This window comes from Bos mutus, unplaced genomic scaffold (assembly GCF_027580195.1).
Source record: "Bos mutus isolate GX-2022 unplaced genomic scaffold, NWIPB_WYAK_1.1 CTG347, whole genome shotgun sequence".
Taxonomy (NCBI): domain Eukaryota; kingdom Metazoa; phylum Chordata; class Mammalia; order Artiodactyla; family Bovidae; genus Bos; species Bos mutus.
In genome coordinates, this window is record NW_027219834.1 from 30 (window position 1) to 72,118 (window position 72,089).

A 72,089-nucleotide genomic window follows, 5' to 3' on the forward strand; every position below is an offset into this window, starting at 1 on the left:
AGTACTGTTTTCCTAGATTCTGTATATATGTGTGGTGCATGCATGCTGAGTCACTTTGGTTGTGACTTTGGTCATATAGACCCCATAGACTGTAGCCTGCCATAATGCATATCATACATGCATTAATATACAATATTTGTTTTGCTCTTTCTGACTTTCTCACCTGCTCTCTTTACTCCTTCTCTACATCTATCCTTGGAGGCCCACCTTCTCCAAGAAGCTTGAGTGTTTCAACCCTCAGGGATTTTTGTCTCAGCTGCATTCCTGAAGCCATTATCATACAGACCCCCAAACTCAGCACTGAACATATGCTCTTCAGGACTAGTTCTCTGATGAGATGTCAGCCCCTGGAGAATCAAGCTGGAATCCCACATCCTACTGAATCTATGCTCCTGCTAGTAGATCCATGCATGCTAGCTGTGACTTTTCTGGGAAAGAGTAGGCAAAACTAGGGTTAAACACAGCCAGTCATTGGAATCCAAGAGGAAAGGGGGAAGGAGTGGGAATTAATTGTCTTCCCGTGTTGGAAGTTTTCACTGTTGTTTCAAGATCCGTGTACAGTAGCATATTCATGTTGCTCTAGGATTAGCACAAGGTACAAGAACAAACAGAAGCCTTCCTTTGTGCTATTTTAGGAACAAGGAAAATAAAATAATACCTTCCAAATGGAGGAACAGCCTAGCTTTCTGTGACACAAGAATGGGCTCATAACACCTCGGCTGTAACTGTTTCAAATGGAATCCTATTACAGTGTAGAGGATATTTATCAGTGTATTTGAGGAACCCTTTCTTCTAAGTCCCCCCAGGGGGAGATCCACAGGCTCAGGCAGGCTCCTCTCAAACTCTCCTATTCCACCCTGGCAGGTCCCAGGACTCCCCACCCCACCACCTCTCCTCTTGGTAATTGTCACCACCACCCCAAGCTATCAAGTTTCTCACCCCTTCCTGAGGGGCTCTGGAAACTGGTCTCTTTATGCCCACCTGTTGGACTGCACCTCACAGGCCTACAAAGCCTATATTTGCCCAGCTTCAAGACTGACGAAAGCCTGGATTGAGCAACAGAGGGCTTCCCCGGTGGCTCAGCGGTGAAGAATCCACTAGCAATGCAGGAGACACAGGAGATGGGGGTTCGATCCCTGCACCAGGAAGATCCCCTGGAGAAGGGAATGGCAAACCCACTCCAGTATTCTTGACCAGAGAATCCCATGAACAGAGGGACCTGCCGGGCTACAACCCATAAAGTTGCAAAGAGTCAGGCCTGACTGAAGTGCCTTAGCCTGCACACATGGATCAGGCAACAGAGACTTCAGTGGTTTGACAGATGGGGAGCTTCTGTGTCTGAAGCAAAGTCCTGGAGCGACCTCCCACCCTGTGCAGCATACACCTTCAGGACGTGGCAGCAGTCTTTGCTCCTGGTGGAGGGGGAGATTGCCAGTTACAGGGGAGTTGATGTCAGATGGGCTCATCGATTACCAGGGAAACCAACAGAAAGGCACACACCTCACCGTCCCTTTGATAAGAACAATCACTAGCTGGCGCCCAAGGCAAGTATGTAGGAAGGCCAGAGTAAGTGTAAATGAAGCAGGCACTGGTCGGGCAAGGGACAGACAGAGAGCAAGGGAACAGCCATCTTGAGTGGGCTAGTCAGCCACCACCATTCCTGGTTGTCCCTGAAAAAAAGCTTCCAGACCCTCATTTTAAGACTTTAATGCCCATGATGACAAGAGGAAAGACAAAAATGGGGAATTACATGCGTGTGTGTGTGTGTGTGTCCAGTGGCTAAGCTGTGTCTGACTCTTTGCAACCCCGTGGGTTGTAGCCTGCCAGGCTCCTCTGTCCATGGAACTTTCCAGACAAGAATACTGGAGTGGGTTGTCATTTCCTCCTCCAGGGGATCTTCCTGACCCAGGGATCAAACCTGTATCTCCTGCATTGGTAGGTGGATTTTTTACCACTTGAGCCACCTGGGAAGCCTGAGGAAATATACAGAGTACAAATCTAACAGTCTTGAATTTGGTCCAGAGCACCTGATGATCTGGTTGAAATAACTGGAAATTTCCTTTATGTCAACATTGGGTGTTGTAAGCAGATAGGGGAGGGGGTCCCTGGAGAAAGATAATCAAGCTTGACCTCATTTTGGTCCAAGAGATTTTGTGATCTAAACCTGGCCACAATGCTTGCCCTTAAACAGGTCTCAGTAATTAATGATCTTAAGGGGAGAAAGGACTGCAGGCACGAAGGGAAAGCAGTCAAGAAACAATGGGTCTAGGACTCCCTTGGTGGTCCAGTGGCTAAGACTCCGAGCTCCCAATGCAAAGGGGCTGGGGTTCCATCCCTGGTCAGGGAACTAGATCCTGCATGCCACAACTAAGAGTTTGCACGCCCCAACTAAAGATCCTGCATGCTGTATGATGTGGCCATTGAAAAAGATTGGTCCACATTAAAAAATATATACCTTAAATTTTTTTTTTTAATAGAGAAATAGAGGTGAGCAAGAAATAATCAACACAGCAACAGGCCTGTTTTTGTTCTTCATTTGTCTTTAGCTCTGGGGTAAAACCATCAGTTGTGGGGGGAAGGCTAAGCAGAAAATTCTAGCCAGGGTTTTGGAATTTAAGTCCAAGATTATATATATATATATATATATATATATATATATATATATATATATATATATAAAATATACCATTCAGCCTCCCAAATAGGTGGTATAATGTCGGGTTGTGCCGCCAAATGTGCAAAGAACATAGAATTCCTATGGTTCTTTTTTAGTAGGGACTATGAATTTACATTTCAAAGCATCCATGTCTAAAAAAATTGGCTTCTAATGTAGTTTTCTGTAAAAAGCCAAACTATTTAGTACAAAGGGTTATACTCATGCACATACATATAGACTACATATGCACATGTGTATATTTTTTAAGAATTTTTTTGATGTGGACCATTTTTAAAGTTGTTTATTGAATTTGTTACAATATTGCTTCTGTTTTTCGTTTTGGTTTTTGAGCAGTGAGGCATGTGGGATCGTGGTCCCCCCATCAGGGGTTGAACCTGCAGCCCCTGCATTGGAAGGCACAGTCTTAACCACGGCACCACCAGGGAAGTCCCTTTTGTTTAACTCTTAAGTAAAAACAAGAAGCCATTTGGCCACAGTCTAAATATTCAGGGAAAGAAGTAAGTAGAATTACTCCTGTTGGAAATGCCACATTAATTTATTATGCATAGCATGATCAAACAAGAGGCCACAAGACAGAACAAGCAGACTATGCTCTTTCAGAGGTAAAAGAGAAATGCAAAGATGCTAAGTCGTGGTCCTTCCTGAGAATTAATTTTGCCCCCAGGATTCTTAGCAATTAGGTCTTTTCATCTTGGAGGTATCAGAGGCAAAGGAGGGCGCACAGCACCAAATCCATGGCACAGAGTTCAACACACAGTATTCTACCTGGGGACGTGGAATCAAAAACCCAGCACTGAGAAGGAGTCATACACAGACATAAGATTTATGGAGGCCATGCAGGGAAAGAAAATATATGGGTTACATATCATACCACTCTGGATGCAACCATTTTTCACACAGCAGAAACTGAGAGAGAAGATAAAGGAGAAAGACAAAAAAAAGGGGGGGGCTTTCCTGGTGGTCCAGTGGTTAAAAATCTGCCTTCCAATGCAGGCGATGAGGGTTTGATCCCTGGTGGGGGAACTAAGATGCCACAAGCCACAGGGCAATTAAGTTTGCAAGTCACAACTACTGAGCCCGGGAGCCACATGTAGAGAGAAGCCCACACCCACAATGTAAGATCCCACATGCTGCAATTGAGACCCACCAAGGCGATGGAAAGCTGGAATCAAGATTGTCAGGAGAAATATCAATAACCTCAGATATGCAGATGACACCACCCTTATGGCAGAAAGTGAAGAGGAACTCAAAAGCCTCTTGATGAAAGAGAAAGAGGAGAGTGAAAAAGTTGGCTTAAAGCTCAACATTCAGAAAACTAAGATCATCGCATCTGGTCCCATCACTTCATGGGAAATAGATGGGGAAACAATGGAAACAGTGTCAGACTTTATTTTTGGGGGCTCCAGAATCATTGCAGATGGTGACTGCAGCCATGAAATTAAAAAAGAGGCTTACTCCTTGGAAGAAAAGTTATGACCAACCTAGATAGCATATTGAAAAGCAGAGACATTACTTTGCCAACAAAGGTCTGTCTAGTCAAGGCTATGGTTTTTCCAGTGGTCATGTATGGATGTGAGAGTTGGACTGTGAAGAAAGCTGAGCGCTGAAGAATTGATGCTTTTGAACTGTGCTGTTGGAGAAGACTCCTGAGAGTCCCTTGGACTGCAAGGAGATCCAACCAGTCCATTCTAAAGGAGATCAGTCCTGGGTGTTCTTTGGAAGGAATGATGCTAAAGCTGAAACTCCAGTACTTTGGCCACCTCATGTGAAGAGTTGACTCATTGGGAGAAACTCTGATGCTGGGAGGGATTAGGGGCAGGAGGAAAAGGGGACAACAGAATGAGATGGCTGGATGGCATCACTGACTCGATGGATGTGAGTTTGAGTGAACTCCAGGAGTTGGTGATGGACAGGGAGGTCTGGCGTGCTCTGATTCATGGGGCCGCAAAGAGTCGGACACAACTGAGCGACTGAACTGAAGTGAACTGAACTGAACTGAAAGGCGATGGCACCCCACTCCAGTACTCTTGCCTGGAAAATCCCATGGGTAGAGGAGCCTGGTGGGCTGCAGTCCATGGGGTCGCAAAGAGTCAGACACGTCTGAGCGACTTCACTTTCAATTTTCACTTTCATGCATTGGAGAAGGAAATGGCAACCCACTCCAGTGTTCTTGCCTGGAGAATCCCAGGGACGAGGAGACCTGGTGGGCTGCCATCTATGGGGTCGCACAGAGTCGGACATGACTGAAGCGACTTAGCAGCAGCAGCAGCAGCATAGCCATAAAAGAATTTAAAATATTAAAAAAAAAGAAAAGTGGGGCAAGTAAAGGTAAAATCAAGAAAGAGAAGGATGGAGCCTCCTCCTGGCCACCTGGCTGACCCCTCGTCAGCAACTCAGCAGCCACTCAACATCAGCACTCTCTCAGTATCCCTGCTGTCTCCATGGTGATTTAATGTGATTCTGATGGATGTGACTAGTTCGTGAACGCTTCCTGGAGCTGGGCACTGTTGGTGCTAACTCCATTTTCCAGATGAGAAAACAGTGCTTCCGAGATTGTTAACAACTTGTCCCAAATCACCGAGTTGCTAAAATTGTGGGATCAGGCCATTGAACCTAGGCTGTTTCAGGCCCAAACGTGTGCTCTTGGTGAGCAAAGTAAAAAATAAGATGGTGTTTAATGGAGGAGAACATGAACATGTATTGAGTACTTAATATATACGTGGCATGTGATCCTCACAACAGTCCTGCAAGGGAGGTATCATTCCCATTTCATAGATGAAGAAATTGAGGCTCAGTGCTCACTTTGGCAGCACATATACTTAAATTGGAATGATACAAAGAAGATTAGCATGGCCCCTGCTCAAGGATGACATGCAAATTGGTGAAGCATTTCATGTTTTTATGGCAGAAACCATCACAACATTGTAAAGCGATTTTCCTCCAATTAAAAAATAAAGTTAAAAAAGTATGAATAAAACAGGGAAATGTCTTTAAAAGTTGAGGCTCAGAGAGGTTACATAACTTATCTAAAGTTGCACTGCAAAGCCCCGGTCTGGGGCACTTCACCTCCTCTGTGTCTATGCTGAGAGTTTTGTACTTTCTCTCTGAAATAAATCCTGTTTGCTTGCTACCATGAAAAAGAAAAAGGCCAGGTCTCTCAGACTGCAAAGCCCATATTCTATTTGTTAAAAATATATATTGTTGTTTTGCTCCTAAATTTTCTTTATTTATCATTATTTATTTGGCTTCTTCAGGTCTTCACTGTGGCATGTGGAATCTAGTTTCCTGACCAGGGATCAAACCCAGGCTCCCTACATTGGGACTAGTGTCTTAGCCACTGGACCACCAGGGAAGTCCCCCATATTCTTTCTTATTCTTTCTTCCAGATAGAATTCGCAGGAATTTCACAGATTGAACTAAGTAATTAAAAATCTCTCCTTTAGATATTTTTAGTTCTGCATATCCAAACCAAACACCTAGTGTATTTGTCAGAATTTGAAAGAAGTCTATTAAAGACTGCTTGCAAGAAAACCACTGTATAAACTATGTTTTATAAGTTCTTCTGTTTTAATTATTTAGGTTTTCTAAAGTTTGAAAAAAAAAAAGGAGACAGAAACCAGTTTTTAATGATTTGGAATTAGGATTCATGAATACACCAGATTCTTTCTTGGTACTGGGGGAAAGCAGAGAATAAATGTGGTGGGAAACTATGAGGGTCCAGAGATTCAGACTTGAGCCTGGAATAGACATTAAAGAGGTATTTCAAGGACTTCCCATGTGGTCCAGTGGCTAAGACTCTGTGCTCCCAATGCAGTGGTGTGGGCTCGATCCCTGGTCAGGGAACTAGATCCCACATGCCACAAGGAAGATTGATCTTATGTGCTGCAACTAAGACCCGGTGCAGTGAAATAAATACTCAATAAATTAAATATTTAAAAGAAACCTCAATTAAAAAAAAAAAAAAAAAGATGCAATTCTAATTTATTTTAGAAATAGCTTGTGTGTCTGCTAGTCAACAGTAGAGCTAAGGCCAGAACCTGGGGTTTCCCAATTCTTAAACCATTGTTTTTTCTTAGACATGAACCATGAATTGCTTTAGAGAATAATCCTTTCTCTTCCTCTCTTAATCCAGAATGGGGGGGGGGAGTGAGAAAGCTTAAAGACTTAAAAAAACAATCAGGACATCAAGAATCAAGTTATCCTGGAAGGAGGTCAAGACAGTAACCACAGAGGCTGGAGTTAAGGGGAGGAGAACCAGGCAAGATAAGGTCTTAATCTAAAGCAATTAGAGTAAGCAGGCAAGCTTTTGTTACTTGTTTTTAGCTGAACGCTGTGAACAGAAAGTTTTTTGAAATCCTTGGCTAAATCAAAACCTGCAAAGTGAGGACTTCTAACCTTCAAGAAAAAAAAGCTGAGCGTGAGACAAAAAGGTATTTGTTTTTATACTTAACTTGGTAGGGAAAAGGAAAGAAAAATAAGATGTCAGTTCAGCTGGGTCCCAATTCCAGCCCTGGGAAGCCCAAAGCCCACCCCTCTTGGTTTTATTTTTAAGAATAGCATTTTTCCCTCCCTTGGCCAAGTTCAGTGTGTAGGATCTTAGTTCCCTTACCAAGGATCAAACCTTCACCCCCTGAAAGCGTGAAGTCTTAACCACTGGATTGCCAGGGAAGTTCTACCCTCCCCACCTTGGTTTTTGTAAATAGTCCTGAAGGGCTTTCTTGGTTTCTAGACTACTGAGATCTTGCTTCCGTGTGTAAAGAGATGGAAGTCAGGCTTTACATCCCAGTAATAGGGAACAAATTTGATTGGGAATGGCTGGGTTACCATCTAACACTGACATGTCATTTTCCCCTGACCCGGGCTCAGCTTCCATCCATCCGGCTGGCTTTTCTTTCATGGTCTTATTTCTTTCCTTTCTGCCCTCTGCCCCTACTCCCCTCTCCTTGCAGGAGCAGAAACAAGAAACTCTTCCTCTAATCTCCAGCCTGGCAGGTTTTCCCTCCCCTGGAGTCCAGGTGCCTGTAGCATTAGCTCCTCAGTGGCTTTCCCCAAGGAGACAGCTCCCTCCTTCCTCTTCCCAAAAAGGAATCATGGGGCCAGCTGTTAAGATTTCAAACAATTATTTTTTTCACGTCTTTACTCAACATGGGAAAATCTCTGAAGTTTAAGGTGGCACCTGGCTGTCCTGTAGTGCTTGTATTTCTTTCAAGGCTTTGTTCTGTCTGGAATTTTATTATAATAACTAATGATGGGATTTCTTTAATGGTCCAGTGGTTAAGATTCTGAGCTTCCAATGCAGGGGGGTCACAGGTTCAATCCATGGTCAGGAAATTAAGATCCCACATGCCACATAGTGTGGCCAAAAAGCAAAACAAACAAACAACCACTACAACAAAAAACTAATGGGAATGAACATACCTTGATGTTTACATAATTTTAATAAATCAACTTCAAAATGATAAAACATTAGTAATCAAATAGAGATTCACTCAGTCATATCCAACTCTTTGGGACCCCACAGACTGTAGCCCTCGAGGCTCCTCTGTCCATAGGATTTTCCCAGGCAAGAATATTGGAATGTGTGGTCATTTCCTCTCCCAGGGGAATCTTCGTGACCCAGGGATCAAACCCGTGTCTCCAGTATTGGCAGGTGGATTCTTTACCACTGAGCCACATGGAAAGGCTAGCTTCTATCAATGATTCACACCAAAAGGTGGTTCAATGAAGCAGCTATGATGAGGCAGTACTAGAATTCAAAGGGGAATCAGGTACCCTTGAAACTCAAACCTAATAATAGTAGAAAACACCACCCACTTACTTACCCAATATACACAGATTTGAAACTGTTTCTTTGAGAATGTTTCTGTTTGGGGGGATAATTCTCTTATTTGAAGGCTCTAAGTAATGACAGGCAGAGAAGATGCCTCAGTGACCTGATAGCCATGCCCTGGAGAGACAGCTGAGAGAGGGGTCCCCAACCTCCGGGATCTAATACCTGATGATCTGAGGTGGAGCTGATGTAATAATAATAGAAATAAAGTACACAATAAATGTAATGCACTTGAATCATCCTGAAACCTTCCCCACTTCTCCAATTCATGGGGAAAATCCCCTTTCATAAAACTGGTCCCTGGTGCCAAAAAGTTTAGGGATATTCAAAGGAATGTTCTTTGTCCTTCACACCCACGCTGTTTGTCTAACTGCCCCATCTCACAAAGCTTTAACCTCCCCTAGCATCACACGCCTCTTCCCACTTTGAGGGGGCAGGGTGCACACCAGTGTTCAGGCCTCAGGTCCTCCCTGGGCGCTGGTGATCTGTCCTTCTCATCCTGGCTCTGTAAGGCACTCCCCTAAGTTTTTCCTGCTCCCCTGTTTCTCTAGTTCCTCCTGAATCTTCCTAGATAAACCTGTCTAAATGATGCAAGAACTTTCTATCTAATGAATCTGTGATTTTCTCCACTTTAATCACACCTGGGCTGTGTCTACCCACACTCTCTCCACAGCTGCACTTGTCGTTTCTGTTTCGTTTTCAGCTTTCTATTTTACACTGGAGTACAGCCGATTAACAATGTTGTGATGGCTTCAGGTGGACAGCAAAGGGACTCAGATGTATGTATTCATGTGTCCATTCTCCCCCCCCCCTCTCCCACCCAGGCTGCCACATAACATTAAGCAGAGTTCCCTGTGCTGTACAGTAGGTCCTTCATTATCCATTTTATTGTCAGATTTTATTTACTCCTTATTTTCTTTATGTCCCCTAAATGAATTTTCAAAAACCCAGTTCTCTCTCCTCTCAGGCCCCATAGCTAGTATTTCATTTTCACAATCACCTTGCCTCATGTAGGAGTGTGGTGGGGGGGGGCGTGGCAAACTGGCGCAGTGGAGGGAGGGGGGCCTTAGCCACCTGCAGTCTGCGGCCTGAACAGCCACAAGGCTCCCCCCCAGTGGCAGAGTGGTACAGACTCTGCCTGCCAAGGCAGGAGATGCAGTAGACTCGGGTTCGATCCCTGGGTCTGAAAGATCACCTGGAGTAGGAAATGGCAACCCACTGCAGTATTCTTGCCTGGAAAATTCCATGGAAAGGAGGAGCCTGGCAGGCTACAGTCCATGGGGTTGCAAAGAGTCAGACAAGACTGAGCATGCACGCATATCATAGACACCAATGTTGAGTCAAACATCCCAGCTCACTTTTGGAGGGTTTAATTATGCCTTAATGCTCCTTATCATAATTAAGCAGAAATAGTGATTCTAATTAGCATATTTACAGAAACCACACAAGTATGCTTCCCTGGTGGCTCAGATGGTAAAGAACCCACCTGCAATGCAGGAGACCCAGGTTCAATCCCTGGGTCAGAAGATCCCCTGGAGGAGGAAATGGCAACCCACTCCAGTATTCTTGCCTGGAGAATTCCATGGACAGAGAAGCCTGGCAGGCTACAGTCCACAGGGTCGCAAAGAGTCAGACATGACTGAGCAAATAACACACACAAGTAGGTCCATATAATCGCACACTTCACCTACGCACACTTCACCTACTCATAGCTTAATGGTGTTCCATCCGTGTTTACTTTGCCCTGGTTTCCCTTTCAGCTTGAATGAGCACAACTTTTGAAGTCTTTAATTTATGACTGTTTTAACTTAAGCAAGCCCTGCTAGAGGGTGACAGATGGTAAATGTCAAAACCCCAGAGAGAGGGTTTCTGTTTAGCCTTTGATTTTTGTTTTGTTTTTTAAGCCAGAGAAATGTCCGATTGTGTTCATAGTTTGTCGGAGAAGGCAATGGCAACCCACTCCAGTGTTCTTGCCTGGAGAATCCCAGGGAGAGGGGAGCCTGGTGGGCTGCTGTCTATGGGGTCGCACAGAGTCAGACACGACTGAAGAGACTTAGCAGCAGCAGCAGCAGAAGGAGAAAATTATTTCTGTTCTCAAAACACTATAATAATAACAAAAGTAAAACAAAGAACATGGACTTCCCTGGTGGTCTAGTGATTAAGAATCTGCCTGCCAATGCATGGGACGCTGGGTCAATCCCTGGTCCAGGAAGATTCCATATGCCCGTGTGCCACAACCACTGAGCCAGAGCTCTAGAGTCTGTGCTCTGCAACAAGAGAAGCCATCGCAATAAGAATCCTGAGCACAGAAGGTAAAGAATAGCCCCTGTTCACTGCAACTACAGAATGCCCAAGGGCAGTAACGAAGACCCTTTGTAACCAAAAATAAATAAATAAATAAATCCTTCAAAAAAATCATCATCACCATGATGGCACTGATAATGGTGGCAGTGATTATAGCAGCCACCAACCCAGAGGTACTTGTATGTGCCAGGCACTGTCTCAGGAAGTATTCCTACCTTATTATTTTTTGAGGGGGGTTATACAGTGAGGCATGTGGGATCTTAGTTCCCCCTACCGGGATCGAACCTGCACCACTTACATTGGAAGCACAGAGTCTTAACCACTGGACCACCAGGAAAGTCCCGTTCCTACATTACTTTATTTAACCTTCATAATAAATTTAAAAGGTAATCGTAACTGCTTCAATTTTATAGAAGAGAAAACTGAAGGTAAGATAAACTGATAAAATTTCCCACTACTACTGTGAAGACATAAGCAGTAAGACCCAGGGTCAGAATTTGAATCCAGGACTCTCCAGCTTCAGGCCACACAGTGAGCTTCTCTATCCTGTCTCGCCACCTCTCCTGCCATATCATTATACAGTTATTCCACAACTGCAGTTAGTTTGTTCATAACAATATATGTTCTTAAAAACAGTACCCTGTTCTACCTATCTAAAACACAGAAATAATTTCCATTATGTAGGGGTAAACTATAGATTTTATCAATTATCAAAACTTCAGCCATTCCTAAAGAATTGGGAAATGAAAGTCTTTTTTTTTTTTTTTGAAAAGTCTATTTTTTAATTGCCCAAAATGAAAGTCTTGTTTTTTTGTATGTAAAATTCGTAAGGGTTTTTATGTGGTTGTAGCCTAAGGGAAGAGATACTGCTACGTTGAGAAGCCATTAAAGGTTTAATTTTTTTTTCCTTAAGAGATTAGGGAAGCTTTGCTCAGTAAATTGGTTTGCTTAAATTGTTTGTGAAAATTTAAAAATTCCCCAAGTTCCTCCAAGCAGAATCAGTTAGTTTCTTATCCTTGTTTCAACTGCTCTTTCTTTGTGCATGTTTCTCTTACAGGATAGTACTTCGTATTCAGTGTGGTAACTATCTGTTTCTGTCCTGGGCCATAGACTAGACTCCCAGAAAGTGGGGTTAAGACCATTGTACCCTTAGCAGCTAGCACATAACAGTATTTAATACATATTTACTGATTTAGTGAGTGATTGTAAGTAGAGTAAGAAGACATTTTACTTTTATATAATAGATGGCTCATTACAAGATTAGTGTTCAGTGTTTTGTGTGAATCCTGGCAACCCACTCCAGTACTCTTGCCTGGAGAATCCCCATGGTCAGAGGAGCCTGGTGAGCTACAGGCCATGGGGCTGAAAAGAGTTGGACACGACTCAGCAACTAAGCACAGCACAGTGCGGATCTCACTTAAAATGGACATTCAAGGAATTCCCTGGTGGTCCAGTGGTGAGGACTCCACACTTTCACTGCCAAGAGCAGGAGTTCAGTCCCTGGTCAGGGAACTAAAAGCCCAAGTCACACGGGGTGGCCAAAAAAATAAAATAAATAAAATAAGATGGACATTCATTTCATTTTTCTGAGTTTATATGGAATGAAATCTATTTTTGCTGGAAGAGATCTTGTTTAACACCACTGGTAATAAAGAATACATGATAATAAAAAAGCATTTTCAGGGGAGAAAATTTGGGCATGAATGCTCTTAACTATATACATAAATAAACATCATTAATTCTGAAAAGTACAAAATATTTGACCCATTAACAGAATAGATAATAATGAAAACTGATGACTTTTCTGTTAAGTAAACAAAAACTTTGTTCCCTTTACCCAAAGCCATTTGAGACTTTTTAAAATGGCAAATGATGAAAAAAAAATTAAATGCTTTTGTTTGCATATATTGAAATAACCAAACATCTTTTGTCTTTTATTCTGTGAATTACATGGACTGATTTTTTAATATTGTGCCAACCTTACTCTCCTTGGATACATCCCACTTGGTCATCATGTATTATTCCTTTTTTATATCTTACCAGGTTTAATTTGCAATTTTTTCTTTAATAGAAAAACTGAAATTTACTATAACAAACTACTCCCTAAAGAAATGAAATACTAAGCAACAATGTGGCAACTTTCTTGTATCAGAACTATTCATCATCTTAAAATATGTGTGTGTTAGTTGCTTGCCGAGGTCCAGCCCGGCTGATCCAGGGAGTTCGAAGCGGGGACGGTGTCGGCGAGGATAAGGATACAATAGCTTCAATTAGATATTAATTAGAGATGTAAAGAGTAATAGAATGAGGATAGCTCAGTAGGAAAATTCAGTGGAGAAAAGAGGCTGAGTAGCTTGGTTTACGTGGGAGACCAATAAAACTTCAAGACAAGAAGCTTGCACCACTTACGTAGGCCACAGGCATCCTTCCGTTCTCCCAAAGGAGAGGAGACACTGAGGCCTCCCCGGTCGGATCTTAGAAGCCTAGGCATAATTAGTAAGCATGGCGGGTTCCGCGCTCCATATGGAGACTCAGCCAGAGTTTGAGAGAGAAAGTGACATGGGGAGACCAGTATTTCGAGAAACTGATCCCGATTCTCTATTTTCCAGGGTCTGTTTTTATACACTGAGGTGTTATACAAAAGTCATGTGGGGTCAGCAGTCCTGACTTTTATCAAAGTCAGGTGCTTCATACAAATGTATACAGAGGTCTTAGGGGTATTTACATCATCTTCTGGCCAGGGGGCCTGCTGACGATTTATGACCCTCTCCTTGTGACAGCGGTCAGTCAACCAGGACACTTATTTCTCCAGGGGTGATTATTCTTCAAAAAGACTCCACCTTCCGAAGGTACCAGATAAAGTTACATTCCTATAGGGTGAGGGTGTAGTGGGTTTTAATTAAGGAAAGAATTTACTTAGCCTAAGGTCTAACGTGATTAATATCAAAGGTTAATACTTATTTCTTCTATATATTCATTAATGTGTGTAAGGGCAGGGAATGTGGAGACTTAGCAACAAACATTGGCTCAACAAATGAAAAACCCTTCAGCAATACAATTTCTAATCAGCCCACTATACTTATACTAATGGTTTTCTAACTTTTCTAAGGAATCTGTTTTTAGAAGGTTTAAAGCATCTTGTGCCTCTCACGGTTGGGAGGCTGTGAGCAATCACATGTGGCCCGACAAGCCTGTCAGGCAGGCTAGAGAACCTTCAGAGGAGTTTGTAGGTTAAAACACCCTTGTCGCACCCAGGAGTTTTTGTTAACTGGAGCTCTAAGTTAACTCCTTCTCCAAACGAGGTGGTGGGGGACAGCCCCCCATAAAGTCAGAGGTGTAGGTGAGAGTACAAAGTAGTAAAGTAGACAGGCTCTGGTTATGGGGGTAGATGCTCGAGGATTTCCAGGGGGACTCCTGGGGCTCGATCCCGCCTTTGCGTATGTCGAGCCTCCTTCCTCATGACCTTTGCCACGGGCGGAGTGCCTCACGCTGGCCTCCAACAGTTGCTCAATCATGTCCGACTCTTTATGATCCTGCAGACTGTATCCCACCAAGCTCCTCCAACCATGGGGATTCTCCAGGCAAGAATACTGGAGTGGGTGGCCATTCTCTTCTCCAGGGGATCCTCCCAACCCAGGGATCAAACCTGCATCTCCTGCATTGCAGGTGGATTCCTTACCGTCTGAGCCACCAGGGAAGTGCATAAATGGTTTCTGGAAAAAGAGTTATTGTTGAAGACCAAGTATTAAAATCAGTATTACATACAATACTCAAAACCTTTTTTCATTCTACAACCTGGTTGATCACTTTTCTCTCCTCTGTCCCAGAACAGCCCACGCGTCAGCTATTGAAGCCTTTCCCTGGCTATGAGTGATGTTGAATGAGAGTTAAGGAAAGCCTTGTGATAAAAGGAGTCATAGCTATTGTAATTTTTAAAATAACTCTTCCACCACTGCACTTTACATTTTTCTTTTTAAAAGAAATTCTCATGAAGAACAGCCATCACTGAAATCAGAAAGACTGCTTTTATCATTGTAATTATAACAATATTAATTATGCAGTTTATTACTATATTAAATGTAGAGGGTTTCTACTTCAAGTAAACACAATAAAATGAAACGTACATCAGCATGTTAAGAGCCAACTATTCATATTTCAAAAGGATTCTCCAACTCAAAAAGGATCCACTGCAGCTTTTCTATAAATAAAAAAAATCCCCGTGGTTTTAAAAATAATTTTAAAATTGTAATTTACACATAATTTTCAGGAACTCTTCTATTATACAACACAATGCACAACTGTGCATGTATATAGATCATGCCATAAAGAAAAAGCTCATACAAATTTCCCATAAGTTATCTAATTAACTGTGACTATAAGAATGAACATAAACATTGGTTGCAATGCATAGAAAACCACTAGAAAAATTTATGCTCATACTGTTTACTGTTTACAATTCTATGTAAGGACTTTACATTGCTAGTTTCTAAAGTGAAAAGAACTTTAATATGCCCATTATGCCATTTCCTAATTACTAATTTTTTGCAAACTTTTCTTTATTAATGATAGAAACATAAACATTCAGTTTGCCTGGTAGAATCACAGAAAATTTGAATTAGTTAAGTAAAATTTGATGACCCATAGGTAATAAATACTGCACATTACCCACAGAATCCCAGTGTCAGAATTGTGTACTGTAGGCATCAGAGACACAGAAATCCAGGAATCTGGAGAGAATGAGGAGCTCCAAGTCATAACCTGGTGGAACTGTGGTTTGTGAGTGTCAGATTACTTTCAACTAACATGGATATCTTGAAAAGAGCTGTTAAGTTCTTAGAACAAGGGAATTTTGAGGTCATGGTATATTTCTTTTGAAACAATGGCCTTCTCCAACTTAGTTCTAGAATTCCTAAGTAGCTGATGTTAGGAATTCTTCTTTTCCCAAATTTACCTTGGGCTTGGTAACATGGAGTTCTTTCACCATTTGAATATAATGCTTCTTCCATACACCCTGCTCATAGGGAGCTGGGGAGACATTGATATACCAGTTAAACCATAAACATTTTAGAATCCAGAGGTGATCCAGTTCAGTTAAATTCTTCCAATGCCAGCTCACCTGGAGAAACAATGTAAAAAACTATTCAGGTTACATGTCCACTTTCTCTAGGTTTTGAGCCGTCACCCTGGTACTGAGAGAACTTCTTTATTTTTTTTTCTGGAGTGGGTTGCCATGCCCTCCTCCAAGGGATCTTCCTGACCCAGGGATCGAATCCACTTCTCTGCATTGCAGGCAGGTTCTTTACCACTGAGCCACTGGGGAAGTGGATTCATGGATTCATTCATGAATGAATCAGAGCAAACATAATTTTAACTTGATAAACCAGGCCTGGAATTCACAAGTAGTTTCTTTTTGGTCCTTTTTTTCCAAATCACAACCAAGTTACCTCTTACCTGAAGTGCTTCCTAACAAGGCAGGAAGATTTTTTTTTAATTGGAGGATAATTACAACATTATGATGGTTTTGCCATACATTGGCCATAGGTATACATGTGTCCCCTCCAACCTGAACACCACTTCCACCTCCCTCCCCATCCCATCCCTCCAGGTTCTCACAGAGCACTGGCTTTAGGTACCCCTTTTTCTTTTCTTTTCTTTTTTTAAATGTTAATTCAGACAGAATCCAAGTCAACTAATATTTATTGAGCACCTATTAACCATCCTCGTCACAACCTGAAGGGTAGTATAATTAATATTCTCCCCTTGCAAATGGGGAAACTAAGCTTCAGAAAAGACTTCGGAACTTCCTAAAGATCTCTGGCTATGCCAAAGCCTTTGACTGTGTGGATCACAACGAACTGTGGAAAATTCTGAAAGAGATGGGAATACCAGACCACCTGACCTGCCTCTTGAGAAACCTGTATGCAGGTCAGGAAGCAACAGTTAGAACTGGACATGGAAAAACAGACTGGTTCCAAATAGGAAAAGGAGTACATCAAGGCTGTATATTGTCACCCAGCTTATTAACTTATATGCAGAGTACATCATGAGAAATGCTGGGCTGGAGAAAGCACAAGCTGGAATCAAGATTGCTGGGAGAAATATAAATGACCTCAGATATGCAGGTGACACCACACTTATGGCAGAAAGTCAAGAAGAACTAAAGAGCCTCTTGATGAAAGAGGAGAGTGAAAAAGTTGGCTTAAAGCTCAACATTCAGGAAACTAAGATCATGGCATCCGGTCCCATCACTTCATGGCAAAATAGATGGAGAAACAGTGGCTGACTATTTTTCTGGGCTCCAAAATCACTGCAGATGATGATTGAAGCCATGAAATTAAAAGATGCTTACTCCTTCGAAGGAAAGTTATGACCAACTTAGACAGCATATTAAAAAGAAGAGACGTTACTTTGCCAACAAAGGTCTGTCTAGCCAAGGCTATGGTTTCTCCAGTAGTCATGTATGGATGTGAGAGTTGGACTATAAAGAAAGCTGAGCGCCAAAGAATTGATGCTTTTGAACTGTGGTGTTCGAGAAGACTCTTAAAAGTGCCTTGGACAGCAAGGAGATCCAACCAGTCCATCCTAAAGGAGATCAGTCCTGGGTGTTTATTGGAGGGACAGATGTTGAAGCTGAAACTCCATTACTTTGGCCACCTGATGCGAAGAGCTGACTCATTTGAAAAGACCCTGATGTTGGGAAAGAATGAAGGCAGGAGGAGAAGGGGACAACAGAGGATGAGATGGTTGGATGGCATCACCAACTCAATGGACGCGAGTTTGGGTAAACTCCAGGAGTTGGTGATGGACAGGGAGGCCTGGTGTGCTGCGATTCATGGGGTCACAAAAAGTCAGACACGACTGAGTGACTGAACTGAATTGAACTGAAGGATCTCTGGGAGTCTGCATATGAACGTTGTGTGAAGGCTACAGAAACTCCAGTTGGCACATTGCTCATTTTTTTCATGATATGCTTCTGTTTTCCCTACATGCTTATGATTTACCTAAATATATAAAGGGAACACAATGACTAATACTATATTGATGTGTCCTAAATAGCCTTTAAGATTCAATGAAGCATTAAGTATTTGTCGTGGGGACTTCCCTGGTGGTCTAGTGGCTAAGATTCTATGCTTTCAGTGCAGGGGGCCAGGGTTTGATCCCTAGTTAGGGAACTGGATTCTACGTGCTGCAACTGACACTTGGTGCAGCCAAATTAATACATTTTTTAAAAAGTATTCTGTACATTCCACTTTCATAGCATTATGGTCAATCCTACATATCCAGAAAATGGTGGAGGTGACCCTATTATGTGTAGTAGTTTTTAAAATAATTTATTCCAGGTTTTAAATAAGTCTTAGTAGAAACTAGAGTCAAGTCCATATATAAAGTTCAGACTAGGCATTCCATATCTCTTAACATGAATTGCAGAGATGGTAACTAGTCTTCACATTCATTTCATCTTTGGAAAACTGGCCTCTTTTTCAAGGTTAACTCAATAATAAATAATGTTTGAGTGCCCCCAAAAGGAGCAGAACACTCTGTAATGGAACTCACTACCCATCCATCTGTTTATCTATCTGTCCGTCTTCCTCCCTCCTTCCATCCATTGTGTACGGAGTTTCAAAGTTACCCAAACTCACGTCCATTGAGTTGGTGATGCCATCCAACCATCTCATCCTCTGTTGTCCCCTTCTCCTCCTGCCTTCAATCTTTCCCAACATCAGGGTCTTTTCAAATGAGTCAGCTCTTCGCATCAGGTGGCCAGTGTGTTATGTCCAGGATTATTTTATGAGCTGAAGATAAGACATGTAGGGGAGAGGGAAGCAGAGGTGGGGCACAAATAGGAGAAACAGTAGGTTCAGGATCTAGATGGAGGAAAAGGCTTAGAGGATCTTACACAACACTGCAGGCAGAAACAGAGATCACAACCACTTTGTGCAACCCAGAATGAAACTGCACTGCCCTTAATCCTCATATGGTTAGTTAATTCAATCAAGATGTGGGGTTTGGGAGGGAGGGGATGGGGAGAAAGTTTTTCTCAACTCTCATTCTTTTCCTCTTTTGACTTAGATCGGGTTTAGACCTGGGTAGTTAAGTTGGGGTTCCCCCCCTGCACTGGGGATAGATAAAATTTTGCTTTGTTTTTGATTTTTGCTGCTTTTTGTTTGTTTAAAACTAAACAGGAATGAGGAAAGTTGAGGGTGGGGAAGCTCTTTCAAAACTGTAAGACAACCACCACCACATTTTCAAACAGCTCAAAGCTCATCTTGGTGCAATGACTTTATTGTTTACTTTAAATCTAGCTAAAGAACAATTGCCTCACAGTCAGTTCTGGGAAATAAAATAAAATGTTGAAATCTACCAAGATTGACATATGGTACACATAGATGATAAGATTATCTATTTCGTATCACATCTCCCTGGAATGATAACATTCTCATTGTGAAAAACATGGAAAATTCTGAGAAACCTGAAGAAAAACAATACCCAGAACCCTGTCAATCAGAGATGACCAAACATTATCAACAAGCTGGTAGAGTTATTTTCCTTTCTGTTTTTCAGGTATATATGAAAGCAAAATTGGGAAACTGCATGCAATTTAAAATCATGCTTTCTTCATTTTATACATAATAAGCATCTCTGTTCTTCCAAAACATGTTTTCTAATGACTGCCTAATAATTCTTTATATGGCAGAATGATACTCTATTACTGGGCATTTAAAACACTATGTTTTTTTAAAAAACAAATTGTTTCAATTTTAGAATAATATGTGTACATCAATACTAAATTCAAAGATACCAAGGGGCACACTGTAAAAAAAAAAAAAAAAAAAAAAAAGCCTCTCTCATCCTTGTCATATAGCCACTCATTTCCCTCTGTGAATGTAACCATTGTTACTGGCTTCTTGTGTGCCATTCCAGAAGAGCAACAAATATGGATACATTCTTTTATTCTTCCAAAGTGGTAGGATAATTCTGCACCTTTGTTGTTTTATTGATGATATATTGAGGAGATAGTTGCAACCAGTCTGCTATTAGCAGACATTTCCATTGTTTCCAACCTTTTGCTACTACAAACAATGATGCAATATTCTTATATAGACATACATTTTGCATGTGTTGAAGTATACCCATCAGACAAATTCCAAGAAGTGAAACTACTGGCCAAAGGTAATCTTTTTTTTTTTTTTTTTTTTTCTAATTTTATTTTATTTTTAAACTTTACATAATTGTATTAGTTTTGCCAAATATCAAAATGAATCCGCCACAGGTATACATGTGTTCCCCATCCCGACCCCCTCCTCCCCTCCTCCCTCCCCATACCATCCCTCTGGGCCGTCCCAGTGCACCAGCCCCAAGCATCCAGCATCGTGCATCGAACCTGGACTGGCAACTCGTTTCCTACATGATATTTACATGTTTCAATGCCATTCTCCCAAATCTTCTCACCCTCTCCCTCTCCCACAGAGTCCATAAGACTGTTCTATACATCAGTGTCTCTTTTGCTGTCCCCGTACACGGGTTATTGTTACCATCTTTCTAAATTCCATATATATGCGTTAGTATACTGTATTTATATTTTTTTTCCTTCTGGCTTACTTCACTCTGTATAATAGGCTCGGTTTCATCCACACCTCATTAGAACTGATTCAAATGTATTCTTTTTAATGGCTGAGTAATACTCCATTGTGTATATGTACCACAGCTTTCTTATCCATTCATCTGCTGATGGACATCTAGGTTGTTTCCATGTCTTGGCTATTATAAACAGTGCTGCGATGAACATTGGGGTACACGTGTCTCTTTCCCTTCTGGTTTCCTCAGTGTGTATGCCCAGCAGTGGGATTGCTGGATCATAAGGCAGTTCTATTTCCAGTTTTTTAAGGAATCTCCACACTGTTCTCCATAGTGGCTGTACTAGTTTGCGTTCCCACCAACAGTGTAAGAGGGTTCCCTTTTCTCCACACCCTCTCCAGCATTTATTATTTGTAGACTTTTGGATCGCAGCCATTCTGACTGGTGTGAAATGGTACCTCATAGTGGTTTTGATTTGCATTTCTCTGATAATGAGTGATGTTGAGCATCTTTTCATGTGTTTGTTAGCCATCTGTATGTCTTCTTTGGAGAAATGTCTATTTAGTTCTTTGGCCCATTTTTTGATTGGGTCGTTTATTTTTCTGGAGTTGAGCTGTAGGAGTTGCTTGTATATTTTTGAGATTAGTTGTTTGTCAGTTGCTTCATTTGCTATTATTTTCTCCCATTCTGAAGGCTGTCTTTTCACCTTGCTAATAGTTTCCTTTGATGTGCAGAAGCTTTTAAGGTTAATTAGGTCCCATTTGTTTATTTTTGCTTTTATTTCCAATATTCTGGGAGGTGGGTCATAGAGGATCCTGCTGTGATGTATGTCGGAGAGTGTTTTGCCTATGTTCTCCTCTAGGAGTTTTATAGTTTCTGGTCTTACGTTTAGATCTTTAATCCATTTTGAGTTTGTTTTTTGTGTATGGTGTTAGAAAGTGGTCTAGTTTCATTCTTTTACAAGTGGTTGACCAGATTTCCCAGCACCACTTGTTAAAGAGATTGTCTTTAATCCATTGTATATTCTTGTCTCCTTTGTCAAAGATAAGGTGTCCATATGTGCGTGGATTTTTCTCTGGGCTTTCTATTTTATTCCATTGATCAATATTTCTGTCTTTGTGCCAGTACCATACTGTCTTGATAACTGTGGCTTTGTAGTAGAGCCTGAAGTCAGGTAGGTTGATACCTCCAGTTCCATTCTTCTTTCTCAAGATCTTTGGCTATTCGAGGTTTTTTGTATTTCCATACAAATTGTGAAATTATTTGTTCTAGCTCTGTGAAGAATACTGTTGGTAGCTTGATAGGGATTGCATTGAATCTATAAATTGCTTTGGGTAGTATACTCATTTTCACTATATTGATTCTTCCAATCCATGAACATGGTATATTTCTCCATCTATTAGTGTCCTCTTTGATTTCTTTCACCAGTGTTTTATAGTTTTTTCTATATATAGGTCTTTAGTTTCTTTAGGTAGATACATTCCTAAGTATTTTATTCTTTCCATTGCAATGGTGAATGGAGTTGTTTCCTTAATTTCTCTTTCTGTTTTCTCATTATTAGTGTATAGGAATGCAAGGGATTTCTGTGTGTTGATTTTATATCCTGCAACTTTACTATAGTCATTGATTATTTCTAGTAATTTTCTGGTGGAGTCTTTAGGGTTTTTATGTAGAGGATCATGTCATCTGCAAATAGTGAGAGTTTTACTTCTTCTTTTCCAATTTGGATTCCTTTTATTTCTTTTTTTTTCTGCTCTGATTGCTGTGGCCAAAACTTCCAAAACTATGTTGAATAGTAATGGTGAAAGTGGGAACCCTTGTCTTGTTCCTGACTTTAGAGGAAATGCTTTCAATTTTTCACCATTGAGGATAATGTTTGCTGTGGGTTTGTCATATATAGCTTTTATTATGTTGAGGTATGTTCCTTCTATTCCTGCTTTCTTTAAGTTTTTAGCCATGTCTCATGGCTTGCAGGATCTCAGTTCCCCGACCAGAGATCAAACTCACATCCTTGGTAGTGAAAGCCACTGGATCGCCAGGGAATGTCCAGGAATCTTTATTTAAAAATTGGGTACTACCAAATTGCTCTCCTGGGTGTTTGCATCAATTTATCTATGAAGGTGCAACACATGAAGGTGCTTGTTTCCCCACACCCCTAACAATATAAAATGTTATCATTAAAAAAGAAACTAAATCCATCTGAGTCACAAACGATGGCATGAAAATGAGGCTAAGCATTTTATCTATTTTCAAAACATCTGCTTTTCTTTCTGTGAACTACTTGCTCACTTCCTTTGCTCATTTTTCTGCTAGGCTTTGCTTTTTTTTTCTTCTTAATGTAGATTTATAGTCGTTCTTTAAAAAATAAGAAAATTACCCCTTTGCTGGCAACATGTTTTTCCCCAGATTATTTTAATTTTGGGGGGCCACACTGCAGCAGCTTGTGGATTCATAGTCTCCCGGCCAGGGGCTGAACCTGAGCCCTAATCAGTGAAAGCACTGAGTCCTAACCACTCCCAGGGAGCTCCCTCCTGTTTACTGTCTGTATTTATTTACAGTTTTCTTCTCGATGGAGAAAATTTTAACTTTTATAATCACAACTTAAAATCTTGCTTTCTTTATTTATAAAGCATATATAATATATATACAAAATATATAAAATAAATAAAGATTTTAAGTTATACGTTTTCTTTTGAGGCTCTGAATATTATAGATTACTCACAAAGTCTTCCTTCCCTAGATTTCCTTTAATTACATTTTTTTCCCCTTTAGTCATGCCTGGTGGCTTACAGGATCTTAGTTCCCCAAACAGGGATTGAACTTCTGCCCTCAGCAGTGAAAAAGCAGAGACTTAACCACTGGACCAGGGGAATTCCCTCCTTTGAGTAGGGAATGGTTTTCCATAATTTCATATCAATCTTTTATCCTTCTAGAATTTTTTTCCAGATACTGCCCAATTGTCCCAGCACCAATTATTAAATACATCATCTATCTTACTGCTTTCATTTTCTTAATTTTTTTTCATTTTCTTAATTTTAAAAACTAAAGTTACCCTGTGAATGCACAGTAACAGGGAATTTCTGGTCTTTCTAGACTATGAAAAGAAATCAACAAAATGACTATCAATTTTATATCTTAAAAAATATACTTGAATACACCGTGAAATTATTTGTAAGAAAATAATGGTCAGATGCTTTTCCAACCTGTGAGCACATTTGCCCACTCTGAACTCCTTTAGTCTCACATGCTTCTGTATTTATCACATTAGCACCTTATTTCATGCTTTTCTATTTATGAATGGCCTGCACTCTACACTCTTAAGTTTTACTATGGTCCTCTGCTGTGCAATATAAGGCTATTCTGATGATGAACCATTATATACATGTGTATATATTTCCCCAACTGGCTAATACTATTTTACGGACACTTAGCAATGGCTTACTTTTTCTCTCCTGTGAGCACTAAGTGCACAGCCAGACACAAAGAGATGGGGCCAATCCAAACTGTGCAAACAAAATGCGGTGAGCATCTTGTCGGTGCTCGGTTTTGTATGCATGCTTTTTTTTCCCTCAAGGTTCAGTGTTTTCTAGGCTGTCTTTACAAAACACCGAACCCTGCTTCTTTATCTGTGCCTGTGCACAGTGACAAAGGCTTTGGGGGTCCAGGAAAGAAAAGATGTATAAAGATAACACCTTTGGGAGCTTGGTCATAAAATCCAGAGCTTCTGCTGGAATTTTCTCCTGAAGCTTTCAACAGCAGAACTTTTTTTGCTGTGACAGGGAGCAGCGTTCTAACAGGACTGTCAGGATTCTTCTCCTCTGAGTGTCCATCCATTTGTCAAACTGGAAAAAAAAAAAAAAAAAAAAAAAAAAAAAAGCAAAAAAAAAAAAAAAAAGCTCCAGGTTTAGTCTGACACCAGAGACGCATTATGAAAGAGATAAAGAACTGCATAGAAAGTGAGTTTAGTAACTTATTCTTAACAAATTGCATGCATTTCTTTCCCTAACAAGTACACCCCATGTTTTGCCACCTACCTGTTCTTTCTCACATGTGTGTGTGTGAGCCCAAGCAAGGCCGGTGTGGACATAGACATGCACTTGACCTCAAAACTTGGAGTTACAGAAAAATTTGGGAGCTGGTCATAGTCGTAAACTGAGAATATATACAGACTTGTAAAATGTAGATCTTTAACTTCTGATGGGGCTATATCCCAATTAATCCATCATAAGTTGAAAGTATCATAAATTAAAAATGCACATAATACACTTAACCTACCAAACATTCTAGCTTAGCCCAGTCTACCTTAACGTGCTCAGAACGCTTACATGAACCCTGATGATCCTTGCTGTTGTTTAGTTGCTCAGTCATGTCCAGCTGTTTTGCGACCCCATAGACTGTAGCTCAGCAGGCTCCTGTGTCCATGGGATTCTCCAGGCAAGAATACTGGAGTGGGTTGCCGTGCCCTCCTCCATGGGATCTTCCTGACCCAGGAATCAAACCTGAGTCTCTGCATTGACAGAGGTATTCTTTATCACTGAGCCACCAGGGAAGCCCTCACATGAACCTACAGTTGGGCAAAATCATCTACCACAAAGCCTATTTTAGAAGAAAGCGTTGACTAGTTCATGTAATTTATTGACTACTACACCTGGAGAAGGGAATGGCAACCCACTGCAGTATTCTTGCCTGGAGAGTTCCATAGACAGAGGAGCCTGGTGGGCTACAGGCCATGGGGGTTGCACAGAGTTGGACATGACTGACACAACTTAGCATGTATACAAGCACACTGAATGTGAAACCAGAATGGCTGTCTGGGTACTGATGGTTTTAAGTGTATTTGGCCTGTACTCTTGTGACCGAGTGGCTGACTGGGAGCTGTGGCTCAGTGGCTGCCCAGAACCATAAATAAGTATCCTACTGCACATGGCTAGCCACCCTCCCCAAAAAACCCAAATACAAAATTTTAAATATGGTATCCACTGAACGTCTATCACTTTTGCATCACTGTAAAGCCAAAAAGTTGCTAAGCCAAAGCATCTTAAGCCACGGACTGTCTGTACAACCATAAGAGAAGACACCTGGGCAGTCAGTCTTCGCCCATAGTTTACATCAGCTCATTAGTGATTAAAACTCCAGGACCAGAAACAAACCTTTGCATTCACAATTAGAGATAAGGCAATACAAGCAAATATCTCTGAGAAGGGGGACTATATGGGGTTAAAGTCCTGTGTGTGTGTGTGTGTTCTCAGTCACTCACTCTTGTCTGACTCTTTGCTGAGCCGGCTAGGCTCCTCTGTCCATGGAATTTTCCAGGCAAGAATACTGGGATGAGGTGCCATTTCCTATTCCAAGGGATCTTCCCGACCCAGGGATCGAACTTGTGCCTTTTGGGTCTCCTGCATTGGCAGGTGGATTCTTTACCACTAGCACCACCTGGGAAGGTCCAGTTAAAGTCCTGCTGCTGCTGCTGCTAAGTCGCTTCAGTCGTGTCTGACTCTGTGCGACCCCATAGATGGCTGCCCACCAGGCTCCCCTTGGATTCTCCAGGCAAGAACACTGGAGTGGGTTGCCATTTCCTTCTCCAATGCATGAAGGTGAAAAAAGAAAGTGAAGTCACTCAGTTGTGTCTGACTCTTAGTGACCCCATGGACTGCAGCTTACCAGGCTCCTCAGCCCATGGGATTTTCCAGGCAAGAGTACTGGAGTGGGGTGCCATTGCCTTCTCCGAGTTAAAGTCCTACTAATATGTAAATGATTGATATGATTGGAAAGGAAAAGTTGATAGGAGGGCCTGGAAAAAAAAAAGAGTGCCAGAGACAGGAAGTACATGCCAAAGCAATCTGGGGCATACCAAACAAACGCTTGGGTTACTTCACAATTTTCCCCAGTGATGACCCCAAACCAGTCCCAAGATTAGTGACTCATCAAAGATGAGAGCGTGAGAGCTGGCCAAAATCAAAAGAAAGGTTCTTATGGGAACAGCTAGCAGCAGAAGGAGCTGTTATCAGAGTCTAAACCTCTGTTTTTCTTCTTTAGTCCATTAGAGAAGAGAAAACAGGAAAGTTTGGGGCTACTTGTATTTTATACACTATTGCATTTCATCAATAGATATTTTCTAGTTAGTATAAAGTAATCAGAATTTTATAATACTTTAGTTTTAATCATAAAATACATTGACCACCTAAAAAGGCATGAAAGTGGAAGTGAAGGCATTTCCAACTCTTTGCGACCCCATGGACTGTAGCCTATCAGGCGTCTCTGTCCATGGGATTTTCCAGGCAAGAGTGCTGGAGTGGATTGCCATTTCCTTCTCCAGGGGATCTTCCCGACCCAGGAATCGAACCTGGGTTTCCCACATTACAGGCAGACGCTTTTACCATCTGAGCCACCAGGGAAGCCCTTTACCAAAATAAAAAAAAAAAAAAAAGGCATAAAAGGAAAAATGTATTTTAAGCCTTATGACAAGTCAACTTCTTTGTAATCATAGGATCTATTTTTTTTAATTAGTTGGAGTACTTCTTGATTAAAACCTTCCTTGGAAGTCCAGTGGTTAAGAATCTGCCAGTGCAGTGGACATGGGTTCCATCCCTGGTCTGGGATGATTCCACCTGCTGCAAGGCAAGTAAGCCTGAGAGCCACAACTCCTGAGCCCACATGCCACAGCCCCTGAAGCACAAGCACCCTAGAGCCTGTGCTCTGCAACCAGAGAAGCCACTGCAGTAGGAAGACTGCGTCCTGCAAGTAGGGAGGAGTGGTCCCATGCTCATGACAACTAGGGAAAGCCTGCACACAGCAACGAAGACGCAGCTCAACCATAAACAAATAAATAAAAAGAATCTGCCTTCCAATGCAAGGGACTAGGGTTGATAACCTGCTCGGGGAACTAAGAGCCCACATGCCACAACTGGAGAAAGCCTGTGTTGCAACAAAGACCCAGTGCAGCCAAACCAAAGATTTTTAAATAAAACAAAAACTATTCACTGTTACCAGATCTTTTCAGCGCTCATCAATCTCACTTTGGACACTATCATTCAAGGGGGAGGGGGGACTCTCAAATGAAAAAAAAAAAAAAAAAAAAAACATCAGAAATCTTAATTTACAAATAAGTGAATAAAGTGTATTCATGTATGAATGTTCCCAGATTTCCTCTCCGCCTGTTTCTGCACAGTCCATATTTCTAACTAACATAATATGAGACTTCTTTCCTTTGGGGATGGGTTATTAGAATGATAGAGAAGCCAGACCAGAGTGGTGAGGGCCAGGGGAAGGACCAGCCCACGATGCTGCGGTGATCTCTAAAGCAAGGAGCCAGTGGGGGGCATATGGAGACAGGAGAGCTGCAGGGTTTTGGCGTGTAGGCAGTCTGTGGAGGTTCAGACTGTAACTGCTTTTCCAGCAGTTATACAGTGTGAGAGAACTGGGGAATGAAGAAAGGGGATCTGGTAGGTAGTGTTATGAGTTCTGAATTGGATCCCCTGTGATTTTTCTTTGAGAGACAACATGAAAATTGGTATTCATCTTTAAAATTACTTTGGGCAGTGCTACGTGCTACTCTGTAGAAACTGAGCTATGTGGGGACCCAGGATGATGAGGGAAGAAATGTTTATGGGATATAATTATCACTACAGTAAATCAGAAATAACCCCAAATGCCTCACAATAGTGAATCAGCTCAGCAACATGATAAGAGAAAATACGGCATTAAGGATGCATGGGGGCTTTGGGAGTGAGGCCATTCAGAGTCACATTGATTGAATAATTATATCGAAATTTAGAGTTACTGGGAAGATTAAAGAAATGAAAATATGTATAAAATTCCTAAAAGAGTGTATGACTCATTGTACTCACGGTAGCTAATTTTATAAACGGTGGTCCCCAAACTTTTTGGCACCAGGGATCAGTTTCATAGAAGAGAAGTTTTCCATGGACGGGGGGAACAGGCAGGTAGGGATGGCTTCGGGGTGATTCAAGCGCATTGCATTTTATTGTAGTTCAGTCACTCAGTCATTCTGACTCTGCAACTCCATGGGCTGCAGCATGCCAGACTTCCCTGTCCTTCGCCATCTGCTGGAGCTGGCTCACACTCACCTCTCCATTGGGTCAGTGATGTTTTCCTACCCTCTGGTCCTCTGTCCCCCTCTCCTCCTGCCTTTAATCTTTCCCAGCATCAGTCTTTTCTAATGAGTCGGCTCTTCACATCTGGTGGCCCAAGTATGGAGTTTCAGCTTCAGCATCAGTCCTTCCAATGAATAATCAGGACTGACTTCCTTTAGGATTGACTGGTTTGATCTCCTTGCAGTTCAAGGGACTCTCAAGAGTCTTCTCCGACACCACAGTTCAAAAGCATCCATTCTTCATCACTCAGCCTTCTTTATGGTTCAACTCTCGCATCCATACATGACTCCTGGAAAAACTACAGCATTACATTTATTGTGCACTTTATTTCTAATGTGATGCCACTGCTGATCTGATGAGAGGTACCAATGGGTCTGTGGCCCAGAGGTTGGGGACCCCTGTTAGAAAATATCATAGTGATGTTAAAAATAATAAGCATGAGGGGTAAATCATTAGATATACAATAATTAAATTACAAAGCATAAAGTTACCATGTTTGTACATTAACAAGGACAGGAAGCACATTTGCAAGGATTGAGGTCAGCTCAATTATTGTCATGGATGCCCAAAAGAAGAGAACAGGCTCAGATTGAAGAACAGTGATTTAGAATTAATATAAAAGAACATTAGGATTATAAAGCGCTGAAGAAATCTATAAAAGAAAACATTCAAACCTTTTCCTCTAGAGATTAAAAAGATAATTACATTGGTTTCTCATCTATTTCCCTGATTATAACAGTCAAAGATAATTTATATTTGGCTTTGATAGGTGTTCTTGCCTATGGGGTTTCCCCTTTCTAATTGTGTTTATTTAGTCTAATAGAAAACGAATTTGCATTCCTTGAATTTCTACCAGTTGAAGGTGGGTAGATGACTGAGAAGAATGCTTAACAGCTGGGGGAAATCCCCTTGGAATTTAAAAGGTGCTGGGAATAATCCAAAAAGTAGATAATCCATGGAAGAATTAACTCTACATGAATTTGGTAATCGCCCAGTATCCTTCTCTTTTTTAAAAAAATTTCTAAATTGAAGCATTGTTATTTTACAATCTTTTAGGTATCTAGCATATTGATTTATATATGTACACACACACACACACACACACACATTCTGTTTTAGATTCTTTTCCACTGTAGGTTATAATAAGATATTGGATATAGTTCCTTGTGCTATACAGTAGGTTCCTGGGTTTGTTTTTTTTTTTTTCAAATTTTATTTTATATATATATATATATATATATATATATATATATATATATATATATATATATAGTATATATATCTGTCCCACATCACTTGCTTCAGCTCTTCAAAAAAAAAAGAGCCATACCATCACAGCCAGGGATCTAATGTGTGAGGTAGGGGAGCAGCTAAGACCGTTTTCTTATCCTAGTACCATGTGTGATACCTCATTTTACAGTTAGTTCCTTTTTAATATTAATATCATATAATTACTATACGACATTGTGCTACATTATTTTATGCTATACTATCTTATATGCCCATCACTGGTGACTCAGTGGAAAAGAATACATCTGCCAAGCAGGAGACAGGGGGTCAATCCCTGGGTCAGGAAGATCCCTTGAAGAAGGAAATGGCAACTGGCTCCAGTATTCTTGCTTGGGAAATCACATGGACAGAGGAGCCTGGTGGGTTTACAGTCCACGGGGTCGCAAAAGATTCAGACATGACTTAGTTACTAAACAGCAACAATACTATCTTATATCATATCATAATTATATTTTATAGTTACTTTTAATACCTTTCGAGATTTCTTGACAATAAGATTGTGAAAATCCCATTTTCAGAGTAGTTGTTACAAGGATTCTTGCTGCACTTTCAAGATGTGAGGACCATTGCTAGGGCATCAGCGCCACTCATCGCACACCAAATGGCAAGGAAAGGAAAGTTCTCAGGCAGTGAGGTCAAGATGAAGGAAGAGGCTGTTTTTTTTTTTTTTTTTTTTTTTTTTTTTTTGGTTATATTATCCTGGGCTTCACTGGTGGCTCAGCTGGTAAAGAATCTGTCTGCAATGCAGGAGACCTGGGTTTGATCCCTGGGTTGGGAAGATCCCCTGGAGAAGGAAATGGCAACCCACTCCAATATTCTTGCTTGGAAAATCCCATGGACAGAGAAACTTGGCAGGCTATAGTTCATGGGGTTGCAAAAGAGTCAGTCACGACTGAGCATGCACACATGGCTAAATATAAAATACTTTTTGGATTGTCTATCATTGAATAGGTTTCACATTACATCTTGCCCTTTACTATCCAGATTGTTTTTAAAAGTGACTTTACTTCTAATATGAGATTGAGCTTTAAAGCCAATACTTGACTCATACAATGAAAATCCCAAGTAATGCTAAGTTTAAAAATCAGTATCCTTGGGCTTCCCTGGTGGCTCAGTGGTAAAGAATCTACCTGCCAACGCAGGTAACATGGGTTTGATCCCTGATCTGGGAAGATCCTACATGCAGCGGAGCAACTAAGCCCGTGTGCCACAACTACTGAGCCTGTGTTGATCCCATGCACCACAACTTAAACGAGAAGGCTCTAGAGCCCAGTCTCTGCAACAAGAGACGCCCTGGCAATGAGAAGCTTGCACACCACAATTATAGAAAAGCCTGTGCAGCGAGGAAGACTCAGCACAGCCATAAATAAAGGAAAATTAAAAACAACAACAAAAAAAAACCTGTATGCTTACTTACTTCTCTCCTTTCTTTTTTTTATTGAAAATGCATTCCTTATGCTATCAATCTGTTATGTTGTTCATAAAACACACAGACAAATAAAGCCTAAACCTAAACTGGAGAGAGAAAACTGAATAAAAATAAACTGGAAATATCCCCTTCAAACTTAATTCCTGTGGCTTTCATGGAGCTGTAAAGGTTACCATATAATCTAGTGGATTTATGGAATAAGTTTGTTGTTGGGCAAAAGAGAAAAACCAGTGAGTACCATTTATTCATTTAGAAAATATTTATTAAATGCCTGATAGCATCAAGCAATGTACAACAAGGAGCATGGTAAAACCATGCCTGACCCTATAGTTTGGCTGATTGGAGTAGAGAGATAATTAGTGATCTTTGCAAATATCAGTGACCTTTGAAATATAGGCTTCTATTAGTTATGGTAAAAGAAAAGAATTAACAAGATCTTTTTAAAAGTTTGAAGACCTTGAATTTTATCCAGGGTGATATTAAAAATGTTTAACAACTGGCAATGCTATCAACCAATCAAAATCAGCAGAGGCTGCTCAGCCATACCAATGAATTCTGGCTGAATATTAGCCCTGGTTATATTAATTTAGGGATTTACATTCATAGTAAGTAGAATGAAAATGCAAAGATAGTCATTTTAAATATGTCCCTTTTTATCTATTTGCTTTTTTTATAAGTCTCTTTTTTAAGTTATTGGTAACAAAGTTAGTTTAAAAACACAAATGCAATATGAGAAAAACTTAGCTAGATTTTAAATTTCGGGTATTTCTCATTTTGCCATTTTTAGTGAATTTATTTTATAAAATTTTATTATTATTTTGAATAGATATTACCTTCACATGATTAAAAACATTCACATGATTAAAAATTCAAAAGACACAAAAGGCTCTCCAGGTAAGAGTCTCTTCCACCCTTTAGACAGTTTTCCTGTCTGAAGGAAATCAATATTGCCCCTTTTTTTGTAAAAGTAAAAAAAAGTGAAAGTCAGTCATGTCTCTTTCCAAGTCATGTCCAAACCTTTGCGACCCCACCTTTCTGTAACCTGCCAGGCTCCTCTGTCCATGGGGTTTTCCAGGCAAGAATACTGGAATGGGTTGCCATTTCTTTCTCCAGAGGATATGTAAAGTCTTCCAGAAACATTGTGTACATGACTTTTTTTTCCTTCTTTAGGTTAGTAAATATCTTTAGACTGGAGCTTGTAGACCAGCACAGAAAAGAAGTGGTGACTAAATCAGACAAACAAGAACAGTAAGATACAGAGCTTTATGATGGATTGAATGTTTATGTCACCCCTAATTCCGAAATTGAAACCCTAACCCTGTGGTAATGACCCAGGGAGGTAGGTGGGGCCTTTGAGAGGATTAGGTCATGAGGGAGAGCATTCGCATATGGGATTGCGAGCATCCATGCTCAATCGCTCAGTTGTGTCTGACTCTTTGCCACCCCATGGATTGTAGCCCACCAGGCTTCTCTGTTGATGGGATTTCCCAGGCAAGAATACTGGAGTGGGTTGCCACTTCCTATTCCAGGGGATCTTCCTGACCCAGACAGCAAACCAGAGTTTCCTGATTGGCAGGCGGATTCTTTACCACTGAGCCACCAGGGAAGCCCTCATGAATGGGTTTAGTGTCCTTTATTAAAGAGACTACAGAGTGACCTTTAGCCCTTTTGTCATATGAAGACACATGGAGAGTCTCTGAGCCAGAAAGCAGGTTCCCAGCAGACACCGAGTCTGCTAGCACCTTGATGTTGGACTTTCCGGCCTCTAGAACTATGAGAAATAAGTTTTCTGCTGTTTATAAGCCCCCGCTCCCACCAGTGTTCTGTTATAGCACCTGGAATGGACTAAGACATATGGGAAAATGAATCTCAGTAACTCACAGGGTAGGATATTCTGTCTACTGCTATATTCTGGGGCAAAGATGCTCCGTTAAAAGGAAAGAAGGCTTTGACTGTATGCTTTAAAGATGGACTATTTCAAGTTCATTATATACATCTAGAGTTAAAGAAATCATAGCATAATTTTTTAAAAGGGATCCTGATTTGTTTTTTAAAATTAAGGTGCAATTCATACACCACACCACCCAGCATTTTCATATATTCACAAGGCTGTAAAGCCAGCACTACTGTCTAATTTCAGAACGTTTTCATTACCCCCCAAAATGAAGTCCATACCCATTACAGTCAGTCACTCCTCCCCTGCTCCCTGGCCCCTAGAAACCACTCATCTATTTTCTGTCTGTATGGATTTGTCTATTTTGAATATTTCATATAAATGGAATCATATGCTAGATGGCTTTGGTGTCTGGTTTCTTTCACTCAGCATACTATGTTCAAAGTTTATGCTGTAGCGTATATCAGTACTTCATTCTTTTTTCTTGCCTGTGCTTTTTAAAATTTAACCATTTTTAAGTGTACAGTTCAGTGACATGATGCATACTCACACTGTTGTGCAACATCCCCACCCATCCGTCTGCAGAACTGTTTTTAAAACTCAAGCTGAAACTCTACCGGTTAAGTAACATCCCTATTTCTTCGTAACCTGTATTTTACTTTCTTTCTCTGTGAATTTGCCTATTCTAAGAACTTCATAAAAGTGGAGTCAAACAATATTGGTCCTTTTGTGTCTGGTTTATTTCACGTAGCACAATATCTTCAAAGTTCACTCATGAGTAGCTTGAAACAGAACTGCCTTTCATTTTCAGGCTGAACACTGTTCCATTGTTTGGCTAGACCCCATTTTGTTTATCCATTTCTCACCAAATGGATGTTTGGGTGTTTACATTTTTGACAATTATGAATAATGCCACTGTGAACATTAGTGTACACATTTTTGTATGACCATGTTTCCAGTTCTCTTGGGTGGAAGAGACTCTCAGTGAGAACTATAGAGGAATTTGATGAGTAATACACATTAGCCAGAGATGGATAAAGTCCCCTCATACAACATTTGAGTTTCGAACTTTCAAAGATGCGAATGTGTGTTTGCATGTCCAATCACATTAGTTCATGCATCTGGCGTGCACGGTCATGTGTGTCCATCCACTACAGGTGGCTGTGCTTTTGTGTACTTTACAGTACAGTAGAGCAGTTTTTTAATTTCAAGCCCAGGATGTCTGGAAGCAAGCTTACAAACAGCGGAGTGTAGCCAGTTGTGTTAGTTGGGTACCGAGGCTGACTGTGTTGGATTTACGATCAAATTGGACCTATGAATTCGCTTTTGGAACAGAACTCATTCATACAGAGTAGTAGACTTACTGTACTTTGATCATGGACAATGGTCATTGAGACCGTGTTTCCTTTGAGGAAGTGTGAAAGTAACTTAGATATGGATATATAGATTTATATACATTCCTTTGTTAATGTTCTTTTTCATTATGGTTTATTCCAGGATACTAGATATAGTTCCTGTGCTATACAGTAGGACCTTGTTGCTTAGCCATTCTAATGTAATAGCTTGCATCTACCAACCCCAAACTCCCGGTCTGTCCTGCTCCCTCCTCTCCTCCCACTTGGCAACCACAGGTCTGATCTCTACGTCTGTGAGTCTGTTTCTGTTTTGAGGGCAGGTTCATTGGTGCCACAGTTTAGATTCCACATATAAGTGATATTCATATGGTGTTTGTCTTTCTCTTTCTGACTTAGAATCAAGTATACTTTAAATAGTTACCCATTTTCCAAGCAGAGCTCTTCTTGCTTCAAATACTTACAATTAAAAAAAAAAGATGGAATGATTTCATATTTTGTGGTTCAAAATACCCATTAAAAAGACATCATTAGGACTTCCCTGATGGTCCAGTGGTTAAATATCTGCCTGCCAATGCAGGGGACATTGGCTCAATCCTTTGTGCCAAGAGATTCCACATGCCTAGGTGCAACTGAGCACAAGCGCTACAAGAACTGAAGCCTGCATGCCCTAGAGCCCTGCTCCCCAACAAGAGAAGCCACCATAATGAGAAGCCTGCTCACTGCAGCCAGAGAGTGGCCCCTGCTTGCCAAAACTAAAGAAAGCCCATGCACAGCAATGAAAACCCAGCACAGTCAAAAATAAAATAAATGAATTTTAAAAAGACATTATTAAAGGATCAATCACTAAATATTGCCAGTCTTTTCCATTTTATCAACTGAGTATAAAGAGACAGATTTTGTACCTGAAAGGGTAACTTTATTTATAACTTGGGCAAACTTGCCTTTTTCTCAGTTTCTCCATGTGAGACAATTCATCTTAGAGAATAAATAATTTTTTAAAGGCAAGAAATAAGAAAAGAATGGAACTATAAAGTGAAATCATTTTTGGAATATGAAAGGCGATGACAAAACTGACAAAGGAAAAATAGGAAAACGGACAACCTCCCTCCAAATATTTCAGCATGACTAGTATTAGAACTTGTGAAATTTATGAGTGAGTAGCTCTGTTTTTTTTTTTATTTCATGAGTTCACATACCAGTGGGTGTACATTACATATATGTTTGCATATGTGTGCCTCTGGGCTTATAGCTCAGTGTTTATCTGTATAGGTTTGTTGTTATATACCATCGAGGACAGAAACTATGTCTTATTCACCTTGACTTCTCCACTGCAGAGTGCTGTATGTGGCATATTACAAGTGCTCAAGCTTGCTGGAAGGAATGAATATGCTTGTGACAATGAATATCCTTTGGATGTATGGCTACCATGTGAGTGTATTTACATATTAGTGGAGAGGTGTTTTCCTGAGCTTCAGTCACTTGTGTATCTATCTGAATGGGTGAGGAAGGGACAACTCGAGTGAGGAGGTTTGGCAGAGGAGGGCAAGCTGGAGCCAGAGAGCAGCAAGAGACAGCAGGTAACAGGCGTGACTGTCTCTCTGCTGCGCCCACCTTTTTTAGCGCTCTGTGGGCTTTCAAAATTGGGCTCCATGTGTTCCCTTCCTCCTGGCACTTTCTAAATTCTCTTGCACTATTATTCCTGCAGCCAAGAAAAAATAAAAATAACAAAAAAAAAAAAAAACATTTCTGAATAGTGTCTAACAAAGTCCAAAAAATTCCTCCTCAGTCTCGGCACCAGCAATTTTCTGGCACACACTGGTCTCACTCTTCTCAACTCCTCTTCACATTTAGAAACTAGCTCAGGGCTAAAATAAAATTTTTCTTCCCAGGGGTTAAGAATCTGCCTTTTGTGGAGGAGGATGAGGAGCTGGTTTCATGCAATTTTTCCAACAGATCTCACTCTTTTTCCTTTCTTTCTTTTTAGATTCTGTTCATTTTCCCTCTCAAATTCTGCTTTCCAAAGGGCAGGCAAAATGGAGACTGAAATAATTGATTCAACAACAACCTCAAGGCCGTAAAATGCCATATCTTTTAGATTATAAAGAAACTAACCAGACTGTATGTTCATGAATCATATATCACTAAAAAGCCAGACACAAGCGTGCTTTTATACTTTAGAGAAGAAGAAAAACCAATTACCATTTTCTCCTCCCTCCTAATTAACTGCCCTTGGGCTCCCAGCATCAGAGGACCCTCAAATAACAGTGACAGATGATCTCAGAATTTCTAGATAGATAGAAAGAGTGGAGAGAGGATTTCTGGGTGGTCCAGTGGTTAAGACTCTGTGTTTCTGCTGCACAGGAAAAAAAGCAAGGGTTCAATCCCTGGTTGGGCAATTAAGGTCCCACAGGCCATCATCTGCAGTGAAGAGCCCAGATAAAAACAAGCAAACAAAGGATGCCATGATCTTCGTTTTCTGAAAAGAAAATAGAAGATCTTGATTCCAGCTTGTGTTTCTTCCAGTCCAGCATTTCTTTTCCAGCCTTGGCATGTCCTGCATTGACAGGCAGATTCTTTATCACTAACACCTAGGAAACCCTGCTAGAACCATGGTCTTTCTATTCTGACCCCCAACCTTGATCTTCCTTATTCAGACCTCAAGCCCTACATTCTCAATGAATTGCTGCCCATGGTTTGACCTGACAGTGGGAAAAAAATAACAATTAGGTCCCAGGATGACAACCTCCTTTCAAAAGGAGGTTGGGAGGACCATCGTGGTGTCCAATGACAACAGAAGGCATCAGAAAGAAAGGGGCACCAACTTGAAGGGGTGTGGAGAGTCAGCAAGAAAGTGGCAGGGGGACCCTGGTGGTCTAGTGGCTAAGACTCCAAACTCCCTATGTAGGGGAGTTCCATCTCTGGTCAGGGAACTAGATTCCACTTGCTGCAACTAAAAAGATTCCACACGCCGCATCTAGAGATCCTGCATGCCATCATGAAGACCCAGTGCAGTCAAACAAATAAATAAAATAAATATTTAAATAAATAAATAATAAATAAAGTCAGTCATTGATAATAAAATCAAATAAAGAGGGTAGGAGATAGGGTCTTTAGAGGGCCAATGACCAAGTCTAAGCAGAGTCCAAGCAAATCCAGCTCTTCACCAAAAGGCGATTAGAGTCAGGTGGGAACTGATAGGCATGAGGGGCAGAAAGAGAAACACTAGACAAACTCAGATCTGGTTCTGACTCTACCCTTGACAAGGAGTATAATTTGGAACAAATTATTTAACTGTCAGGCCCTCAGGCAGACTCAGAATCTTACAGTCTCTGGTTGGGAGCAAGTCTTCATTCCAAGGCTTTGCAATCAGATTTTTGATCTTAAAAAGCTGGAAGAGGGTTAGGATAAATTGGGAGTTTGGGATTAACATATACAAACTGTTATATATAAAATAAATAACCAACAAGGACCTACTTATAGTACATACACTACTCAATATTGTGTAATCACCCATAAGGGAAAGAATCTGAAAAAGAATAGATATGTATAATTGAATCCCTTTGCTGTACACTTGAAACTAACACAACATTGTAAATCAGCCATACTTCAAATAAAATTAAAAAAAGAGCCCGGAAATAGTATCACTTCAAGTGGAAAACATTAGAGAGAATCATCTTTCCTTGCAGAATGTTGCAGTTGGTTTACATCACAGTTTACTCACATCACAGTTTATTCAGAGCCTGCTGTTAAGTCAAAATCCCATGGTTGTTATTTTAGTCTGTTGACACTGTGGTTGCATATTTCACCATGTGACATCATTACCATGGAGGCATCAGACATTTTGGGGCTCCTAAATTATGACCGATGGATGGTGGTTAGGTGCTTTTTCTCAGAACACCCTTTTAACTACATGTGTACTGTACTACATGTGTGAACCATATTAAAAAAAAAAGAAATGTTCATCACTTTCAATTAAAACACTAGATGAAAAAAAAAAAAAAAAACCTACACTAGACAGCAAAGAAATACATACTTATAAAACATTCCTCCTCTCAACGTTTTCACAAGTCCTGAATTATCTTGTAATCTGAGGATGCTATAATTTTGGCATCTACATTTGAATTAAATCTCTCTGCTTAAAGCCTCTTGTGAAGTTAAACTCCTATGAGGTTTATTTTAGACTGAAACAGTTTCATATTTTTCATTTTACTACAGAATAGAAAAAAGGCAAAATTAAAACAAAAACCAGGGACTTCCCTAGTGGTACAGTGTTTAAGACTCCACGCTTGCAATGCAGGGTGCCTGGGTTCTATCCCTGGCCAGCAAACTAAAATCCCATATGCTGTGCAGTGTGGCCAAAACAAAAAAAGAGGACCTCAAAATTACGCTGATCACTGGCAAATGCCCTGTTGTAGAAGTGTAGAAAAGCCCTTGAAGGTATCGTATGGACACGGTGTGCCCAGCTGTAAATTTAGGTATCTATTTTTAACCCCTTTCACAGTGTCAGAATGTTAGACCTGGAAGGGGCCTTTGAGGTCATCTGATCCAAGCCACTCAATTTCCAAAGGCAGGTAGTAAAGATCAGAGGCATAAGAGACTCACTGAAGTCAAGCAGGAGATTATTTAGTATAGCTGATCTGGAACCTGTGTTTTTCAAGTCTCAGCATTACTGTTCTTTGCTCGCTTTTACTTATATCTGTTTTTAAAATTATTAAATATCATTGCACTGTATACAGTAAAAAACAAAAACTCTCTCTTCCAACAGACTTCCCTCCCACTCTTCCATGTTGTCCAACATTTTAGGGGAAACCACTATTGATAGTTGGGCTTCTCTGGTGGCTCAACCAGTAAAGAACCCACCTGCCAATGCAGGAGACATAAAGAGACGTGGGTTTAATCCCTGGGATGGGAAGATTCCCTGGAGGAGGGCATGGCAACCCACTCTAATATTCTTGCCTGGAAAACTCCACGGACAGAGGAGCCTGGAGGCCTAGAGTCTGTGGAGTTGCAAAGAGTCAGACAAGACTGAGCACATGTGCACACACTATTATCAGTTTGCTGTATACATATGCAAATTCCATGTGTGTGTCTAAGTACTGATACATTCATTCACATACATATGGGTATATACACGGGCCAAGATTTTTTAAATTTGTATTATATTTAATTTTTATTGAATTATAATTGACATACAATATGATGTTAGTTTCAGGTGTACAACATAGTGATTTGACAGTTTTTTTTTTATTTTAATTGTTTTTTTTATTGAAGGATTTTGCTTGACAGAATTTTGTTGTTTTCTATCAAACCTCAACATGAATCAGCCATAGGTATGCATATATCCCGTCCCTTTTGAACCTCCCTCCCTCTGTCTCGGAGAAGGCGATGGCACCCCACTCCAGTACTCTTGCCTGGAGAATCCCATGGACGGAGGAGCCTGGTAGGCTGCAGTCCATGGGGTCGCGAAGAGTCGAACACGACTGAGCAACTTCACTTTCACGCATTGGAGAAGGAAATGGCAACCCACTCCAGTGTTCTTGCCTGGAGAATCCCAGGGACAGGGGAGCCTGTTGGGCTGCCGTCTACGGGGTTGCACAGAGTCGGACACGACTGAAGTGACTTGGCAGCCCCTCTCTCTCCCCACCCCACCCCTCTAGGTTGATACAGTGCCCCTGTGTGAGTTTCCTGAGCCATGCAGCAAATTCCCATTGCCTATCTATTTTACCTATGGCAGGCTAAGATTTTTGAAAATAGTTTTACTCCAAACTAGAACCTAACTAAACCAAACTAAAAATGGCAGGGGGGTGATAAAATGGGATAAAATGATAAAATGTTCTGAACAACAAAATAAATATCATTTCTAATAGAAATTGTTATTTCTCTTATCATTGCTCATCTAGAAATAATCATGAAATTTTTAAACATTTTTATTTATTTGACTGCACTGGGTCTTAGTGGTGCCATGTGGGTTCTTTAGCTGCAGCATGCAAACTCTTGCGGCATGTGGGATCTAGTTTCCTGAACACAGATGGAACCCAGCCCCCTGCATTGGGAGCACAGACTCTGAGCCACTGGGCCACCAGGGAATTCCCTAGAAATTCTCATAAAATTTGACAAAAGCTATTCAGGCTTCCCAGGTGGAGCCAGTGTTAAAGAACTCACCTGCTGGGACTTCCTGGTGGTCCAGGGGCTAAGACTCCATGCTCCCAATGCAGGGGGCCTGGGTTTGATTTCTGGTCAGGGAACTAGATCCCACATGCTTCAACTAAGGGTTCACATGCTTCAACAAAATTGCAACCAAATAAATTAAAAAAAGAAAACTCACTTGCTAATGCAGGTGATATAAAGGACACTGGGTTCGATCCGTGGGTCATGAAGATCCCTTGGAGGAGGTCATGGCAACCTACTCCAGTACTCTTGCCTGGAGAATCCCACAGACAGAGGAGCCTGGCCAGCTATAGTCCATGGGGTCTCCAAGAGTTGGACATGACTCAGTGACTAACACACATGAAGGGGTCCTCAGTGCTATGCACGGTGGGTAGGGTGGAATTTATTCTTTGGAGCAGTCTGTTATCGCTTTTGCTTCATAGGATTAGTTTGGTATTTTAGAAAGATCATTCTGGGACCAGAATAGAGGATGGATTAGAGACAGTGAAACCAGCTGAGGGGTTACTGCAATGTGCCAGGCAAAGGGGGGTGAGTGTGTGAACTGAGAATGTGGAGCTGGATGTGCACAAGTCAAAGGAGAAAAGGGGTCTGGATGAAGAGACCTCGGAGGAAGACTCACAGAACCTGAAAACCAGTTGGATATGGAGGTGAAAGGGAGCTGGTAGACACTCCTCCTTCTCATCTCCTAAATCTTTAAAAAATGTTTATTAATTTATTTGGCTGTGCTGGGTCTTAGTTGCAGCACACAAGGTCTTTAGTTGCAGTATGTGGGACTGAATTTCCTGGCCAGTGATAGAACCTGGGCCCCAGCCCTGGGAGCAAAGAGTCTTAGCCACTGGACCACCAGGGAAGTCCCTAAGATCTTTCTTTCTAAGCAGGAACTTTGTCTCTCTTGCCAACTCTGGCCATGTAACTGGGGCTCAATTAAAGTTTTCTTTATTTTTGTTCTAAATGTATTTCAGTTTTTTTCAATTAAAATTTTTGAAGAAATCCTTCATTTTTTTTTGTATCCCCTATACAATCCTAAGCAATTCCTTTTCATGTTTTGATTACCAAAATTTTAATGCTTTTTTTTCCTTCAAAGTATGATTTCAACTAAGACAATAGTTCCTATTACTCACCCGGTCATTCAAAAGCTGATGGTTTAGGGGTGTCCAGGTACTCATCTTTGTCTGCATTTTGGGACCATTTGTGTTTTTTGGAGGTGCAAATGCCATCATGAAATAACTGGATATTCTTCTGTAAGAAAAACTATGATTCATTTCTTCTGAAGATATAGTTTTTCTTACAGAAGAATATCCAGTTATTCTAAACTAAACTAAACTATAGTTTGTTTAAACTAACTAAACTAAACTAAACTCACTAAAAATGGTAACACCATATAATCTTTTTCAGTACACTGGGACAGGGACTAGGGGGAGAGTGACATTTACTGGGAGTATTTTATATGTCAGGCACTTAACAGGTTTGCTCAATTAAACCCATAACAATATGGTAAGGTGGTGGGTTTTAGCTTATTTTACAGATGAAGAAAATGAGGCTCACTTTGCTTTGCCCCGAGTTATACAGACAGTAGGTGGTGAAACAGAGAATCAGACCCAGGTCTGTTTAACTCTGTTTGATTTTCATTGGACCAAGCGGAAAAAATCAGAATCACTCTTAGCTAAGAACATACCATATTGGTCAGAAAGAAGTATTTATAAAATCACTGTGCAATCTGATCTACTCCATTTTGTCCCTTGTGACCTCCTTCTTCCTCTGCTAACTTTCTGACATCTAGCTAACAAGGGCTCTAGCTTGCTACCATATTTAAGAAGTAGAATAGTACAATGGACAAGGCCAAGAATTTATATATGGACAGATTTGGGTTTATTGAGAAAAATACACTGGGGAAAATATACAGTACACCCAGTACTGTATATGTCTGCCTTCATTTTTGTGGCCTCACGGCATGTGGGATCTCAGTTCTCCCACCGGAGATGAACTCACATCCCTTGTATTGGAAATGTTGAGTCTTAACCATGACTGCTGTTGTTCAGTCACTAAGTTGTGTCCAACTCTTTGCAACCCCATGGACTGAAGTACACCAGGCTTCCCTGTCCTTCACTATCTCCAAGTTTGCTCAGACTCATGTCCATTGAGTTGGTGATGCCATCCAACCATCTCATCCTCTCTTGCCTCCCTTCTCCTCCTGCCTTCAATCTTTCCCAGCATCAGGGTCTTTTCCAAGGAGTCGGCTCTTTGCATCAGGTGGCCAAAGTTTTGGAGCTTCAGCTGCAGCATCAGTCCTCCCAATGAATATTCAGGGTTGATTTCCTTTAGGATTGACTCATTTGATCTCCTTGCTGTCCAAGGGAGTCTCAAAGGTCTTCTCCAGTACCACAATTAAAAAGCATCGATTCTTCAACGCTCAACCTTCTTTATGATCCAATTCTAACCATTGGACAGCCAGGGAAGTCCCTGTGTATGTCTTCATTGGATTAAAGCACTCTAATTTCCATGAGGGATTACTTTTCCCTCAGTGTTTAGGGTCTGCTGGGTTGGTTAATCAAGGTGGCCTCCCCTTGCCCAGTCATAAGACTAAGCTAGGCCAGGTAACTGATGCTGGCTTATCCTTGCTTTACAGCCAAGGTGATCATTCAAAGTACCATAGATGCTCTGAGTAGACTGTTAAGCTGTTCTTAGACTCTTCTTGGAGGGGCTTCCTTGGTGGTGCTAGTGGTAAAGAATCTGCCTGCCAATTCTGGAGACATAGGAGATGCAGGTTTGATCCCTGGGCCAGGAATATCCGCTGGAGGAGGCCATGGCAGCCCACTCCAGTATTCTTGCCTGGAGAATCCCTTGGACAGAGGACCCTGGTGGGCTATGGTCCCCAGGGTCACAAAGAATCAGACACAACTGAAGCAACTTAGCATGCATGCATGTCCTTTCTTATCCATTTTGTGAGCCACCTGATAGCCTTCAATAAAGTTCACCTACATTAGCTAGAAGACCCTTCTTGTAGGGGAATCCCTGGTGGCTCAGATGGTAAGGAATCTGCCTGCAGTGCGGGAGACCTGGATTCGATCCCTGGGTTGGGAAGAGTCCTTGGAGGAGGGCATGGTAACCCACTCCAGCATTCTTGGCTGGAGAATCCCCATGGACGGAGGAGCCATGGAAACAACTGAGCGACTAAGCACACAGCACACACACATTAGCTAGAATCTATTTCTGTTGTTTGCAACCAAAACTTTTTACATGACACAGTTTGGATCCTGGCTCTAAAACTTACTAGCTTTGAAACTTTTTGCAAGTAGTCACTCAGTCATGTCCGACTAACCCTATGGACTGCAGCATGCCAGGCTTCCCTGTCCTTTCCCATCTCCCGGAGGTTACTCAAACTCATGTCCATTGAGTCAGTTATGCCATCTAACCACCTCGTCCTCTGGCATCCCCTTCTCCTCCTGCCTTCAATCTTTCCCAGCATCAGGGTCTTTTCTAATGTGTGGGCTCTTCGCATCGAGTGGCCAAAGAACTGGAGCTTCAGCTTCAGCATCAGTCCTTCCAATGAATATTCAGAACTGATCTCCTTTAGGATTGACTTGGACAGGTACACACTGCTATACTTAAAATGGATAACCAACAGGGACCCATGATATAGCACAAGGAACTGTGCTCAATGGCAGCCTGGCTGGGGGAGAATGGATACATGTATATGTATGGGTGAGACCCTTCATTGTTCATGTGAAACTACCACAACACTGTTAATTGGTTATACTCCAACACAAAATAAAGTGTTAAAAAAAAATAGCATCACCACAGACTTTCTTAGAACTTCCTGTTATTTCCAGAGTTCTTCAAAGCCTGTCCTTGAAGGGGGCACAACAAAATATTTTAAGGTAAAAAATATTTAAAGCAGATGGATGGCATTTTCAGTATATAGCTTCAGTGTTTCTGTTTGTTTGTGCCTTCTTCCTCTCTGAAGGTATGTTTCAGATCCAAAGCAGTGGTGCTGAGTTGGAGCCTGCACAGGATTTGCCTGCCTGACCCAGGGCTCCAAAAATTATAGCAACAAATATAAGACAATTTTTAAAAAATATTTATTTTTATTTATTTATCTGGCTGAGCCAGGTCTTTGTTAGGGCATGTGGGATGTAGTTCCCTGACCAGGGATAGAACCCAGGTCCCCTGGACCACCAGGGAATTCACCCAGACAATATTTTGATCCACATGCCACAACTAAGACCTGGCACAGCCAAATAAATAAAAACAATTTTTTTTTTAATTAACCGTTAGTTTTGGACTTACAGAGGATTCCCCCAAATGCTAGATCTGAAATTTTGTGACTCTCACTTGACATGTAATATTCCCTCTCAGGTTTAAATTAGAGCTGCAGAGAAAGCCAATAGTTTTAAAACCTCAGGGTTTTAAACCATAGATAATGTCTTCCTGCAGTTGCCTGCTGATACCACTCCACTGGAATAAGGGGAAATAAAGGAGGTTCAGATGAGCCCTCACATTCTTAGCTCCTAACAGCTAAGTTGCAAAGATGTAAGAAATGATTTCATTACAGTATTATTAATTGGCTGCTATAAAAATACACATGAGCAGGCAAATATATAAAGCATGGTCACTGAGTCTAGATCTGCTCAGTTAAAAATCACATATTTCCTTTTTTATTGCTATTTATTCATGTTTGACATTTCTTCTATTTAAATTGATTGAGTGTGTGTGTGTGTGTGTGTGTGTGTGTGTGTTTTTTTTAATTTTTATTTATCTGTTTAGGCTAAGCCACTCGGCTTGCAGAATCTTAGTCCCCAACCAGGGATTGACCCTGGCCCTCGGCAATGAACATACAGAATCCTAACCTCTGGACTGCCAGGAATTCCTTAAACCAATTGTTTTCAATCTTTTTATTTTTTTTTTTTCAGGGCTATAAAACTCTTTGAGGGTATGATGAAAACTATGAATCTTCTCCTAGAAAAATTCATATTAACATTGCTGCTGCTGCTAAGTCACTTCAGTCGTGTCCGACTCTGTGTGATCCCACAGACGGCAGCCACCAGGCTCCCCCGTCCCTGGGATTCTCCAGGCAAGAACACTGGAATGGGTTGCCATTTCCTTCTCCAATGCATGAAAATGAAAAGTGAAAGGGAAGTCGCTCAGTCGTGTCCGACTCTTAGTGACCCCATGGACTGAAGCCTACCAAGCTCCTCCATCCATGGGATTTTCCAGGCAAAGTACTGGAGTGGGGTGCCATTGCCTTCTCCGCATATTAACATTATATTTTGCTTATACCAGGTTAAAAACTTCTGTTGTAAGCTCAGAAACTCTCTTTTCCCAGTTTAAGTAGAAAACAATCTGACTGATTCTAAGCCCAATTTCTGATTAAGACAAAGCAGCTTTTCCAGGTCCTCCCTAAGGTTTTGCATGTTTTTTTGTTTGTTTGTTTTTGTTTTTTCCTTCCTGGTTCTTCAGAGCTACAAATCATTTGAATTAGGCTTTTTTTTTTTTTCAAATCAATTTGAATAAAGTTTGGTTTTCAGGAGATGGGCCTGGCTGAGCAAAAGAGCCCTCTTGGTAATAGTCTTCCTGAAGCAGGCAAATGGAGGTATCCTGCCCTGGTTTTTGTCATTATCCTTTTACAGTTTTTTCCTCTGTCCACTCTAGAAGATGGGCAGTGTGCATATCTGCATGTCCACACTGGTTCACAGTATAGACCACTCAGATGCTTTCATACAACATACAAAAAAATTACAAGACAAAGCAAGTTGCCTTCCCTCCTTCTACATACAAACCTTGCTGTTGTTTTTTCATGACGTCTTTCCCCCTTAATGGCTGTCCTTGCATGTTCCCCTTTAATTTTTCTTTGGATAAAGGGGAAGAAAAAGGGCTTCTGGCCCTTACCCCCAGTGTGTGCTTCTAGTGTCATGCTTAAAGGCAAGGATAGGTCCTCTGGTAAAGTTCCAGTGGTAACACACCTCCAATCCCATCTTCAAAGCCATTCTTCACACTGTCACCATTGCACAACTTCACTAAAGACTTATTAGGTCTGTATTACAGGTATAAAGACAAGTCTTGACTATAATGGAGATTACAGTCTACTACAAGAGGGTTTTTTTAACAAAAAAATGTATATATTTAAGGTGATGTTTTAGTATATGTACACATTGTGGGATGCTTACCACAATCAAACTATGTAACATATCCATCACCTCCCATAGTCACCGTGTGTGTGTGCGTGTGTGTGCATGTGTGTGCTTCTGTGTGTGTGATTACCCTTGAGATCTACTCTTCTAGCAAATTTCAAGTATATAATATATTATTATTAACAATAGTCACCATGATCCCTGGGCAGGAAGATCCCCTGAAGAAGTAAATGGCAACCCACTCCAGTATTCTTGCCTGGAGAATCCCATGGACAGAGGAACCTGGTGGGCTACAGTCCATGGGGTTGCAAAAGTGGGACACAACTTAGCGACTAAACTACCACCACCATCACCACATAGTCACCATGCTGTACTTAAGGTCTCTAGAACTTATTCCTTTTATAACTGAAGGTTTGTACCCTTTGATCAATATCTCCACACTTCCCTCCTCCCCAACTTTGGCTAACCACTACTCTATTCAGGGAAGTATTTTTTTTAAAAGGTCTGTTAGTCATTTTTCAGCTCAAAAACCTTCAGAGACTCGATAATGGCTACAGAATCCTTAGCATGCTAGTCTAGGTACACCATGAATTTACCTTTTTGGTTCATCCTCCTTCCTCTCCTTTCATGCACTATCTGTACAGACACACTGAACTTCAGATCAGAGAATGTGGTACAAAACTGGTGCTTCTCTGCTAATGTGGTTTTCTGAATGTGCTCACCTGAATCCTAAACTCAGTAGTGCACAGTAGGTGCTCAATAAAACCTTGTCTCAATCAGTGGAATGAATGAACACAACAGTGGAGGTGAGTGGTTTAAGGATTAAAGCTAGTGGCAAAGAAGGTACAACTCAACATTAGGAACCGAGCACTGGGGTTAGACTCAGGATAATCGGGTTTTTATTTGGTGTTTACAGAGCAGAACACGGTTGAGTTTCTCCACTAACACACAGCTCACCCATTGTACGCTGCAGTATCATCAGAGAAGGAAATAGAGATTACCAGGAAATGATCAGGAAATGATCAGAAATAGGAAATGAGGATGTGAGAGTTGGACTGTGAAGAAGGCTGAGCACCGAAGAATTGATGCTTTTGAACTGTGGTGTTGGAGAAGACTCTTGAGAGTCCCTTGGACTGCAAGGAGATCCAACCAGTCCATTCTGAAGGAGATCAGCCCTGGGATTTCTTTGGAAGGAATGATGCTAAAGCTGAAAGTCCAGTACCTTGGCCACCTCATGTGAAGAGTTGACTCATTGGAAAGGACTCTGATGCTGGGAGGGATTGGGGCAAGAGGAGAAGGGGACGACAGAGGATGAGATGGCTGAATGGCATCACTGACTCGATGGATGTGAGTCTCAGTGAACTCCGGGAGTTGGTGATGGACAGGAAGGCCTGGCGTGCTGAGATTCATGGGGTCGAAAAGAATCGCACACAACTGAGCGACTGATCTGATTTGATCTGATCTAGATTTAAATATGAATTCATCTTATATTCAACTAGGTGGAAACAAAGAGAAACTATAAGACAATGCAAAGACCTAGTGCTTTGATAAGCATAGAGGTAATTATTTGTTGGTTGTTAATTTCATATATATGATGCACCTGGTCATTTAACTGCTAATACAGAGCAAAATGTAATTCCTGGGGTCACTACCAAGGCTCATGAGAAGCCCAGGAGGACCTGAGAGAAGAGCTCTCAAAGGAGTCTCCATCTTTTTCATGCAGTGATCACTGCTCTCACCTCTTTAAGTCTTTCTCTTCAAGTCTTTCTCCTCAAGCCTCTAGCGCTGGTGTTGCCATAGCTCCTGTTTCTGTGACTCCGTCTAGCTCCCACCCCTTCCAGTAGGCCAATCACTACCTATAAATCTTTTCCCTGGCATCCGGGGTCTCTTAGGCAACAATGTGTGGTCTCTTGATTGGCTGGGAGATCCCTGGGGCTGGCTCCAAATTTGGGCACAGGGACAGAATGGAAAAGTGGGAGGGCCCAGAGGGTGGGAAAGGCTGCCATCTCTCAATAGAGTGCTAGGACGAATATACAACCAATCCTGAAACAAACAGCATTAAATGCCCCCATTCAAGCTGTAAGTATTGTCCAAATCAGGCCAACCTACTGAGCACGCCCAGTTATATCGTTCTGGTCACTCCGGGGTTCTGAAACGTAAACTCCATTTCTCCGGTTTTTAGAGTGGCCAACAGGTAAAAGAAGGTTGCAGGAAAAACAATTCTGGAGAGGTTCAATGAAAGAATAGCACCTGCACACAGGAAGGGAAAGAACGTGGGAAAATTGCCCAACACACAAACTCAGCAATGCTTCAACATGAATTGTAATTTATTGGATTAAGGAATTCAGGCCGACTAACAGATACACCAGGGAACCAGCAGATGGCATGCCTGAATAAGGATAACTCCAAATTTGGGAAATTTTCTGATCTGGTCTAATTTCATTAATGAAATTTATGAAGCATCTACCATGTAATGAGAGGCAGAGTGAGAATGCAAGAAGAAAAAAAAAAAAAAAAAAGAAATCTAATGAGGATTTGAAAGTACAATGTAGAAATAACTACTGGTATAGAACTATAAACTAATGCTAGAGAAAAACAACATTTCAGAAGGGACATCTGGGAAGTGTAAAACAGTTCTTATGGGCAGCAGCTAACCAAATTCAAAAAAAAGAAGACTTTTCTCATTATCGCACGTTCTCTAAAATACAAAAAAAATGTACTCTCTTCCAAGGTAAATAAATGTAAACCCTATGTTTATATTGTTTCATTGTTTTGAAATAGGCAGCATTCATATATCTCCCGTTTAAAAAGAAAATGAAAAGTAAAGCTCATAGTTGCTGCTTTCTTTAGAGTTGACAAAGGATCAGTAAGTGGCCAAATCGAAACTTATGTTGTCTGAATTCCATCCCAGTGGTTTTAAGTATGGTTGTATGTTTTATGATCAGGTTGTACGTAAAATGAATAAACAAAGACTTTTGCAGGGGTGGAGGCCTGGGGGAGGTAAGTAGATGCAATACTCAATTACCATGTATTACCGGTTAACATGGATGGTTTCAAAATGGGTTCATCCAGAAAGAGACCAGTTTTAACAACTCCCTGGGAGAGTGTTGGGTCTCGGTGAAGTTCCTGAGCTACCAGGGAAGCCCTAAAGACTTTCTATTGGTGGTTATAACATTGAATGAAAGAAAGATGGGATTAAAGAGAGCCCGACACTTTATCCCTGTTAGATCTGAATATTTTTATCCCTGAAAATAAGGTCCCTTTCATTGATCCTCTCAACTAGCATCCTCTGGACCTCTCCTTGTTCAGCCCTTCACATTGTGTTCACGGTGAGCACATTGGCTCAATGTCCTCGAAAAAATTTAACATTACTTTCATTTAAAATTTTTTTAAATTCCTTTTAAAAATATTTATTTGGCTGCACTGGATCTTAGTTGCAGCACACAAGATCTTGGATCTTTAGTTGCAGTTTGTGGGATCTAGTTCCCAGTTGGTCTTCAGTCGCTAAGTCGTGTGTGACTCTGAAACCCCATCAACTGCTGCACTCCAGGCTTCCCTGTCTTGCACTAGTTCCCAGACCAGGGATTTAACCTAGGTCCTCTGCATTGGGAGGGTGGAATCTTAGTTACTGGACCACCAGGGAAGCCCCTCAACATTATTTTTAAAGGGAACATTTCAACCATAAAGAAAAGTTTACAGACTTGCCTAAGAAACACCCTTTTCTCCCTGCAGAGATTTTTTAAAATGTTAACATTTTGCTTCATGTGTGTGATTAAGAGTTGAAGCCTCTTTTACATGCTGCCCAGATCTCATTTCCCACCCTGCCTGCCTAGAGGCATCCACTGTCATAAAATTTAGTGTGCTGCCTACTTGTCCTTTTTATGCTTATTATATATACATGTTTGGCCTTGTAAACAGTGTGACTGTTTTAAAGAGCTATCATAATTTACATACTTTGTAGTTCGCTTCTTTCACTCAGTGGTCTATTTCTGAGATGTGATCATGTTGATACATTCAACGATAATTTCTACATCATTCCCACCTCCCACTAGGAGCCAAGATATGTTCTATGCCTGACAGTTTTCACAAGACCATGTGTAAATTGCATAAAAATGTGAGAGCAGCACATCTCTAGAGGATCTGAAGGTACAAGGGATCTAGAAGTACCCGAAGCAGGTCTATACTGCTTTTCATAAATGCTCTTAGCTGCTTCACTCACTCACCTTCAGTAGAGGCAGTGTTGGCTCCACAAGACACAATGACTTGATAAGAATCAGCCTATGGATCAATGTTATTTAAAAAAAAAAAAGTATTACTGCATTAGTATTTATTAACGACATTGAAAATGTCATTTCAGATCCCTTTTATGGTGCAATTCGCATAGCTCATCTTCTGACATCAAACGATATTTATGACTGTCTAAGCTCAGTATTTATTATCATTTAGGGAGCATCTTTAAAACAGATTGTTTCACTGGTGGCTCAAACAGTAAAGAATCTGGCTGCAATGCAGGAGACCTGGGTTCCATCCCTGGGTCGGGAAGATCCCCTGGAGAAGGGAATGGCAACCCACTCCAGTATTCTTGCCTGGAGAAGTCCATGGACAGAGGAACCTGGTGGGCTACAGTCCATTGGATCACAAAGAGTCGGACACGACTGAGGGACTAACACTTCCACTTTTCTTTGTATAAAGTAGTTGCCTATAATTAAAGATGCCACAGAGATGTGTCCCAAGGGTTTGGACAAACCACAGATTATATAGCTGTTTTTGGTCAGTCTCCTAACATGGGGTGGCAAAGATTCAGAGAGAAGATTATACTAAAATACACCATTTTAACCAAGTGTACAGTTGAAGAACGTTAAGTACAGTCATACTATGCTACAAGATCAAAGTATTTCTTTAAGTCCTGTGTGCTACCATAGAACAAAATGATGGCTGTGAAGTCTAGGTTGAAAAGGGAGGGAAAGGAAGAGAAAGGAAGGTAGGTAAAATGATAGAGGCAATGGTAACAGCTTTGGCTTGGAATGAGTGAATCCAGACTCAGCCCTTAAAACCCTGCCTGGCTTTGGCTAAGTCTTTTTAACCTTTCTGGACCGTTCTTTTCCGCGTCTGAATAATGAGAGGTTAGGTTTAGATGATTTCTAAGGAATCTTTAAGTTCTAGAATAGCTTATGGAGAAAAAAATAAAATCACTTATGAAGAAAAAGAGAGAAGAAACATTTCCCAAAGAACAGAAGATGAGGAATGCCACCAATAACCTCAAGCCCCACCTGCTGACTAAAGTGGGTGTCGGTAAAGAGGGTATCTGCTCTGCTGCTTCAGCCTGGAGCTCTGCAATATGAAAGCTGACTACTTCTATCTGCACCCAGTACCACTCTCAGCACCCACCTCTTAATCAATTCCAATCCCCGGGTTCCCAGGGGGCACGCTGGTTCTCAAACAGGTTTTGGTGGTCTCTCAATAATAGCGTTCCAGGCTTGAGTGATGAGAGTCGCTGCACTGTCTCAGCAGGGAAGGGAGGGAGAGCTTTGCAAAGGGGACTGAGGGCATTTAAGAAAAGCTTCCAGAGCGCAGAACGACTCCGTTGGAGCAGGACAGGGCCAGGCATCAGCCTCGGCGCGAGGTAAAGTGCAACGAAACCTGCAGACGGGTATCCAGAAGCTGGGCTCAAAATAGGAGCGCGGGCGTCGGGCGAGCGTGCGCAGTGCGCTGCGCCCGTACGTGCGTGCGCGCATGTGTCGCGCCATCGCGAAAGCTCTCGGTCGCTCGGAGGCGCACGCTGGTGGTCCACGCTGGTGGTCCTCGCTGGCTCCGTTTACCTGAGGGACCTTTGGCCGCCCCCGGCCGGTACCGCAGCCCCCCGGGAGCCCAGCCCCGAGGTGTGAGGTGAGCCCCGGGTCGTGCAGGCCCCTTCCCGTCCTGCTCAGCGGGAAAAGGACTTGAGAGTGGGGACTTAGGAGGTGCCGCCGCAGCTGCCCGCTCCTCGGTGTAAGCCTGTGCCAAAGAGCCACGAGCAGCTGCGGCACCTCCTCCTCAAGGATCGTTATTCTCGTCTCTGACAAAACAAAAGCCTTGGGCGCTGTGCTGTGGAGGGGTGTCTCCGGGCTTTCTCGGGGTGGGTGGCGGGCCGGCAGGGGAGCCTGGGTTTGGGGCTGGGCGGACTGTGTGCGCGGACTGGATTAACCCTCTCGGTCCCGAATCTGCGCCCAGCAACCTGGTCGAGTGGGGCCCACGCTCCCTGCACGCCGCCCTCAGCCCAGCCCTGGGGCTTGGTTGGCGCCGCAGGGGCGTGTGGCACTCCCGGGCCACTGGGGGCTGTGGGTGGAGCATGCAGCTGCTGGCGGGGAGGACGATGCACGGAGGGCTGGGTGCGGGGGTGCAGGCAGCATCGCAGCATCTGGACTGCTTCCTGTTTCTAGTCCTGAAAGTTGTCCCCTCTCCTCCCTCCCGTCAGTTTTGCAAAGTCTGCATATTCCTCCTCGAGGCTTTCCCCTCTGCCCCCTTGGACGCTCCGTGTGTTTGCCCTGGGGTACCTCGGGGAGGTTCATCCATAGCCTCTGAAATAAGGTTCTGTTAAACATTTCAAGACATTTTAACATCTTCCTAGAGGCCTTTTTCAGAATTAGTTGCCTTCCTCAATAAGAGAATAAGGGGTGGTTTTTTTCTTTCTTTCTTTCTTCTTTTTTCTTAACAAAAACATATGCCACTAATTTAGGCAGAGGAGTCAACTCGAAGTTGCAAAATATCTAGGAAGGACAAAAGGTCTGGTTTTGGGCCCAGAATAAATGAAATTTTGAATTTTTGTTCCCTTCTGAATGTAGGCAGACAGAGCAGCAGAGCAGACCAGCAGCTATAGAAATAAATGACTGCTCTATAAGATTGGTCAAACAATATCTTATTTTATAGAAGTAGTTTGGAGAGACCTGTAATGTTTATATACGGGAATTGGGTTACTTGGCAAAGCCAATACCGCAGGAGCAAGGAAACAAACACTTGACAAGGGGGATGTTAACCTCCCTCTTGAGCCTTCTGAAGCCTTTAGTGGCATGCTAACAGTCAAAGGGATGGATAAATCCGTAGTTCTGTTATTAAGAACCATTTACTCCTCAAGATAATGATTTCCCTCCGTTTTTTTTTTTTTTTTTTTTTAACCCATCCGTACTTTTAAGCAAATCAATACCATCTTTTTCCTCCATAAGAAAAAAAAAAGTGTTTGTTTGAAGTACCAAACCACAACATAGAGGTAATAAGATAGGAAAGTGATGTAAAAGTTTAAGTGGGCAGGCTTGCAAGGATGTAGCTGAAAATAAAAGATAATTGAGATGCAGTTCTTCTTACAGTGTTGCCTTTTATTTAGTGAAATAAGAGGTTCCTCCTCTCTACCCCCTCCCCACAAATGCTTTGAAACTGTCAGGAAAATAAGGTAATTAGTTTTCAGGAAGCATTTAACAGGAGGCTTCCTGTGTGCTGTTTTGGATCTGTCAGAAATTCTCTGTTCCTTATTAATTCCTAAATACTCAAGCGTCTCCCGGGGGCTGAGGAATCCAGGCATTTCCTTCATTAGATTTTCTATACGGAGATAAGTACCCTCTCCTTCTTGTGAACCATACAGTAAAAGTGATTGTTTACAACTCTCTCTCTCTCTTTAATATGGATCGCCTATGTTTTATAAGTCTGGAATTTTAATCTTTATCTTTGCTGAGAATAACTACCTTGTAAGACAGTCTATATGCCCACACCATGTTAATTAAAACACCTTTGCTCCATCAGAGCTCTGATCCCCATGTCTTTCTTTTTCTCTATCAGGCTATTTCTTTGGAGCACAGAAGCCCTCTGAATTCACTTTTCTGCCCAGGCTTCTAAGACCCTCTTGAGAAGGCGCTGTGTGCCTTCACCGCATCGAGAGGGAGCCTGAGGCCTCCATGAACTGAGCGAGCCCCGTGCCAGGGGCTTTCTTGGCTTTCTGCGTAAACCAAGGAATATCAGCCTCTTTCTCTCCTTTACTTTCTTATCGTCGACTCTGGACCACCAGGGTCTGGTCCGTTAAAGGACCTCAACAATTAGTAAAGCCTATCGTCTTACCTTCTCTTTCCTCCTCCTCCATTTTTTTCTTTTTTCTTTTTCTCTTCCACTAATATTCCCTGCCTCTACATCTCTCCTAAATCTACCAGTGCCCTACTAATAGAGGAAGAAAGGACTTTAGGTTCTTTGATCCCTTTTTTCATCTTAGGTACTGTATTCCTCTGACCTTTATTTTGTGCTTTGAACATTCAGGTGGATTTTTCTAGAGAGATCCCAGCCACGATTGAGATATTTGAAGTAGGGAGACTTGTTGCTGCTGCCACCAAGTCGCTTCAGTTGTGTCCGACTCTATGCGACCCCATAGACAGCAGCCCACAAGGCTACCGCATTCCTGGGATTCTCCAGGAAAGAACACTGGAGTGGGTTGCCATTTCCTTCTCCAATGCGTAAAAGTGAAAAGTGAAAGTGAAGTCGTTCAGTCGTGTCCGACTCTTGGCGATCCCATGGACTGCAGTGCACCAGGCTCCTCAGTCCATGGGATTCTCCAGGCAAGAGTACTGGAGTGGGGTGCCATTGCCTTCTCCGGGGAAGCTAAATAGTAAAGTGCACGTTCTTTGTTTGTATAGTACAGTGTTGTGAGCGTGTCATCACTGGGCAAAGAGAGGGGGTTTTAAACTCACTGTAAGTCCTCTGTTGCCCACTTGACAGGCAAAACATCTCTCTCCCCGACTTAAATTTCATAAGTGTTAGTAAAACTGTGAGATTTCATACTGAAAACTTATTCTGAGCATGTTAGTTTGTTGATGTTAGACTGCTGTTGACTTTTATTTTCTTCAGGAGACATGTGCTAGGAAACAGTTCTTACTGCATCTTTACCTTCTTTCACAGGGAAGAGCAGTGTTGGCCTCAAGCATTTTTTAACCTCTAAATCTCTAGAATTAGAGACATTTAAAGCTGCAGCTGCCCACAAAAAGAGCAGTAGTGCAAATGAAAAGCAAAACTTTGAAATATGTATGAGAGGAATTGTTCAGTATAGATTTGGGAGAAGAAGGGTTGCAGCGTCTTAAGGAAAGAAGTGAAGGTTTTTAATAGTGGCATTTCCAGAAGGTTAGGAATGAATGTTTGAAGAGTACCAGCTCCTCTTTGAGTAGAAATTAGTTTTAACTGACTGTTGCATCAGAAATGATGAATCTGTCTTTGAGTTACAATTTGTTACGCTGAGAACTAGCAACAGTTTTGGGGGATCCAAGGAATTCGCTGTGAATGAAGTTTAAGAAAAAACAACTAGGCTGCTGCTGCTCCTGCTAAGTCACTTCAGTCATGTCTGACTCTGTGCAACCCCATGGACTGCAGCCTACTAGGTTCCTCCATCCACGGGATCTTCCAGGCAAGGGTACTGGAGTGGGGTGCCATTGCCTTCTCCAAACAACTAGGCTAGTAGGCCTAAAAAAAAAAAAAAAATCCTGGTCCTCAAAGTTTATCTCATTAAACTAATTTTATAGTTAAAACATGCAACCATGCTAAGGGAAAAAAAAATCAGGAGCTTGATATTAGAGCATTTCCTGAACACATTTTAATGGAACAGGGAAACGAGGCTGGAATTTCAACCTGTTTTTTTTTTTTTTTTAAAGTCCAGACTCTGGCCATCTTTTAGGACTTCCCTGGTGGCTCAGATGGTTAAGTGTCTGCCTACAATGCGGGAGACCTGGGTTCAACCCCTGGGTTGGGAAGATCCCCTGGAGAAAGAAATGGCAACCCACTCCAGTACTATTGCCTGGAAAATCCCATGGACTGAGAGGCCTGGTAGGCTACAGTCCATGGGGTCGCAAAGAGTCGGAAACGACTGAGAGACTCCACTTCACTTCACTTCTGGCCATCTTTTAACTTTCCAGTTTTAGTTTTAAAAGATCTTCTGCTTCTGCTGTCTCTAGAATTAAAAGTATATATAAGTTGTAAGATGGACTGGATTTTGATGCCTACTATTCATTTTAGTTTTGAACTTTATTTGTTTTTTCCTGTATTTTTTAAGCCCCATCACTCAGCACCTGGAAGAAGATTAGAATATCTTTTGTAATCAGTAGATGACTAGACGGACTTTAAAAAAAATGAGATAATGTAGCAAAGTGATACCTAGAGATTTGTAAGAATCTAGGCCCTATGAATTAAATATGCTGCTGCTAAATCGCTTCAGTCATTTCCAACTCTGTGCGACCCCCATAGAAGGCAGCCTACCAGGCTCCTCCGCCCATGGGATTTTCCAGGCAAGAGTACTGGAGTGGGTTGCCATTGCCTTCTCCGATGAATTAAATATGGAGCAGAGATCAGCCCTGGGATTTCTTTGGAAGGAATGATGCTAAAGCTGAAATTCCAGTACTTTGGCCACCTCATGTGAAGAATTAAATCATTGGAAAAGACTCTGATGCTGTGAGGGTTGGGGCAGGAGGAGAAGGGGATGACAGAGGATGAGATGGCTGGATGGCATCACTGACTTGATGGACGTGAGTCTGGGTGAACTCCGGGAGTTGGTGATGGACAGGGAGGCCTGGCGTGCTGCGATTCATGGGGTCGCAAAGAGTCGGACACGACTTAGCGACTGAACTGAACTGATGCTTTAGCAACCAGAAAACAGTATCCTGAGAATGAATTTATTTTTTAAACAAGATATGGAAAACAAAAGGCCAAAACCCACATGAGTTTTAGGAAAAGGAATCTAGCACTTTGAGCAGTGATATGCTCTCAGTGTGTACTTTGCTCTCTTACAAGATGATGATTTCCTTGAGAGAAGAAGCTTCAGAGGTAGTGAGTGCTAATCCTTATAATGCAGTCTTGGAAAACTCTGAAAGAAGACAAAAGAATATCCTCCGGTTCCCATTGTAGCCAGTGTGTTTGAGGCAACCTTTAATTTGTGAATTGGAAACGCAAAATGCTATGTATATGTATAGTGTGTCCAGATAAGTAAATCTAAGCTGAGAAAGATGAAAGGAATCACTTTCTGTACAGAAAGTGTGAATTGGAATAGAATTGCTAGTATCTTTTGTTGCAAGGCCTTGCTGACAAGCCCCCAGGGCCCACTTTTGTCATTGTCTCTTCTGGGATTCTGCCGGCTTTCTTTCCTCTTCACAGCTGCCATCTCTTGCTTTTCCCACCTGAGTTCCTTGGGTCTGGCTTTGTAGCCAGCCTCTGAAGACAGTCTTCCAAGATTGCATGCCCTTTATTGCTGCTCTTCAGGACAAATACTCAACTTATTTTCGGGGCTTTTACTTTTTAACATCAAAAGGGAACTGGTAAATTGGGGAATATCAGATTCCTGATGTTACACATTGATAAAAATTAAACAGAACTGGACATGGAACAACAGACTGGTTCCAAATAGGAAAAGGAATACGTCAAAGCTGTATATTGTCACCCTGCTTATTTAATTTATATGCAGAGTACATCATGAGAAACGCTGGGCTGGAGGAAGCACAAGCTGAAATTAAGATTGCCAGGAGAAATATCAATAACCTCAGATATGCAGATGACACCACCTTTATGGCAGAAAGTGAAGAAGAATTAAAGAGCCTCTTGATGAACGTGCAAGAGGAGAGTGAAAAAGTTGGCTTAAAGCTCAACATGCAGAAAACGAAGATCATGGCATCTGGTCCCATCACTTCATGGGAAATAGATGGGGAAACAGTATCAGACTTTATTTTGGGGGGCTCCAGAATCACTGCAGATGGTGATTTTAGCCATGAAATGAAAAGACGCTTACTCCTTGGAAGAAAATTTATGACCAACCTAGATACTATATTAAAAACCAGAGATATTACTTTGCCAACGAAGGTCCGTCTATTCAAGGCTATGGTTTTTCCTGTGGTCATGTATGGATGTGAGAGTTGGGCTGTGAAGAAAGCTGAGCGCTGAAGAATTGATGCTTTTGAACTGTGGTGTTGGAGAAGACTCTTCAGAGTCCATTGGACTGCAAGGAGATCCAACCAGTCCATCCTAAAGGAGGTCAGTCCTGGGTGTTCATTGGAAAGACTGATGTTGAAGCTGAAACTCCCAATACTTTGGCTACCTCATGCGAAGAATTGACTCTGGAAAAGACCCTGATTCTGGGAGGGATTGGGGTCAGGAGGAGAAGGGGATGACAGAGGATGAGGTGGCTGGATGGCATCACCAACTCAATGGATATGAGTTTGGGTAAACTCTTGGAGTTGGTGATGGACAGGGAGTCCTGGCTTGCTGTGATTTACGGGGTCGCAAAGAGTCGGACATGACTGAGCGACTGAACTGAACTTTTTATCATCAAAAGAGAACTGGTAAATTGGGGAATATCAGATTTCTGATGTTACACATTGATAAAAATTAAAATGTAGGGTTAAATGTATCTAGTCCTTTTTGTTTTCTGATGAAATAGTCATCAGGTCACTTAATTGGAAATTAGTTTTCCACATATATTGCTCTGTAAAGAAGTGAATGTCTTCGCTCAGGGTTAGGGCATGAAAAACTGTTGCCAGACCCCTCACTTTTTACTGGTCCTTGATGCCTGAGACTGTTCCCTCCAGTTAATCCACCAATTCGCTTTGTTCAACTGAGATTCTGCAGATTGCTGTGGTAAAAGATATAATATCAAAAAGAATGGAAAAAATCTTTTAACCTTTATGTGATCAGTTGCTGTATTTGGTCAGTATTTCCTGGTTTCCTCAATCTTCTGTGTCCTCTCTGAAACTTACAGCTTCTTCGAGGATGGTTCTCTTAGGAAAAAGGACTGTTGCTATGCATACTCACATGATCCTGATTAGAAGCATTCATTTCATTATGTTATTGAAAAGCAACTTAGAATATATATCAAAAGTTTTTTTTTTTTTTAATGTGCATAATATTTGGTTCAGCTGAGAGGTGATCTGATTTTTTTCAGTATTCAAAACCAATTTTTGACCCATTCTAAATTTATCATTTTTTTTTTTTTTTGCTTTTCTTGCTACCTGTAGTAGGGTATTTTTGTGTCCCTTGGCTTGTTATTTAATCAACAGCCAGTAAATCATTGATTCAAGTAGTAGTATTGTCAGCACACATTCATAGATTTAGCACTTAATGTTCCCATACATAAATAACATGCGACAGACTTTAAAATAACATTGCAGCATTTATAATACTTTACTACTTTTTTGTTTTGTTTTTGTTTTTTGACCACGCTTTGCAGCTTGTGGGACCTTAATTCCCTGACCAGTGATGAAATGCGAGCTCCCTGACATAGAAGTGTGGAGTCCTAATCACTGGATTGCCAGGGAAGTCCCTATAATATTGTATTTTTAAACAGTTCAGGTAATTTTATTCTGTTCCGTGTATGTATATTTTTGACAGAAGTGGGAGACTATATGCTGTTTTGTAAACCATTTAAAATTTTATTTTTCAGTTTTTGTATTGTTACTGTCTTTTGAAGTCAGTATATACAGATCCTGCTCATCATTTTTAGTTAGTGTGTTATATGTGGTTGTACCTTAGTTTAACCAATTCCTTATTGGCAGACTTTCAGATTGTCTCTGGGTTTTTGTACTAACATTTCAGTTATACATCATGTGTACTTGTGTTTACTTTCTTAGCATAAATTGTAGAATAGGTCTGCTGAATCAAATTATATACATTTTAAGGGCTTTTGATGTCCATAGCTTTTTTTTTTTTGAAATACCAACTAGTTTGCTTTTCCTCCAGTAGTATTTGAAAATGGAGAATTTCCTGGCGGTCTAGTGGTTAGACACTCCACTACTCTGGCCCGGGTTCAGTCCTTGTTTGGGGAACTAAGATTCTGCAAGCCGTGTGGGACAAAAAAAAAAAAAAAACAAAAAAAGTACTTCCAAGTGTTGGAATGTTGAATATATTCCTTTTTCTGCACCCTCTCCTATACTGTGTTCTGTTATTCTTACTTTGCTCATCTGATTGGCAAAAATGTTAAATATCATGTTTGTATGTTTTTATTAGTAAAGTTGAGTATCTTTTCATATGTTTGTTGGCCATTTGTAAATTTATGTCCTTTTTCGATTTTTCTATTAAGGTAGTATTCTTTATCTGCTTTTTAAAAAATTCATTGTATATATTACTTTTGCTAAGCACATAATTATGTGCAAATATCCTGTACTGTTTTAAGTTATTCTATTTTAGGATAGCATTTCTCAAAATATGACTTATAGATCACTTGTAACAGTACAGAGATAATTGTTAGAATGCATGTATATCATTCATTTTCCAGAGGTTCGGATTTCTTAGACCCGTGGGGTTTCTATGAATCTACTGCACATTAAAATTAGGGAACCTCTAATTTGGAAGAAATATGAATTCCTTAATATTTTTAGTGTTCCTATTTTTCTTCTTGTCTCATGGCATTCTACTGTTTTTTCTTATTTATCTTAATAATCATAAACTACAGTCTTAATGTATTAAGGTTTTATCCTATCCCAGCCTAACAATAATTTTACAAAAATGTTTGGATATATGGAAATTTGAATGTTAAAGTACATAAAGGAAAGCACTTTTGTAAGTCTGTGAGAAGTATTGTTTGTAAATGAGGCAAAAGGAATAACTGAGGGAAAACCAAGTAAAATAGAGTAGACAGAAGTATAAGGGGGTTTCTCACCTAGTTTAAAAAACTCAATATTACTTTGTTTCTTCCTCAAGTTTTGTGTGGTCATCTTCTTTGAACCGTCAATTTAGAACCCATACAGCTTGAATAATAGTCTAAATGAAAAATTTGAAATTCTCATTGTTATACACATATTCAGTAGGAAGCAATGTTCCCTTTAATTTTTTTTAAGTTGCAAGCAGATGAACATGCTGCATAAGGAGCAAACTACAAACATGGAACTTCTATGGATGTTTGATACTGTAGCCAAATAAAGCGTTCAGGGCTTATTTGACACATTTAATGATATGCATAATTGTTACCGTGCTGCATGATAATTAAGCTTAAATATACATGACTGTGTTTAATATCTCTTTTCCATAGCCAGACATCACATTTCTGGGCCCAGCTTGAAGGAGGAAAAAATATGGCAGGCCAAGAAGCTTTAACAAATATTTCTGGTTTAGAGATTTCCGTATTAGAGAGATGAAACGTTTGGGGCAGAGGTTGCTTGTAACTTTGGTGTCTCTAATTCCTAAGGTTGTAGACTTTACTTTTCTCTTCTTCTACTCAAGACCATATGCTTGGGGGAGAAATTGGGAAGATTCAGCCATGGCTTGACTTTCTCCAAATAGTTTTTTCTGCCCAGTAATGAAAGCCTGGGATGCAGAGGGCCCTGTCATTGGTAGTGCGCAAAGGACAGTTTCTTTCTCTGCTTTAGCCAAGACGGTTCAAGTTCTCTGTCACAGGCCCTAATATCTATTTGAGTTGTCCTGTTAACCTGGGTCTCTGAGAATTTCTGAACCTGACTTTCTCATGTTTTCCCAGCTGAGGTTGTGTACTTCAAACAGAAATATTTGACATCTGTGAAGCAAAAATAAAGTAAAAGCAGACTTAACATCATTACAAAACCAAATGGAAGTATGATAGTTTTAGAATACGCTTTTTTCCTACCAATCCTGCCTTCCACTCTTACCTACCCTTCCAGCCCCAAAAGAGATGCATATTTTTGTCCCTAGAAAAAAAAGTGAATGTGAAAGTTGCATCCAACTCTCTGCGACCCCACGGACCGTAGCCTGCCAGGCTCCTCTGTCCATGGCATTCTCCAGGCAAGAATACTGGAGTGGGTTGCCATTTCCTCCTCCAGGGAATCTTCCCAACCCAGGGATCGAACCCAGGTCTCTAGCATTGCAGGCGGATTCTTTACCGTCTGAGCCCCCAGGGAAGCCCCCAGGAAAGGCAGTGTCAAATCCAACTCTGAAACTTGGTAGAAACTCTTCACTGGAAATCATTCATATTCCATGCTGTAACTTTCTAGAGTTGACTCTTCTCTGCAGCCTGACTCTGTATAATGAAGCATTTGTTGGTCAAACGTTTTCTGTACTGAATTTTTGCACTATCTAAAAGGATGAAGCATTGTTGGGAAAATGTCCTGATACTACTTTTAGAATCTTCTGTTTGCCAGTTCAGTATTGGTTGATAGAAGTAAGTCTTTGTATCTGCTGTCATTCAGTAATAAAACTACCTAAAGTTTGATGTTGCTTTACCTTTTATAGAGTGCATTATTTTATAATTCACTCATACATCTTTGATAGGGGAGGTGCAATTTTTAGAAAGGAAAATTCTGAGCTCAGAGAAGGTAAGTGATTCACATAGTTGGAAAGAGGCTTCAAGCCATATCTTTTGATTTCTTTATAGTTTACACCTTTCACAGATACCATCTGCTGAATCATGTAATGATTAAAACATATATAATAACATTTAAATAACTTGTTATTAAGTGTGGCAGATATTTAAATAAAATTTAGGACAACAGCATGCAAGTTTTTCAAAATGGATCAATTATGTCTTGTGACAAATGAAAAACTACCACTGTAGATGGGAAATTAAACTATATGTTATATAAACAACTGAGGGAAGAAATAGTGCTTTCCTTTAAATGCTGTTTATGGATTCTCTTGTATATCTATAGCAAGAATGAGAAGGTAGAGAAACTGTCGTATTTTTTCTGAAATATCCATGTATTTTCTCTGTAAGGCAGTCAAAGTTTGTGATTTTTGTTGTTGTTAGCCACACACCTGGCACTTGGAATTTTAGTTCTCCACCAGGGAGTGCACTGGAGCTCATCAGTGGATGTGTGCAGTTTTAATCACTGGACCACCAGAAAGTCCCAAAGGCAGTATGTTAAAATTTCTCTTTCTAGTACCTGATTGTTAGTTTGTAGAAGCACAACTGATTTGTATACTGATTTTGTATCCTGCAACTTTACTGAGCTAATCAAAGTTTTAATATCAAGCTTGCAATATTTTAAGAGGAAATTGCTAATTTCACCCAATTTTTTTTCAATTATTTTTCAGATACTTCAGTCAAAGGAAGAAATAGCTCTTCTCCTAAGATGGAACCTGTTGTTTGGGAATGTGGTTGATCAACTTGACACGTTGGCCACATGGTACCCGATGTAAGAAAATGAAAAGAAGAGGCAAGATGATGTCATTTTCCCATATTGTGAAACCAAAAACAAATGCCTTTTGTGAGACCAAGCTAACAAACCTCTGACGGTGCAGAGTAATTCTGTTTGAAGAACTTAACAGTAAGATAGAAGAAGTACTTTCAAGCTGAGACCTGTAGGTGTACAAAGATCTAAAATACATATTGAGTAGGCCTGATCATCTGAATCCCATTCAATCGAGAAAGCGTGGCTATGAGTTGGATCATCTTTTAACTGTGGCCCTTGACTATGTTTGTGGGCCAAACCGGGTGGGCACAGTTTATTTTCTTTGAGCCTATTACCTTGAGGGTGTGCCAGGATTTGCCTTATAACACTGCCTTCATGCCCAATCTTCTGAATCACTATGACCAACAGATGGTAGTTTTAGCAATGGAGGTAAGACTTCATCTATTATTTGGCATATCGTAGAAAATTATTCTTGTATTGCCCTTTTAATCAGTCTAATGGAATGTGTTTGATAAACACCAGGAACAACTAACATGTTATTTTTAACTGCATCTTGTACATTAAAAAGTTATGTATTTAGGCTCAGACTCTGATAAATTGAAGATTTCATGTTTGGGGGATGTTACTTATCTTAGTTTTCAGATATTATTCTTTTAGGAAGAACTTTGAAACATTGGAACTGGGAAGTAATAGCTTTTCAGAAGTTTAAATTGTCCAAGTTATGGTTACATCTTTTCTGTTATTTGATCATAAGACTTTAAAGAGCAGACTATAATAATAATATTCATAATTCACTTAGTAAATATTGAAGGTAACATGATTTTGAAAATGGGTGCTTTGGTTCAACCTTGAGGCTGGTGGGTTTACAGTATTTTACATTGTCTTAAATACTTAAGATGGTATCCTGGTCTTACTATCTTTACATCAATTTAAGAACAGTAACTCCCAAGCAGTGATAGAGGTTTTGTTGTGTGAATTATCTGTTCTTGACCTCTCAATACGTCATGAAAATCTGTTGCCTTAACTTGAATTTTTCTAATGATAATTCTTTAGGCACTTTTTATTTATTTATTTATTTTTATTATTATTATTTTTTTACTTTACAATATTGTATTGGTTTTGCCATACATCAACATGCATCCATCACGGGTATACACGTGTTCCCCATCCTGAATCCCCTCCCACCCCCCCTCCCCATACCATCCCTCTGGGTCATCCCAGTGCACCAGCCCCAAGCTTCCTGTATCCCGCATCGAACCCGGACTGGCGATCGTTTCTTATATGATATTATACATGTTTTAATGCCATTTTCCCAAATCATCCCCCTCCCTCTCCCACAGAGTCCAAAAAACTGTTCTATACATCTGTGTCTTTTGCTGTCTCGCATACAGGGTTGTTGTTTTTACCATCTTTAGGCAATTTTTTAATTATTTTACTTTAGAAGCTATGACAAATTAATGGATACAGTTAATAATAGGTTTAAATAATTTTGTATGTGTTTTGACAGTGGTTTTAGAATTGTGGACAAAGATATGTTTACCAGATAGGAATTAGGGGGCAGTAAACTGTGACAACAAGAGGTAAAAGCTTTGGAATTGTATAAACTGCAGCAGCAGCAGCTACCACTTTCTACCTGTATTACTTTGGTCAAGTTACTTGGATTTTCTTCCCATTGTCACTTTGCTTGTAAAATAGAGTTAACACTTTGGAAGATACAAAATGAAGTGTTGATACAAAATGAAGCATTTATAAAGTATTTGGCACAGTACTTTTGGAGTAAGTTCTGTTAAAGTGATAGCTTTTACCGTTTTCTCATATTCTAAGATTAATGTAGCTACATAGTACATAGAATTTAAAGTTGTTGTTGTTGTTGTTTTAATTTTAGTCTTTAAGTCTTTGTTACAGTGCTTTCAGCAAATCGAATACTACTTGTTTTAGAATCTTCATTTTATTGTAAAATTCAAAGATTTAATACTTCCAAGTAAACTAGCCTAAATCTGGGAAATTTTGTAGAAAGATGATTATTCATAGATTTTGAAACGTAGAGGGCAAATTGTATAGTCCAAATACTTGAAAATATTGTAGAGGTTGAATAAAATATTTCTGCTCTTCCACTGACTACACACAGTCTAACTGGTAAGGAGAGATTTGGTATAGACTGTTAGAGTGGGTATATGAAAATGGGTATTGGTTTAATATAGGAATTTGGTTCCTTGCATGGTAGTCCCTGTTGGGTGTTAAAACTACCCAGTTCTCTCACCAAAAAAATGAAGGAGGACTATCTTTGGTTCTGGTATCATTTTAAGTCAGTATAATTCCTTTGGAAAGCAAATAGAGTTGTCAGAAATAAGTCATAAAGATTTATATACTGATTTGGGTTTAACTTTTGCCTCTTTCACGTAGTAGCTTTCAGACTTTGAAATTAAGTCACCTAACATCTCTGTGATCTGGAGAAAGGAAACCCACTCCAGTCCTCTTGCCTGGAAAAGCCCATGGACAGAGGAGCCTGGTAGGCTACAGTCCATGGGGTCGCAAAGAGTCAGACACGACTGACTCAGTCACTTCACTTCAACATCTTTGTGAAAATCATTTGTGAAAAGGCACTAATAACAAAAATACTTTGAATGGCTATTAGGATTAAATGAGAGATTTAAGTAGCTAGCACAATGCATGATGCAGAATAGATGGTCCAGAAGTGTTATTCTATTCCAAATTTCATTTCTAAGTGACCCTAGAGAGAAAGTACTAGAAAGACGATGTATTTGTTTCATATGAATTTGCATCTCTCATTGTGGGCTCCTGGGGCTTTCATAATGGTGGCATGGTGAGCTGTCTCTGTCCTCTCTTCAAACATGCCCATATAGGCTAGACATTTTGCTGGCAGTGAGACTGCATCTTTTTGAATTTCACTCCTTCTAGGGAGAGCACCTAGATGTGTAAGAGAAAGCTCTGGTGATATGAAGTGATGTCGGGATAGTTGGCTTGGTTGTCATATCAGGCCAGTGATGCCACTGACAGAGTCTCCTGACAGTCTGAGAGTGTAAAGTTTCTGTAATAGCAAAGGATATGGAAATTCAGCAATCAACACAGCACACTTGCAAATAGAAGTAAGGATTCTTAGATCCTTACAAGGACTTGTCTGCTGATGACACCCTCCTGTCTCTGATCCAGGAACTTTGGATCAGCTTGCCAGCTTTTAGTGGGAGCAAATAATTGGAGCAGGTAACCCCAGCACATTCTTGAGTGTTCTTTGTGGGACTGGGTGAGTTGAAAGACATTTCCTAGGTAAAGCATCTTTCAGCAGACCCAGGCTTCAAGCCTGCCTTGGGTTCATTCCTGTACTGATGTTTGGTGAAATCAAAATGAGTGCTTCGAATGAAATAATATATGGTATTGAGCTAAGGATGCCAGGAGAGAAATTGCAGAATTTGGGTTATTTCAAATTGGCTTCTTATTGTTCACAATCAACAAGTTGGGTGTTCTTTCATTGGGTAGAGAGAATTCCTCCTCAATACTTCGATTGAAATTGGAACATGTTCAAATAAATGGGGTGAATGTCCATTTATTAAATTGGAGAAAAGATCCTTGTTAGTATGTTAGTATGTTTATTTCTCTTTACAAAACGTGCATTTATACACAAACACACACGTTAAATTTTTCTTAAGTTCTTAACTTGATGTCTGTCTTTTCCCTGAGTATTGTGGCTTTTGATAGAAACAAGATTGCTCATTCCTGAGTTTGGCACACTGTTTTGAACTGTCTCAGTGGCCAAGTACATGGTACAGTACAGTTGTCTCCAATGTACAATTGACATTGTACAGGAGACAGGAATCAAGACCATCCCCAAGAAAAAGAAATGCAAAAAAGCAAAATGGCTGTCTGAGGAGGCCTTACAAATAGCTGTGAAAAGACGGGAAGGAAAAGCAAAGGAGTAAAGGAAAGATATCCCCATTTGAATGCAGAGTTCCAAACAATAGCAAAGAGAGATAAGAAAGCCTTCCTCAGCGATCAGTGCAAAGAGATAGAGGAAAACAATAGAATGGGAAAGACTAGAGATCTCTTCAAGAAAATTAGAGATACCAAGGGAACATTTCATGCAAAGATGGGCTCAATAAAGGACAGAAATAGTAGGGACCTAACAGAAGCAGAGGATACTAAGAGGTGGCAAGAATACACAGAACTGTCCAAAAAAGATCTTCATGACCCAGGTAATCACGATCGTGTGATCACTCACCTAGAGCCAGGCATCCTGGAATGTCAAGTCAAGTGGGCCTTAGGAAGCATCAGTATACGAACAAAGCTAGTGGAGGGATGGAATTCCAGTTGAGCTATTTCAAATCCTAAAAGATGACGCTGTGAAAGTGCGGCACTCGATATGCCAGCAAATATGGAACACTCAGCAGTGGCCACAGGACCAGAAAAGGTCAGTTTTCATTCCAATCCCAAAGAAAGACAAAGGCAAAGGATGCTCAAACTACCGCACAATTCCACTCATCTCACGCTCCAGTTCAGTTCAGTTCAGTCGCTCAGTCGCATCCGACTCTTTGCAACCCCATGAATCGCAGCACGCCAGGCCTCCCTGTCCATCACCAACTCCCGGAGTTCACTCAGACTCATGTTCATCGAGTCGGTGATGCCATCCAGCCATCTCATCCTCTGTCGTCCCCTTCCCCTCCAGCCCCCAATCCCTCCCAGCATCAGAGTCTTTTCCAATGAGTCAACTCTTCGCATGAGGTGGCCAAAATATTGGAGTTTCAGCTTCAGCATCAGTCCCTCCATTGAACACCCGGGACTGATCTCCTTTAGGATGGGCTGGTTGCATCTCCTTGCAGTCCAAGGGACTCTCAAGAGTCTTCTCCAACACCACAGTTCAAAAGCATCAATTCTTCAGCACTCAGCTTTCTTCACAGTCCAACTCTCACATCCATACATGACCACTGGGAAAACCATAGCCTTGACTAGACGGACCTTTGTTGGCAAAGTAGTATCTCTGCTTTTCAATATGCTATCTAGGTTAGTCATAACTTTCCTTCCAAGGAGTAAGCGTTTTTTAATTTCATGGCTGCAATCACCATCTGCAGTGATTTTGGAGCCCAGAAAAATAAAGTCTGACACTGTTTCCACCGCGTCCCCATCTCTCTGCCATGAAGTGATGGGACCGGATGCCATGATCTTCGTTTTCTGAATGTTGAGCTTTAAGCCAACTTTTTCACTCTCCTCTTTTACTTTCATCAAGAGGCTTTTTAGTTCTTCTTCACTTTCCTGCCATAAGGGTGGTGTCATCTGCGTATCTGAGGTTATTGATATTTCTCCCGGCAGTCTTGATTGCAGCTTGTGTTTCTTCCAGCCCACGATTCTCATGATCTACTCTGCATAAAAGTTAAATAAGCAGGGTGACAACATACAGCCTTGACGTACTCCTTTTCCTATTTGGAACCAGTCTGTTGTTCCATGTCCAGTTCTAACTGTTGCTGCCTGACCTGCATACACAGTTTCTCAAGAGGCAGGTCAGGTGGTCTGGTATCCCCATCTCTTTCAGAATTTTCCACAGTTTATTGTGGTCGACACAGTCAAAGGCTTTGGCATCGTCAATAAAGCAGAAATAGATGTTTTTGGAACTCTCTTGCTTTTTCCATGATCCAGTGGATGTTGGCAATTAAGTAATGCTTAAAATTCTCCAAGCCAGGCTTCAGCAATACGTTGAAAGAGAACTTCCAGATGTTCAAGCTGGTTTTAGACAAGGCAGAAGAACCAGGGATCAAATTGCCAACATCTGCTGGATCATGGAAAACCAAGAGAGTTCCAGCAAAACATCTATTTCTGCTTTATTGACTACGCTAAAGCCTTTGACTGTGTGGATCACAATAAACTGTGGAAAATTCTGAAAGGGATGGGAATACCAGACCACCTCACCTGCCGCTTGAGAAACCTGTATGCAGGTCAGGAAGAACTGGACATGGAACAACAGACTGGTTCCAAATAGGAAAAGGAGTACGTCAAGGCTGTATATTGTCACCCTGCTTATTTAACTTCTATGCAGAGTACATCATGAGAAACGCTGGGCTGGAAGAAGCACAAGCTGCAATCAAGATTGCCGGGAGAAATATCAATAACCTCAGATATGCAGATGACACCACCCTTATGGCATAACGTGAAGAAGAATTAAAGAGCCTCTTGATGAACGTGAAAGAGGAGAGTGAAAAAGTTGGCTTAAAGGTCACCATGTAGAAAACGAAGATCATGGCATCCGGTCCCATCACTTCATGGCAGAGAGATGGGGACGCAGTGGAAACAGTGGCTGACTTTATTTTTGGGGGCTCCAGAATCACTACAGATAGTGATTGCTGCCATGAAATTAAAATATGCTTACTCCTTGGAAGGAAAGTTATGACCAACTTACACAGCATATTAAAAAGCAGAGACATTACTTTGCTAACAAAGGTCTGTCTAGTGAAGGCTATGGTTTTTCCAGTGGTCATGTATAGATGTGAGAGTTGGCCTATAAAGAAAGCTGGGCACTGAAGAATTGATGCTTTTGAACTGTGGTGTTGGAGAAGGTTCTTGAGAGTCCCTTGGACTGCAAGGAGATGCAACCAGTCCATTCTAAAGGAGATCAGTCCTAGGTGTTCATTGGACGGACTGATGTTGAAGTTGAAACTCCAATACTTTGGCCACCTGATGCGAAGAGCTGACTCATTGGAAAAGACCCTGGTGCTGGGACAGATTGAGGGCAGGAGGAGAAGGGGACGGCAAAGGATGAGGTGGTTGGATGACATTATTGACTCGATCGACATGGATTTGGGTAGACTGGGAGTTGGTGATGGGCAGCGAGGCCTGGTGTGCTGCAGTTCATGGGATCACAAAGAGTTGGACATGACTGAGCTACTGAACTGAACTGATATGCCTCCTAATTTATAGTTTTTCCTTCCCTTTCCCATCTTTTTTTTTCTTGTAACACACTTGCCCTGCAGATTGTCTCAGACTTTATTTTGCTGTTTGCATCCCTGTGATGTTTTTGACCATGTTCCTCTGTCTGTTTTTGTTTTGAAAGAATAGTTCCAAGGCCCTGTAATATCTACTTGTTACTCTGTATAATTTTAGCAGCCATCAATCTTTCCCTAGGTCAAGAATTTCATTAGGGGTTTGTAAAATGGTGATATTCTGTCATTCTTCGTTTCTCAGCTAGAATACTTTATCAACAGAAACTTCCTCATTTTGATTATTGGACTGTTGAGTTACTCTTGTGTTCAGTTTATATAAAAAAGACAGTAAATATGCAACTGTTCTCCTTTGTTAGTTTTTAGGATAATAAATTGATTCATAAGAATCTTTCAAAAGTGACTAATGAGATCTTTCTCCTTTCAAATATCATCATTCTCCTTTCAAGTATCATTATGAAGTCATGGATTTTTATCATATTTTATGTGTTTCAGTCCATTTGCAGTTATTATTTTGTTGTGGCTCAGTCTGTTCTGCTTTTGGCAGTGAGCACCTCTTCAAGATAGCTCCTAAGTGTTTTTGATACTATCCTAGTGGTTTCTGACTGCTTCCTTGCTTTCTTGGTATGATCCAACCTCATTTCGTAAAATTCTGCCTCAGAAGTTGAATTATCAGTTTCTTTTGTGAGCACTGGTCCTTTTAGTTGGAAGGAATTTTCATGGATTTTTACAGACTGCTCTCTGGGTGCTATTATTGATACTAGGTTAGTAATTGATAGGTCTCTTCAAAGATGGAGCTAGGAAATACTTTTTAAAAAAAGAAAGTTCAGCATGAGTTTATACTGATAACTTGTAATTAAATATTATTGAGAGTTTTTTTTAATTTTTTAGAATTTTTGTTTCTTCATACCAAAACCTTATGGTATACAGACATTACATAATTTCAGAATAATATCAGTATCATTACTGAAAGCACTGTAAGGTTTCTTTGTATTTCTTATGTCCTTAGGATGCATTTCACCAAGGATGTGCAGTCAGATTGCTGTGTTTTAGAGTTAAGCACTTCTCTGTTTGGTTTAACTCAATACACAGTTTAGGTTTGTTTTTCATTTTGATTTTGAGGAACGACTTAAAAATATTTTTTTGTTTAAATTTATTTTATAATCATGTTTAAAAATTTGATGTATATGACAAGGTACATTGAGAGGAGTCTAGTTTCTGGACTGTGTTTGTGCTTAGTCCTCATTTGTGTCTGACTCTTTGAGACCCAATGGACTGTAGCCTGTTAGGCTCCTGATTCCATGGGGATTC

General features: G+C 40.9%; 1 non-coding gene and 1 pseudogene across 1 annotated transcript; one reads left to right on the forward strand and one right to left on the reverse strand.

Annotated features, from left to right (window-relative positions):
• Positions 1 to 5,471: 5,471 nt before the first annotated feature.
• On the forward strand, positions 5,472 to 5,578 carry LOC138986983 (U6 spliceosomal RNA). Its single transcript, XR_011463502.1, has one exon. It is a non-coding gene; the product is annotated as a U6 spliceosomal RNA (small nuclear RNA).
• Positions 5,579 to 15,664: 10,086 nt separating this feature from the next.
• On the reverse strand, positions 15,665 to 41,857 carry LOC138983934 (F-box only protein 16-like; annotated as a pseudogene).
• Positions 41,858 to 72,089: the final 30,232 nt, after the last annotated feature.